This window comes from Alnus glutinosa, chromosome 8, assembly GCF_958979055.1.
Source record: "Alnus glutinosa chromosome 8, dhAlnGlut1.1, whole genome shotgun sequence".
Classification (NCBI taxonomy): domain Eukaryota; kingdom Viridiplantae; phylum Streptophyta; class Magnoliopsida; order Fagales; family Betulaceae; genus Alnus; species Alnus glutinosa.
The window spans coordinates 23,483,850-23,555,938 of NC_084893.1; the positions used below are offsets into that span (position 1 = coordinate 23,483,850).

At 37.7% G+C, this 72,089-nt stretch overlaps 3 protein-coding genes and 1 pseudogene across 3 annotated transcripts; 2 read left to right on the plus strand and 2 right to left on the minus strand.

Moving 5' to 3' along the window:
- The first annotated feature begins 13,869 nt into the window (after positions 1-13,869).
- LOC133876558 (uncharacterized) lies at positions 13,870-30,716 on the plus strand. Its single transcript, XM_062314864.1, has 12 exons — positions 13,870-14,151; positions 14,757-14,821; positions 15,619-15,717; positions 16,004-16,136; positions 16,312-16,371; positions 17,925-17,984; positions 18,891-19,013; positions 20,037-20,108; positions 20,993-21,130; positions 26,685-26,840; positions 29,530-29,634; positions 30,377-30,716. The coding sequence occupies exons 1-12, from the start codon at positions 13,927-13,929 to the stop codon at positions 30,407-30,409; spliced, it is 1,269 nt and encodes a 422-aa protein (XP_062170848.1). The 5' UTR covers positions 13,870-13,926; the 3' UTR covers positions 30,410-30,716.
- An 8,990-nt stretch (positions 30,717-39,706) lies between these two features.
- Positions 39,707-41,174, minus strand: LOC133875425 (early nodulin-like protein 4). The gene is made up of 2 exons (XM_062313560.1): positions 40,907-41,174; positions 39,707-40,783 (listed from the first exon to the last, which is right to left on the minus strand). Exons 1-2 carry the CDS (start codon positions 41,076-41,078, stop codon positions 39,891-39,893), a joined length of 1,065 nt encoding a protein of 354 aa, XP_062169544.1. The 5' UTR covers positions 41,079-41,174; the 3' UTR covers positions 39,707-39,890.
- An 8,010-nt stretch (positions 41,175-49,184) lies between these two features.
- LOC133876251 (protein DETOXIFICATION 19-like) lies at positions 49,185-57,367 on the minus strand. The gene is made up of 7 exons (XM_062314536.1): positions 57,092-57,367; positions 51,226-51,770; positions 50,713-50,799; positions 50,541-50,597; positions 50,188-50,426; positions 49,972-50,090; positions 49,185-49,776 (listed from the first exon to the last, which is right to left on the minus strand). Exons 1-7 carry the CDS (start codon positions 57,365-57,367, stop codon positions 49,645-49,647), a joined length of 1,455 nt encoding a protein of 484 aa, XP_062170520.1. The 3' UTR covers positions 49,185-49,644.
- Positions 57,368-58,333: 966 nt separating this feature from the next.
- LOC133876252 (pentatricopeptide repeat-containing protein At3g60050-like) lies at positions 58,334-59,664 on the plus strand (annotated as a pseudogene).
- The last annotated feature ends 12,425 nt before the right edge of the window (positions 59,665-72,089 follow it).

Sequence of the window (72,089 nt, forward strand, 5' to 3'; positions counted from 1 at the left end):
AAAACCTGCCATGTAGGAAAAAGACAGAAGAGGGACGAAAGAAGGACTCACGTATAGCATTACTCCATAAAGACTACTGATGCAATTTTTCCCTTATAATTTAATCTCGTCTATGTCCAACAAATGATACAATGGCATTACATAAAGTGTGCAGGAATTTTATTATTATTGTAGAAACAAATAACATTTGGCTTTTCAAGCTTACTCATCTCGTGAGCATCTATTGATTTATATAGAGTTTATACATGATACAAGATAACATCAAAGTACTTGCTTCCTAGTCTAATACTATCTCTTAGGGATAAACCTAATCTAAATACAAAAACTGTGATCAGCAGCCTAAAGTAAACAAAATACAGTTCAAACTCTTCTAGTAAATACAAGTAGGATTCTATCTCTTTAGGAACCGCAGTTCAAACTCTTCTAGTAAATACAAGTAGGATTCCATCTCTTTAGGAACCGGTTGTCACTGGTAGTTGTGATCAACCGGGTTTCTCCTTAACACACTCACTAGGACTCTTATTAGTTTGAATAGAGTTAGGAGTGGGTTGTGCTTTAATATCCTCCCGCAAGTGCAATGAGAGTGAGCGGACGTTGAGCTTGTAAGACAAACATTGAAATCTTTTAGAAGCAAGCGGTTTAGTTAGCACATCTGCAATCTGATCAGCACTTGGAACAAATATAATCTCTAGGTCCTTGGATGCAACCAACTCTCAAACAAAATGGAAATCAATAGCTACATGCTTGGTGCGAGCATGAAAAACAGGATTGACCGATAAGTAAGTTGCTCCAATATTGTCACACCATACCTTCGGTGGACCAGACAATGTAAGACGAAGTTCTTTAAGAAGAGATCGAATCCAGAGCAACTCTGCAGCCGTGTTAGCAACAGACTTATACTCAGCCTTTGTTGAAGACCTGGAGACAGTAGGCTGCTTACGAGAGCTCCAAGAAATTAAGTTAGAACCAAGATACACACAATACTACAATAGGCACCGGTGGAACGTCGATCATCAGAGCATCCAGCCCAGTCAGCATCCGAGTAGGCGTGTAGAGAATTGGATGAAGTCTTGTGCAAAAGTAAACCATGAGAGATAGTATGCTTGAGATACTGAAGAATACGCTTAACAGCTTGCCAATGGAGCGTGGTTGGACGATGCATAAACTGGCATACATGACTTACAGCAAACGCCAAGTCTGGGCGTGTAAGAGATAAGTACTGAAGTGAACCAACAACACTTCGATATAATGCGGGGTCTTCCATAGTATCACCTGTGTAAGCAGATAATGTCGAAGAGGATGCCATGGGAAATGAGACTAGTTTTGCTTCGGTCATGTTGGTTTTGGAAAGTAAATCTCAAATGTAGCGCTGCTGAGAGAGTAAGAGACCACCCTTCACTGGTATAACTTCAATGCCAAGGAAATAGTGTAATGAGCCGAGATCTTTAACAGCAAAATCACTACCCAAAAGCTGTAAGAGTTCATCAATGGCAGTGGGAATAGAAGAGACAATAATAATATCATCAACATAAATCAGGAGGAACATAGTGACAGCTGCTGTATGATAAAGAAACAGAGAGGAATCGGCTTTGGAGCCAATAAACCCGAGTTCAATCAGTTTCCCACTAAGTCGAGCAAACCATGCCCGGGGTGTCTGCTTTAGTCCATATAGTGCCTTCTTCAACTTTCATATATGATGAGGGTAAGAAGGATGAATAAAACCCGGAGGTTGCTCCATATAGACATCCTCGGACAATAAACCATGCAAAAAAGCATTTTGGATGTCTATTTGTTTCATAGACCACCCAGCCGAGTAAGCATGTGATAGAACAGTACGTATAGTAGTTGGCTTTACCACAGGGCTGAAAGTCTCACCATAATCAATTCCAACATGTTGGTGAAAACCCTTAGCAACTAGTCGGGCCTTATGACGATCGATAGACCCATAAGCCTTTCTTTTGAGTTTAAAAACCCATTTGCAGCCAACCACATTTTTAGCAACCGAAGTTGGAATAGGAGTCCAAGTGCTGTTTTTCATCAAGGCATTAAATTCAGTTTGCATGGCAGTACGCCACTCACTAACCTTGACAGCATTGGTGAAGCATGTAGGTTCTGTAATAGCAGCTTCAAAGAGCAATGCCCGAGGTAGAGGATAGCGCACTGTTCCATCAGTGAGCTTCCTGATTGTGCTGACATTATTTTGAGATCGAGTCCGCATAGGATGTATACGGGTTAGTTGCTGATCAGGAGCCACATCCGGTTCTGCAGGAGATGAAAAAGAAGAAATAGAAGAGCTAGGAGGACTGGCACGAGTAGGTGAAGAAGTTAAGGTGGGAATAATCTCGGTAGGTGGAGTTGAAATGGCCAATGAATGGGGGATGGATAAGGGTAAGGAAACAGAAGAAGGAATGGAAGAGGGAGGAGCTGGATTTGCAGAAGATGTTGTGTTTGAGAAGGGAAAGACATCTTCATGAAAGATGACATCCCTAGATACATAGATACGGCCAGTTTCACTATGATAACATTTATAGCCCTTATGAAGAGTACTATAGCCTAAGAAGATACAAGGTTTGGAACGAAGGGAGAATTTGTGAGAGTTATACGCACGAAGATTTGGAAAACAAGCGCAGCCAAAGACCTTGAGAAACTTATAATCCGGAACTTGAGAAAAAAGTTTTTCAAAGGTAGAAAGATTTTTGAGTAAGGGAATTGGCAAGCGGTTTATTAAGTAGCACAACGTTAAACAAGCTTCATCCCAAAATTTCTTTGGAAGGGAGCTTGTGGCCAGTAAAGCTAAGGTGGTATCAATAAGATGTCGATGCTTTCTTTCCACACAACCTTGTTGTTGGTGAGTGTGGGGGCAGGAAACTCGATGGAGAATGCCAACGGATTGAAAATATTTGTGAAGGTTGTGGTATTCGCCCCCCTAATCAGTTTGAACAGATTTTATCTTAGCATTGAGGAGACGTTCAACCATGGATTGAAAATGGAGAAAAACTTGCATGACATTAGATTTGGATTGAATAGGGTAAACCCAAGTAAAAGGACTAAAAGCATCCATAAAAGAGACATAAAAACGATTGCCATTTATTGAAATAGTGGGAGAAGGACCCCAAACATCGGAGTAAATTAAATCTAACGGATTACAAATAGAAGTTTGTGAAGCTAAAAAGGGCAATTGGTGACCCTTTTCCTGAGGACAGACATTGCAAGGAGCCGGTGCCTTATTTGACAAAATAGGAAGCTGAAATTTGGATAGGACAAAGTTGACAGTTCGAAGGGCTGGATGACCCAAACGTTGGTACCAACTCTGCGAAGAAGTCCTCTCACCAACGAGTGCTTGTGATGTGGATGAAGGCACTGGCGGAGGGAAGAGGTGATAAAGACCATCCTTAAGTGGGCCGTGATGAACTGGCAGTTTGGTCTTGCAATCCTTAATGATAAAAAAAGAGGAGTGAAACTCAAAGAATACATCATTGTCAAAAGCAAACTGACGGACAGAGAAAAGATTTTTGCAGATTTGAGGAACATGAAGTAATTGGTTTAGAATAAATTTACGACGAGTAAGGGAAAGAGTGGCAGAACCGGAGTGAGATAGACAAACCTGTACCATTACCTATGCGGATTTGATCTTGCCCAGAGTATTCTTCAAAGGAAATATTCAGTTTTTGCAGGTTGTTAGTGAGGTGGTGGGTTGCACCAGTATCCGGGTACCAATTTTCTTCTGGAGGAAGATCAGGAGAAGAATAATAGGCTTGAGCAGGCTGATATGGAGCAGCTGGTGGTCCAGCAAGAGCTGGATCGGGGCGCTGATAGCACCTGGGGGCAGTGTGCCCGATTTTCCCACAAAGCTGACAGATGGGACGTGAAGTTTGTGCTGAATCAGATGAGAAATATGTACCTCTGCCACGGCCAGGAGAGGCAGATCCCCGACCTCGATAGTTGTTGGTGTTGCGGCCACGACCGCGATATCCCCGACCTCGGGATGGTGCACCTTGGGATGAAAAATTAGCAGCAGGCGAGACAGGCTCCACGGGTGTGAGATGATGTTCAATCCGCATCTCACGAGCAAGAAGGTGTCCATAGATTTCATCTAGGGATAAAGGATCCAGTCGAGTAGTGATGGAGGTAACAAACGGATCGTAATCAGATCCGAGACCAGCCAAAAAATAAGAGGTGCACTCAAAATCGTTGAGGTGTTGGCGGGCAGCAGCAAGGTTGTCACAAAGAGCCTTGAATGATTGAAAATATTCCGTGATCGATGCGCTACCCTTCTTGGAAGTAGCAAGTTGATAATGAATCTGTAGGACCCGGGATCGTGCTTGGGAAGCAAACATAGACACCAAGGTAGTCCAAAGTTGGTGAGCGGTGGCACAACCGACTGCATGAACCACAGGGGGTTCGGAGAGTGTGGAGATTAACACACTGAGGAGCATCTGATCACATTGGCACCAAGCTAGAAATTCTGGATTTGCTATGGTGGCAAGAGCACCTTGAGTGGTGCTCGGATTCGGGATTGTCTGGGCTAGAGGCTGAGTAGAACCATCCAGGAAGCCATATGAATCTTGGGCTTTAACAAAAGCCATGATCTGAGTTCTCCAACTGGGAAAGTTTGCATTGGAGAGTTTGATTTGCAGGGTGTGGTTCATGTTGGGGATAGTAAAAACAACATTAGATGCGGGTGGAACAAGGGGGGAAGTTGTTTCTCCTGAAGAAGCTGTAGAATCGGACATGATGAAGGAAAAAAAAAAAGACGCCAGTCTATGGAAGGCTCTGATACCATGCAGAAACAAATAATATTTGGCTTTTCAAGCTTACTCATCTCGTGAGCATCTATTGATTTATATAGAGTTTATACATGATACAAGATAACATCAAAGTACTTGCTTCCTAGTCTAATACTATCTCTTAGGGATAAACCTAATCTAAATACAAAAACTGTGATCAACAGCCTAAAGTAAACAAAATACAGTTCAAACTCTTCTAGTAAATACAAGTAGGATTCTATCTCTTTAGGAACCGCGGTTCAAACTCTTCTAGTAAACACAAGTAGGACTCCATCTCTTTAGGAACCAGTTGTCACTGGTAGTTGTGATCAACCGGGTTTCTCCTTAACATACTCACTAGGACTCTTATTAGTTTGAATAGAGTTAGGAGTGGGTTGTGCTTTAATAATTATTATTATTATTATGTATTGAGACTAGATAGAAAGATAGAAGAGATGGGGATAATGCCTACAAGATTCCATTACACGAGGAACATCTGGCTTTAAATTGTCTGTATAACAATGAGGAGGTTGTCTCTAAAAATGATGATGTCCAATCCTAATGAACTCACCTCAGTGATGGCAAGCGACTACGCACGTTTAGTTCTCGATATTGGAATCTTGCAAGAAAGTCAAGGTTCAAAGTGGTGTGTTGTTGATGACACCGACATAATCTCTGATGCTTAAGTTAGTAAAAAGATGAGCATAAGTTGATTCAGGAGAATGACAATGAGAGAGATAATGATTAGGGCATACATGTATTATTCTTCTTTCTCACCTTATATAGATTGGGCACTTGTTTTGGTTTGGGCAAGCGTCGTCAATCGAGGATTTGATCAGCGAGTTAGCTTCTTGACTATGTTGGTGGTTTCCTTTGGCGTGTACTTTTTTGTTTTTTTTTTTAAGAAAAATGATTCATCTACATTTTTCATACACCTCTCTCACACCTCATCCTACATGGCATTTTTTTTCACTTTAAATTTATGTCACTAAAAGTTGATTGATACAAAAAATAAATGAAAAAATAACGCCACATATGATGAGACGTGGCATATCAAATAAATTATCTTTCTTCTTTGGGTCCTATTGATTTTACAATGCTTTTTCTTCAACAGCCTCTTTCCGGTGGTTGTTGTTGTTACCTTCCAGGAGTTTGGGTAGGGTTAAAGCTACCCGTTTTGTATGTTTTGGTGTTTAAACCGCTTTTTGCAGCCTTTAGTGAGAGGACCGAGACATCTTTATTACCCAATTTTTTACTTTTAGCTTGTATTTCCCAGCACAATAATATTATTGTTGGGTATGATGTTGTGGAGCTCACATTTTTCTTTTTTATTTTATTTTTTTATGTTTTAATTCTTGTAACATTTTCCTTATTTGCTTAGAAACAGAAGAAAATGTAAATTTAGTGCGTTGATTTGTTGAACAAATGCCAAAGATGTGAGATTAAATATGTAGTTTACGTCAAGTACTATTGAAGCATTATTCATAACTCTCTCAAGTTGATTTTATTTGGATTCTTTAGCATCATTTCTCTTGTTTCTCTCTCAATTGTTTATTTTTTCCTCTTTCAATTGTAAGCGTACTCATCTTTTTTCTTTTTCTTTTTTTGGGTAAAAAATTTGACATATATTCCACCCAATAGAGAAAAAGCCTAGAGCATAAACTCTAGAACCTAGAACAAGAGTAAATCTTTATAAAGCAAGAGCAAAATGCTCTAATATTACAATATCACAAATATTCTCAAGGATTTCTTCAATCGATATTCTATTCATGATTTGTTTTACCGCTGTCTTAGTAAGGCCATGGACCGCATAATTTGCTACTCTTCAAATATGCTTAATTTGCCAAAAGCATTGACTTGAAAGAATTAAAAGAAATGAAGAAATGTAGCAATACTTGCTTAGATTATTCAGTGCAGTGTTACATCAATATATATTAGTTTACATGAGACTTGAGAAGGTAAGTATAATTCTGATTGTCAATCAATCAGAATTGCTATACATAAATAGACTGATCTCTTCTAATGTTCTTTCCTTATGGGAGTGATCCGGCTGTCTCCACAATATCTTTCCTTTCGTCTGTATACTGCCATATTGAGAAGATCGCCTGCTTGAGTGCATGTGGCTGGAGTTCCTTTGATAGCACGCATGCTAGCATGATAGGCTGCATGATTTGCGGCTGCACCTTCAGTGATGTCTGGTTGATTGTTTCCATACTTGGTGGCTGCAGGATCCCTACGCTGATGAGTTGTAGCTGATTGATCCTCAATTGATTATGCTGTTATTGCCTTATGAGGAGGTAGATATGTTGTCATATAGAGAGCTGCTTGAGCTGTGACAGGGACAGCAGGTGCTGCCATGTAGGCAGCTTGTGGTGCTGCCTCATTGGCAGCTGATGATGAGGCTTCCACACTGGCAGTTTCCTTAGTAGGTTTAACATCCCCCCGCAAGCTGAACGGGGAGGAAGTCACCTTCAGCTTGGACTTGAGAGAAAGAAAGCGAGCACGAGAAAGACCCTTGGTGAACACATCAGCAAGTAGATCTTCGGTGGAGATGAAGGCAAGGGAGATATCTTTGTTAAGGACTTTCTCACGCACAAAATGATAATCTACCTCAATGTGCTTGGTACGAGCATGATACACCGGATTAGAAGCAAGAGCAAGAGCACTCACATTGTCACACCATATAATAGGAGCAGTTCGAAGAGGAATATGCAGTTCACAAAATAGCATGCGCAACCAATAGACTTCAGCAGTAACAATAGCAAGGGACCGATACTCGGCTTCAGTACTGGACCGAGACACCACGGGTTGTTTCTTGGCACTCCAAGAGATAAGGTTGCCACCAAGGAACACAGCAAAACCGGAAGTAGACCGGCGATCGTCAGGGCTGCCAGCCCAATCAGAGTCACAGAATGCATGCAGCTGAAGGTTGGTTTTTGAAAAAGTGATACCATGGTCACTGGTACTCTTGAGGAAGCGCAGAATACGCTTGGCAGCAGTCCAATGGACAGACGTGGGGTGATGCAGGTGTTGACAGAGCTGGTTAACGGAGTAAGCAATGTCGGGCCGAGTTAAGGTGCAATACTGGAGGGCCCCCACGAGGCTGCGGTAGGCAGAAAAATCTTGCAGTAGCTCACCATCCAGTTTAGAAAGCTTGGACCCGGAAGCACAAGGAGAGAGGGCTGGCTTGGCATCAACCATGTGTGTCTTAGTCAGTATCTCAGCAACATATTTCGACTGGCAAAGATGAAGACCAGTAGAGGTACGGGTGACTTGGATGCCCAGAAAGTAACTCAAAGGACCTAGGTCCTTGACAGGGAACTCCTTTTGCATACAGGAAATGAGAGAACTAATAATGTGAGGGTGAGTTCCTGTAACAACAATATCATCAACATAGACAAGCAGAAAAATCTTAATTGTACCAGAGATATAAGTAAATAAGGAGGTGTCCACAAGGGAGGCTGAGAAGCCAAGATCCAACAGAAATTGAGATAACCGAGTGTACCAAGCTCTAGGGGCTTGTTTGAGCCCATAGAGAGCTTTATGCAGTCGACACACCATGGCAGAGGTCTCCTTAGTGACAAAGCCCGGAGGCTGTTCCATAAATACTTCCTCAGTCAAGGAGCCATGGAGAAAGGCATTGGAGATATCTAACTGCCGAATGGGCCAGTCAAAGGAGACGGCTAAGGCCAGAAGAAGTCTGATTGTAGCGGGTTTGATAACAGGACTAAAAGTCTCTGTGTAATCAATTCCAGCTTGTTGCTCAAAGCCTTTTGCAACAAGGCGAGCCTTAAATCGTTCCACAGAGCCGTCTGCTTTCCTTTTAATTTTATAGACCCACTTGCAATGGATGACATGCTGATTGGTGGGACGTGGACAGAGAGTCCAAGTATCATTGGAGAGGAGAGCTTCATATTCAGCAGCCATAGCAGCTCGCCATCGAGGATCAAGAGCAGCCTTGCTGTAGCAGGAGGGTTCAGATTCTGAATAAAGGGAGTGATAGCTAAGAAAGGGATATCTGGATTAGTAGAGTTTAAAATCAGGGAATTGAGTAGGTTTGAGGGAGTTAGTCCGGGATCGAGTGGTCATAGTGTGGGATGAAGGAAGGGGAGCAACTTGAGAGGAAGGCAGAGAAGCAATTGGCAGAGGAAGTGCAGGTGCCGCAGAAGGAGATGATAAGGGGATAGAGGAGGAATCAGCAGGAAAAGGAGAAGAAGGAGTAGCCTCGGATGGAGAGGGAAGGGAAGGGAAGTCAGGTGGTGAAAGGTCGGGGACAGAAAGAAATGTGTTAGACAGAGGAGTGGTAGGGAGAGACTGAGTAGAAGCAGGGGAAGAATTGGATGCAGTGTTGGACAAAGGTTCAGGAACCAGAGAGGAAGCATGAGGTGAGGGAACCGAAGATGGGTTAGGAGTGGTGGTAGACAGAGAGTCAGCAGGTAAGATAGCAGTAGGTAACAGAGAAGCAGAGAGAAGAGAAAGAGCAGAATTACCTTGTGAAGAAAGCTGAGAAGGTAGGAGGGAGGCAGCCGGATCCTTGGTAGGGAAGGAAGTCTCATCAAAAACAACATGGCGAGATAGATAAGCCTTGTTAGTCACGGGGTCCAGACACTTGTAACCTGCATATTGGTAACCAAGGAAGATGCAAGGCTTGGATCGGAATTCTAGTTTATGAGGATGGTAGGGGCGCAACAAAGGGTAACAGAGGCAGCCAAAGACTTTGAGTTTTTGATAATCTGGTGTGGTATTATACAGCTTCTCATAGGGAGAAAGGTGATTGAGCACAGCAGTAGGAAGGCGGTTGATAGTGTATACAACAGTAAAGAAGGCATCAACCCAATATCGACTTGAAAGATGGGAATGGGCTAAGAGGGTCAAACCAGTTTCTAAGATATGTCGAAGCTTTCGTTCAGCAAGGCCATTTTGAGGAGAGGTATAAGGGCAGGATTTTCTGAAGATAATGCCATTCTTAGTGAGGAAGTCCTGAAATTGGAGGGAGGTATATTCACCTCCTCCATCAGATTGTAGTTGTTTTATATTGGTAGAGAACTGATTTTCCACAAGAATTTTGAATTTTGTAAATGTGTCAAAGGTTTCTGACTTGTGATGGAGAGGATAAATCCAAGTAAATCGAGAATAATCATCAATGAAAGCTATGTAATATTTGAAACCAGTAATAGAGGCAATGGGGGAGGTCCATATATCAGTATGTATGAGGTGGAGAGGGCATTCAGACACACGGTTAGATGAGTGAAAGGGCTGTTTCTTTCCTTTTCCCAATTGACAAGAAGAACAGATAATAGAATGCAAATCAGAAGAATTTTTATTCATATGAGAGGAAGAGAGAGGCAACTTATTTTGCTTAATTAATCGGGATACAATTTCAGGAGCAGGATGTCCTAATCTAAGGTGCCAAACTAAGGTGTTGGTTTTTATTCCTAGCAATGCTGTGAAACCCTTGTTGCCTTCATGAGACTTCTTCCCGAACCGAAGAGGATACATGCCATTCTCACTCTTCCCTTCTAGCAGGAGTGTTTGAGTCTGCAAGTCAATGATGTAATAATGAGAAGCAGTGAGGATGAAATAACAGTCATTATCAAGACAGAATTTTTGAATGGAAACAAGATTCGCAGCTGCTTGTGGGCAGTGCAGCACATTGTGAAGATTAAAGGTAGTGTTAGGAGAGTGAAGAATAACAGAACCAGTGTTTGCTATAGCAAGAGCAGTGCCATTTCCGACCCCAACAGTATCATTGCTCTGGAAAGGCTGCTGAACATGGAGGTTTTCCAACTCGTGAGTGATATGAGCATTTGCAGCACTGTCGGCATACCATTCCTGATCTTGATAGGCTGAGTTGGATTGGGCCACCATGGCTTGCAACTGAGGAGGAGGTCTTCTGCCTTGGAAGGAATAATCCATCCGGTGGAAGCAATCTAGTGCAATATGGTTGACTTTGCCACATATCTGGCAGGGGACTCTAGGAGCAGAAGAAAAGATTGGCCTGGAATCTGTTGTTGGCCTGGGTGCAGGTGGTCTAAATGAGCTATATCTGGCAGGTGGAGGTACAACATTGTACCTAGTGGTAGGTGCTACAGCATCTGTTCGGGTTCCAAATGGCCTTGGTGAAAATTTTTGAAATGAGTTTCCACGGGGTCTTGAAGAGAAGGATTTGTGACCTTGCTTCTGTTTGAATAAGGCAAAGGTAGATGTGTCAGCAGCTTTCACTTGTTGATGGTTGAGTAGGCTCTCGTGGTTGAGGAGTTCTTCTTGAAAGTCTTCAAAGGTCAGCTGCTTGTCTCGAGAGAGGATGGAGATGGTGGTGATGAAACTGTTGAAGGAAGAATTCAGGCCATTGGTGAGATAAGTAATGAGATCTTCATCAGGAATGGGCTTTCCAGCGGCTGCTAATTGGTCAGCACATCCTTTGGCAGTTTGGATATAGTCGGTACAGTTCTTGGAGCCTTGATGCAGGCTTTGCAGCTGTGTCTTGAGATTGGCAATCCTGGATTTGGATTGGTTTGCAAAGTGATTTGCTAATGATGTCCATACTTGGCGTGAGGTTTCTAGACCATAAATGGTGGAGAGAACTTTTGGTGAGAGAGTAAGATTGATCCAACTAAGGACTGTTTGATCTTTCCTGTGCCAAAGAGAATAGGCAGGATTAGGTGTTTGCTTGTTCTCTTCATCAACAAGGAACTGTGGAGGGCATGGTTCGGTTCCATCAACAATACCCAATGAGTCTTGGCTGCGAAGGATAGGGAGAAATTGTGTGAGCCAACTTAGATAGTTGTGCCATTCCAGCTTTTCATGAGAGGTAAGATTGGGAGGAGAAGAGTTGGTCAGAGATGCTGCCATTGAGAAAAGAAGTGAAAGAATTCAGGCGTTTGCCAAAGAAGGCTCTGATACCATAAAAGAAATGAAGAAATGTAGCAATACTTGCTTAGATTATTCAGTGCAGTGTTACATCAATATATATTAGTTTACATGAGACTTGAGAAGGTAAGTATAATTCTGATTGTCAATCAATCAGAATTGCTATACATAAATAGACTGATCTCTTCTAATGTTCTTTCCTTATGGGAGTGATCCGGCTGTCTCCACAATATCTTTCCTTTCGTCTGTATACTGCCATATTGAGAAGATCGCCTGCTTGAGTGCATGTGGCTGGAGTTCCTTTGATAGCACGCATGCTAACATGATAGGCTGCATGATTTGCGGCTGCACCTTCAGTGATGTCTGGTTGATTGTTTCCATACTTGGTGGCTGCAGGATCCCTGCGCTGATGAGTTGTAGCTGATTGATCCTCAATTGATTCTGCTGTTATTGCCTTATGAGGAGGTAGATATGTTGTCATATAGAGAGCTGCTTGAGCTGTGACAGGGACAGCAGGTGCTGCCATGTAGGCAGCTTGTGGTGCTGCCTCATTGGCAGCTGATGATGAGGCTTCCACACTGGCAGTTTCCTTAGTAGGTTTAACAAGAATAACCTGTATACCAGCCACTAGTTGCCCAAAAGCGTACTCATATTATAAGCTTTTATTCTCATTTTCTTGCAAAAAGTTAATTTCAAAGTACAACCATAACAAGGCCAAAAAAACTCCAATAATACATGCAAATCCTTCAACTATTTAATGATAAAGAAAATAGGGAAAACTTCAATTTACCCCCATGAAATTGTCACCGATTTGCAATTCTAACTTCAATGTTTCAATTTTGTTAATTGCACCCCATTAAGTTTCATAAATTTTCAATTTAGGGATTCCGTCCAAATCATCCATCTAACTTAACGAAATTTACCTCATGTGCTGTTCATGTGCCTGTTAGGGATGAAAATGGACCAGAATACCCTCTACAAAACGGCACCGTTTTGTGAAACACCAAAACCAAAATTTCCCTCTACAAAACGATGCCATTTTGGTACAAAACATCATGGCCCTGTCGGGGAACGGGTTGTGGGGGAAGACGGCGTCGATCGGTTGGCGGCGAGCGGGTTGTCCTTGATGGAGATGGATTGTGCGACGGATGCCAGGGCGGATAGAAATTTTCGAGGTGGGTCATGTATTAGAGGAATTCCGTCCAGGTTTGGAAGACGATTGAGGTCGTCTTCCCCGACGAGTTTTAGGGCTCGTCACACAAACGATGCCGTTTTGAAGCTTGGAGAAGACTTACAAAACGGCACCATTTTGTGAACCTTCTCCAAGCTTCAACACTCCATGGAGGACCATTTTCAAGTGAGGATTAACGGGTTTTCGTCAGCCTAGGGTTTGCGTTGGCCAATTGTTGAAGGAGACAGGGAGTGCAAAATGCAGCGTTTTGCCGAGAAGAAGAAAAAAAAGAAAGAAAGAAAGAAAAAAAAGCCCTCACAAATCACTGAGTGCAAAATGCAGCATTTTGTTGATAAGAATAAGAAAAAAAGAAAAAAAAAAAAGAGGAAGCCCTCACAAAATGCTGTGTTTTGATGAGGGCATTTCCGTCTTTTTGTTTGATTTCGTTAAGTCAGACGGTTGATTTAGACGAAAGGGGGTGGATTGAAAATTTCTGAAACTTAATGGGGTGCAATTAACAAAATTGAAATATTGGTGTTAGAATTGCAAATCGATGATAACTTCATGGGGGCAAATTGAAGTTTTCCCAACAAAATAATTTCTTACTCAATTGCGTCGTAGACGAAATCAATAATTTAAATAATTTCACATTCAATAATCAAAATAATCAACTTGATTATTTTTATAAGTTATAGATTTATTTTGAGATACTTCCCAAAAATTGTTTTCATTTTATTATTTTCAGATTTTATTATATGAAATAAGAATACGAAAGTATTTGTATATTCTTTCAAGATTTTAGGTGTTTTTTTTTTTGTTAATATAAATGAACCATATATTTTATCTATTTTTTTTTATCCATATAATACAATTTATAAACCTTTTTATTTATTAAAACCGTTTTTCTTCATTTAAAGAAAAAAGAAAAAAACAAAAAAAAGGAAAAAGAAAAAAAGGAAAAACCATTGAAAATAGTGTGTTTGGACACAGTCATATGTCACTTTAAGTTGCGCTACTGATAATCTTATTCCGAATGAACCAACCCCTGCTCTGAAAGTACATTACCCAAACCACAAAATCTATCCTCTCACTCTCCGTCTCTCTCGCTCGCTCGCTACCATGTCGAGAGGAACAGACCGTCTGGTGAAGAGCTTGAAGAAGTTCGCGGATGTTCAGTTCAAGTTACTGAAAGCTCGCCATGGCCAGCAGCTCACTGACATTTTGGAGTTCCCCATAAAGCTCGTGCTCTCTCCCTTCACTCTCGCTTTCGACATTGTCGGCTCTGCTCCTCGTGGCTTCGGCGTCCCCGAGCTCATCTCCAAGCTCTCATACCTTTCTATCTTCGTGAGTTCTCGTAATATGTTGAGTTTTCATGATAAGTGCATGGTGTTGGTATGCAAAAAATTGGGAATATGGCTGTTGTTTTGGGTGCTTCTTGTCATGTTGTTAAATGGTTTGCTCTCAATCTTTTTGTGATGGGTTTTTTAAATTTTACATAGTTCAATCTAATGCGCATGTGTATGTTGGTATGCAAGAATTTTGAGAATTTAGCCTTTTGTTTTGGTTGGTTCTTGTTGTTTGGTTTAATGGGTTGCTTCACTCTTTATAAGCTGCTACACTTTCACGAAATTTAGTCAAATATGCAATTATGCATGTGTATGTTGGTATGTAACTTATGGGATTTTAGTTGTTGCGTTGGGTGGTACCTGTTATTTGAATAATTGGATAAATGGTTTGCTAGTCTTTGTGAGTTCCTAAAATTCACAAAGTTTAATTTAATGTGAATTTATGTTGGCACGCAAATTCTGGGATTTATTATCCGTTTTTGGGTGATATTAGTCATTTGGCTAAAGGGGTCACTTGAATTATGCTTGTGATTTGATCATGTGGGACTTGGGTGATATTCAAATGGTCGGATCATTTAGATATGGTCCGTGGGTTGATTGCAGGCCGTTGCTACTCTAGGGACTTATGACATCGCATTGGAGCTGGGAAAGAAAGTGGTATGTCAGAGGTACGTGCCTCTATCCCTTTGGAGATTCAGTAAATCCTTTTGTCCATCATTTCCAGTTTTGTATTCAAAATCTATAAAGTTTCTGCTGTTTTTAATAGTTTTTTAGTGCACGTGTGTGTGTGTATATATATATATATATATATATAGACTGGTTCGTCTGTGGGACAGCGAGCCAAGATCCGAATAGTATATTTCTATAGATGTTTTTGGGTTATGTTAAACTTCGACCAATTGTTTTCCTTGAACTTAACATGAACTTGAATCTGCACCTCCTTTCCCACTTTTTGACTCTCGCCACTTGGCTATGTTAGCAAAAACAATCTTGCAATGCTTGTAGAGCTAAAACAGGTCGCAATATTAGGCTCTGATAGAAGAACTATGAATTTACCAGATTGGTTTGCCTTTTGAAATGTCTATAGTCGTGCTTGAAAAACAGATATTCTGGGTAACTTTGTAGGCTGGTAAAAGTTTGATCTTGCAATGCATGTAGAGCTAAAATGGGTGGCAATGTTTCCATTGTGGTCATAAAAGTTGATTGTAAGAGTTCTGATGGTGTTTGTGGGGGGGGGGGGGGGGGGGGGGGGGGGGGAAGGGTTTTGTCATTTTTCATTTTTGTAAGTACTGAGATCAAATTATATTTTCCTTGGTGTCAACCTTTGTAGCTCTGATATAAGGCTATGCATTTAACAGATTGATTTGCCTTTTGAGATGTATATAGTTGTGCTACAAATCTGGGTAAGTTCACAGGCTGGAAAAAGTTTGATGCTTTCTTACTTAAAAGTGGTCTTGAAGTGCAGAAACTGTCGAACCTGCAATGGGTGGCAGGCATTGCGGTGTACTATGTGCAGAGGATCAGGGAGGGTGCACTACCAAGTGAAAAATTACACCTTGAAAAGGTAACCTATCAAGAATCAATTTTGAGTCCTAAGGTCACAAACCTTGTAACTATATAAGCTAAAATATTCTCAATCCCTTTATGACAAAATTAAAAAGCTTGTTAAGCTTTCTTTACAAAGCTGGATTAACCAGAAAATTTCTAGAATATAGCTCTTCGACTTTTGAACTTCATCATTATTGTCATTGCCTGTATCCATGAAACCAAGTTTTGATCAAAGTCCAACAAATGCCATATAATGTTTTGTCTCTTTGTGTAATATATTTCTCCCATGAATTCTTCTGCAGCGGAGAGAAGGCAACAGCTGAGTGTGTTGCAGATGCCATTGCCGACAATCGGGCTGAGTTGGTGCACCTTCCATCAACCATGGATCTTCATGTGCCTTTGCCATCTAAAGAATGCCCAACTTGCGATGGGACGGTAAGAAATATATTCTCAAGCATATGCACCTTTGTAAGTGGTAGTCAAGGCATATGCTTCTCAATGTATAGTTTCCCATTTTTTGACTCTGCTTTGGGCATATACTGCTCTACAATGTCGTAATATCCCAATGTTAGGTTCTGATGTTTGTGTTAAATATATATTGGTATTGCAGGGTGTAATGGGCTGTCCTGAATGCAAACACAAATTACAAGTCAGAATCTCTGCAGATGATGTGAGTTGTCTTCTGTGATACTGCTTAGGTTTTATTTAAGTGGTATCAATAATTATCTAAGGCTAGTATGCATATGGAATTGCTGCTTTTTTTCCTAGGCTAAAACTTAGCCAATTCGACTTTTGTTTTCTTCATACTTATACAGTTTTCTTTATCTGACAACAACAAATAGATGTTTAGAGCACACTCAGGATTTTACAACAACAAATAGATGTTTAGAGCACACTCAGGATTTTTAGTATCTTATGCACTCCTTTAGTAGGATTGTTGAGGCAGCAGCAAAGAGTATCCAGGACAATGAGGGTCATTGACCTGTCTCGTAGTTGCAAGGCAAAACATGGCAAAGTTAAGAGATGTACAACAAAGGATCTCTCCTGTGCAATTTGAACACATCTTTGTTAGCACGGACTCCTAATTGGAGTTTGAGATTGAATCATGAAAATTATGGTCTGCCACCAATATTGGAGAGTTAATGGGCATTTCCTCTTTTTCCTCTTTCTGACTCCACAATCCAGCCAACCTTTTTCTACTTCCTTCTGACTTGTAAACTCCTGGAGGCCAGACAAAACGATCACGAGTAGGAATCCTCAACATGACTGGAGGACATCTAGAACCAGAAGGAGCCTCTAAGAGTAGGGAAGTGGATACTCTTTTTATACTGCCTCACAATGACTGGAGGACCTCTTTTAGTTGGTGATATCGCAAGTGTGAGGGTCTATTGGAACAGAGTGGCTGTGGACTGAAGTAAAACTATGTTCTAGCATCATGGAATTTTGTGATCATTTAAATCATTGGAAAATTCTATGAAACATCAAGAGTCAAGGACAGTCCTGGCTGTGGACCTTATTTTTCGACCACCAGGACACATTAAACAAGCCAAGTATATAAGAGACTAAGTTGTAAAAAATGATGGATTTATGTTGTGGACCTGATTGTTTGACCACCCAGGCGCATTAAAGACAAGTGTATAAGAGGCTAAGTTGGGAAAAATGATGGATTTGACGATTTTGCTAGTATAATGCAGTTGGCAAAATGTTGGACCAGCATTGGCGGAGGAAAACTTATTACTTCTAGGAGTTCGTCTTGTGCATTCTTCCTGTTTACTCAGGATGGTTCCCTTCTGATGCCTTTTGATAAATTATTACGTACAATTTTTGTTTCATTGCATGTTCATGATTATGCCAAAAAGCTTCTAACCTTGGCAAAGGTGCTAGTAAAACTCTCAATGCTTGAATGATATTGCACCAACTTGGAGAAGGTGCTTTCACTTGCATATTGGGTTTGGTGCTGATTTGTGGGGGTAATTCTGCATAAGTCAGATGGTAATTGCCTGAACTGTATTTCGTCTGTTGTTGATGCTGTTGATATAAACTAGAACTTTAGACTCCACATGATCTTTTAATTTTTGCTGGGGTTTGTACTTTTAGGTCATTTAATAAACCTGGTACTGATTGCTTAATGAGTCACACTGGTGTTACCATATTATTTGCTCTTATTTCATCTATCCAATTTTAAAATGCTTCCATGCTTATATTTTCTCGCTTTTCTTGTAGATCATGGAGCCACCATGGAAGGCCTATAATGTCTTGAAAAAGATGGACTATCCTTACGAGGCTAGTATTTTACTCTGTTGTATAATATCATGATCAAATTATTGGTATTAGTGAAAGTGTATTCACAATTCTTTGGCTCTCATCTAAAATTTTTAGAGTGCTGTGTACCATTCATCTAAAATGTAAAAGTGCATGATGTAAAATCTTCATATGATATTCGATAATTTTCTGCCCTCTTGTGGAAGAAGGATTGGCCTAATTCTTTTAAAGCAGCATATCGCCTCACGAGCCTCACCTTCCACGGAGGAGCATGTTTTCCTTACAGAGAAATTAATAAAAATTTCAAGCATGCTCATTCTTTGTAACTTTGTCTTGCATTTGTCTTGTCATGCCTCTAGTAATATAAATTCTGTTTCTAGAGCTGACATAATGATCCTTATCACTCTCCCATTTTGCTAAACATTTCATTAAAATCTACTTTACTCTAGCTCTGTCTTTTCTTTTAACATCAAAACAAACGGAAGAATAAAAAAAGATTTTTGCATATGATAATAACACAGTTTTCTGTATGCCAGTAAAAGTCAAGGCCATAGTTAGCTGACTACTCTTTCTTATTTTATAAATCATCATAATATATGAATAGTTTATGTGAAATTCTTGAAGGACTTATAGACATATGCTTTAATCACATAATAAATAAGACATATATGCTTTCTCAAGACATTACGGAAGAAAATTTTCTCAAGACAAAGGATATTAGAATTGGTGCTTCCATTTTCAATACATACTCTTGATCATGGAACCTCAATGGTTGGCCTGTAATCTCACTTTTTTTTTTTTTTTTTTTAATCTTATGAACAAGTTGGTTAATAGAGGATGATAGAATTGGTGGCAATGCACCTAATATCAAGTTAGACATCTTGTTCATATCTAATATTCCATTTGTGATTTTGTTTACTGTTTCAGCATATAGTTCACAGCATGAAAGATCCCAGCATTGCTGCATTTTGGTTGATTACCTTGCCTCAGATTGTGGGTGGCTTCAACTATGATGATGATGTCAAGCAAAAAATTTGGTGGCAATACAAGGTTTTGAATGATTCTTGCTTTCTTTTTTCCCTCAGTTATTTAGGTGTAAATTACATTGTTTCTTGCCATTGAACTTTGTATTTTCCTATAGTGATTGGTTAAAAATTGGCAAAGCTATACCTAGTGGATATTTGTGTCTATACAAATCTCCACTTCTCGAATTTGAGCTGGAACGGTAGTTACTGAGTTTGCTAACATGCTGTAGGAACTTTATCCTAAAATCAAGTAGATGAAGTTGTTATCAATTATAACCTTTTTCATGGTCTTGGATGACAGCTATATAAAATAAGTGTAGTATATTTTCTTTCCTTTTGGTTTCCAGAACCTGTCATGAGGTTCATTTATTTTGGTGGTTAATGTATCCATATCAATGTATTTGTTTAGTAAAGTTGATTCACAAACACACACATTATAGCTGCATAGTCTTGTCTGGATTGTTAGGAATTGGTTTTGTACCCTTTTTTCATGTCCTAAGATTAAAGCTGATGATATGGTTGCCTCCTGCAATGATAGATACGTATGCGATGTGATTGGTGTTGGGAACCTAATCTTTTACTGAAGCTGTATATATATGTAAAGATGTTCTTTTAAATTATATACTACATGTAAACCTTTGTCTTAAAGAGCTTTATGCTCTCTTCCGTCACTCCCACCAATTTTTCTCTATAACCTATTAGTCTGCAGTTCATCTGATCTTACAGTCAATTTACATTGGTGTTTCGACCTAACTCAATTCTCCAATTATAAAAGGTGCTCTATATGCAGTTTCATTACACAATTGCACCTTTCTCATGTTGAAGAAACACTATTTTTGCATGCTTTATAGAAACTGGTGACAAACTATAATACAGGTGAGCTTTACCTGACTTTAGTAAATGTTCTGCCATTTCTTGTGAAGTCCTATATTATGACCTTTCATTTTGGGTCCCATTTTATATTGTAATCTTTATTACATCAACTAATTTGTTAAGGATGATCGCTCAAGTGCCTTCCTGTAATTATCTAATCTTTTATTGGTTTCAGGAATCCATGCAGTATGATCAGCTTCGAGATGTGGTAGCAAAGCGAATTCCAGGCTGGGAGCACTTGCAGGAAGTAAGATAGTTTTATTCCAAAATGATGCTTCTGCCTAAAAAATTTATTGAAACAGTCAGCGAACCAATGTGAATTCTGTATGTGCATTAAGATTTGTGTAGTTCCCTTTGGGGAGGGAATAAAAAGTGATGTTCATGGTTAGAATATGCTCAAAATTATATGTATAGAAACAGTGATGGTCACAGTCTGGGAGTTATTTTCATGGTACTGTTATGGAATGACAATGTCTGACCCTGAAAAGATTAGGCAATCAGCAAGGCGACTTTGTATGCAAAGGAATTATATGTTTGTAAGTGGAAATTGGATCTCAACAAAATGATTAGAGCTTGTTATAGAATCTTACTGCTCTTTCTTCCTCTCCCTCTCTTTATAAATTCAGATCTCTTCTTCCTTTCTTCTTTTTGAGTTCCCTTCAAAGCTGAAAAATGATTTTTTTTCCTTTATTTGTTAATTTTCTTCCTCCTCCTATGCCAATTAGGTCTATTCCTTTCACTTCAATTTATCACTGTTCTGCAACTTTCATATTCTCTGTCACCACCCCCTGATCTCAAAATTTTCATGAAGTACAAATATATCTGTGAACACACATTGAGATAATTAATTGATTGTCCTGTATGTTCATTCACATAAATGTTATATGGATCTTTGTGGTTTGGTGTTGATAGTTAAATTTAAGAATAAAAAAAAAAGTTAGTCATAGGCTCTAAAAGAGGCAATATTATATCTTCGTCTTTCCATTATACTCTTTTTCTCCAAAATATATGTTTATAACTGCAATCTAACACATATTCTAGATGTATACTGGCTTCTATGCAAACTCATGCTCTTTCCTGTGATGCAATTTTTGGAACATTTTTTCATTTAATATTATTTATGATCCTCAGGCCTTAATCTCTATAGATCCTGTCCGTGCTAGGGATGATCCTGTTATAGTGAAAAACATTCCCTACTACAAGGCCAAGAAAGCTTTAGAGGCAGAAGTCACGAGGCTTGATCCTCCTCCACGGCCACCAAATTGGGGTGTGCGTATTCTCTATTTTCACTTTATTTATGCTATTTCTTGCTTTTGAACATTTGTCTACATTTCAATCTTATCTTGAATTTCTATTCTGAAAAATGAAAAATAATTTGGTATGTTGGTTAGGAGGATGACTTGGCCAATGCAATTTATTTGGTAACTGATGGAGGTCATGGCACTTGGCTGAATACCTGGGGTCTTTTTAGATGGCCATAAAATGATACCTTATTTATCGGATTTTGACAAAAGCCTACCAAAACTCCAGATTTATTAAGCATCAGGCTAACCGCCAATTGTTTTTTTCTTTTGCAAAGGGGTATCCATACAAGCCTGTAATACCCCGGTCTACACTTAAAGAGAAAAAGAGAATATTATTTGCCTTGAAGGTTAAGTCGGTTCACTAAATTATTTTGGACCAATGTTTACAGGCTTGATAGGTAACGATTGGGCTTAAATTTTTTTATTGGCAAGTCCTTAAGGTGAATTTGTTTGGTGAAATATGGACTTAACGTTTTTGTTAATTAGGTTAAGGCTCTGTTTGGGATTGCGTTAAGAAATAGGACTTTTGTCGGTAGAACTTTTGTCTTAGAGCTTTATCAAAAATTTCTACTATTGAAAAGCTGTTTAGCTCTTTGGTAACTACATGTCTTAGGTGCTTTGAAGTTGTTACTGTTGTTTGGTAACAATTAACAAAACCAGAAAGTGCTTTTAGAAGTAAAACATGACAAAAAAGGACATGTAATGTTTTTTTTTTTTTTTGTTCTCTTCATTTTATAGCAACCTTTTTATATCAAAATGGTTAATATGATTTTTTTTTAAAAAGAAACTTTTAACTTGAATTATGTAGTTAATGTCCAACATTTTGTCTCTTTGGTGCCTTCAAATCCTTTTTGTAATACATGGTTGGATAAAGATGATTGATGATTTCAAATACTTCCCATAATAAAAAGTTCTTTCAATAGGGCCTTTAAATAACATTTGATAATAATTATAAAAAAGAAAATAACATTCAATAACATTGGTGCCTTCATGTATGGTACGCAATAAGTGGTGCCTTAATAAATTTTCAGTACATGACATAAATAATAGCAAAAATGCATGCCTAGTAGACTTTTTATAAGCACGACGTAGATATATACTTTGTATAATAGTCATCAACAACAATTATTGCTGCAGCTACTAGAATATAGATATCACTTACCAAAACCCCCCTTCCGTCAGTCAACCTCGTTAAAAAACTTGAAATGACTAAAATACCATAACTTTATAATCAAAATTTACAATTTTTTTTTGATAAATTAGTACCCTCGAAATTAAACAAATAAAAAAACAAGAAAAAAAAGGAAAATAAAGGAAAATAAAGGGGGTGATTGCCGGTGCCACATGGCCACCTCATAGGCCGGGGGTGGCCTTCGAGCCACCCCCAAAGGTGGCCGCGCGGTAGCCTCTGGTGGCAGCCACCTCCTTTCTTTTTCCTCCTCTCTTTTTTCTAAAAAAAAATATATATATTTTTTAACGTTTTAAATGTTTAGGTTTTATATTTTTCATATATTTTTATTTGTAGGTTTGATACTTATTTATTAAATTATTTTTTGAGGGTATTTCTGTCTTTAAACAAAATTTAACGTCTAAAAATATAATATTCCATCCGATTTAACGAGATTTCTTAATGGCAGGGGATTTTGGTAAGTAAATGGTAGTTCGATGCGGTCGGGTGGTAAAAGTGTCAGTTCATGGGGGTATATTGACAGAGTCTAGTAGTTCATGGGGGAAAAAATGTAATTACCCCTAAAGAAAATGATTTAAAATTGTGAAAAATAAAGAATTTAGTGTTTCCGTCTAATGCATGGAGTTGGTAGTTAGTCACTTGAGTTTTCGTAATCAAATTAGAAGGAAAAAGAAGAAGAAGAAAACCCATGATCACAGCCATTGCTTGAAAGAATTACTAGGTTAATCACATGAGCTTGTGATAAATGAGGAAAGGGGGGGTTTAGGGGAATTTGTCCATTCGTGATAAATTGGTGTTGCAACGAATGTTTTGCTAATTAGAGGATTTACATGATTGTAGGTTTTGATGACAACCGTTGAGATTAAAAAAAGAAAAGAAAAAAAAATTTAATTTGTAAGCTTCCAAGGTAAGTGGGTTTTGGTTAAAAACAGAATTTTTATTTCTAAAAATTAAATTATATTCATGCAATAGGTGAATTATGAGGTTATTGAAGTTTTATGCCTATAAAATGTGTGAACCTGAGCGTATGAGATGAATTGCCAAGTTATTGTGTTATTTGACATGCTAAGTTTTATATTACTTAGCCGAGATTTTAGAGTGTGAAGTTGCTCATTTGCCTGTGATGTATCTGGGTCTTCCATTGGGGGCTCCCTACAAGTCTATTCGTATCTGGGATGGAGTTATTGAGAAGGTTGAAAAACGGTTGGCTAGTTGGAAAAGGTTATACCTCTCTAAGGGAGGGAGAGTGACCCTTATCAAGAGTACGCTCTCTAACTTGCCTACGTACTACATTTCTTTGTTCCCTTTACCGGTGAGTGTTGCTTCTCGCATTGAGAAGTTGCAACGCGATTTTCTTTGGGGTGGAATGGGTGATGATTTTAAATACCATTTGGTGAGTTGGGAGAAGGTTTGTACTCCTATTTCGAAGGGGGGATTGGGCATTAGGAAGTTGGTTCAGTTCAATCGAGCATTGCTAGGTAAATGGTTATGGCGCTATGGCATGGATAGAGATGCTTGGTGGAGAGTCGCGGTGGATTCCAAATATGGAAGTTTGTGGGGTGGGTGGTGCTCCCGACAGGTGACTGGGGCGTTTGGAGTAGGGTTGTGGAAGTTTATAAGGAAAGGATTGGAGAATTTCTCCAAATTCCTTAGATTCGAGGTGGGGGATGGGAGCAGGATTAGATTTTGGCATGACTTGTGGTGTGGAGATTCGATACTGAAAGAAGTGTTCCCTGATCTCTTTGGCATTGCTCGGGTGAAGGATGCGTCAGTGGCTGATAATTTGGAGAGTTTGGGTGGGTCCATTCATTGGAATGTGAGCTTTGTTAGAGAGGCTCATGATTGGGAAGTCGATGTTTTTGCCTCTTTCTTCCAGGTACTGGGCGCTACCAAGGTGAACCTTGAGAGGGCTGATTGTCTCAAATGGGTCCCGTCCAAGAAAGGTGTGTTCGGGGTGAAGTCATATTTTGGTTCTATGATGGGTTCTAGAGGAACGTGGTTCCCATGGAAGTGTGTGTGGCGGTCTCAGGCTCCCCCGAGGGCAGCCTTCTTCACTTGGTCTGCAGCTCTAGGCAGAATTCTTACCTTGGACAATCTTAGGAAGAGGCACATTATTATTGTGGATAGATGCTGTCTTTGCAAGAGGGATGGGGAATCAGTGGACCATATCCTTCTGCATTGCGATCTAGCCTCTTCTCTTTGGAACAACATTTTCTCCCGCTTTGGTATTTCGTGGGTCATGCCTAGGAGTGTGCTTGACTTAGTTGCTTGTTGGTGGAAATCTGGGAGATCTGGGAGCGCTACTACATGGAAGATGGTGCCTATTTGCCTTTTTTGGTGTATTTGGAGAGAGAGAAACCTTAGGCATTTTGAGAACCTAGAGAGCTCCCTAGAGGAGGTGCTAGAGTTTTTTCTCCATACCTTGTATGTCTGGTCGATGGCTTATCTGTACCCTTTATCTATCAGCTTTGCTGAATTTCTTGTTTCTTTTTCGCTTTCTAGTTAGGTGTTTCCTGTTGTATACTTTTAGTGTACGTAGGGGCGCCTTACGCTTTCAATAAAACTATCATTACTTATCAAAAAAAAAAAGTTTTATATTACTTGAAATGAAATAAATTGTTAAGTTACTATATTATTTCCTATGAAATTAAGTGTTAAGTTTAACATGATATGTCCCATGAAATAATTTGCTAGTTTAAATGGGATTGGAAATGATAAAGGGTAGAAGGGAGCTTCTAAATTTAGAATGCTCCATCAACTACAATGCTAAGGGTATATCCTTTAGGCGGGGGGAAGGCAAGTCTCACGTCTTCTAGCGTTGAGTGCCTCGGGGGGTTTTGGGCTTTGCTGTTTTGTGGGTCTTGGGTTTGAGGATTCATTGGGTTTTGGATTTGAGGGCTTGGGTTTCTTGCTCATTTGGAGTCTCTTGTGTATACTGCCTGTGTACTTAGGAGCGTCTTATGTTTTTTAATATATTATTACTTTATCAAAAAAATGGGATTGGAAATGAGTAAATTACCATGTGGTATATTCTATGGTATATGGATTAATTAAGCTTGGTTTTGATGTTAAAGGTTTTACCAAGTTTTAATAGATATTATTTGATATGTATAGGAACCTTAAGGTTTTATTTGAAAGTTACTCGATAATTGAGAAGGGTTTTATAAGGAGAAAGGCCATGCATAAAAATGTTGTGAAAAGCTATGTGAAAAAGTTTGATTAAAGAATGCATGCACAATATTTTTATGAATGTTTTTATGGCTTTAACCCCATGGCACCCATGTGAATGTTATGAACATTAATGGTACCGTATGAGAAATGAATGATGGATAGCCGGTGCAACTGCACTGAAGGCCATTTAAGAAGGTGTGGGCTATCAACAAGTGGTTTGTTTTAGTGTACACCCATGGTGAAGGATATTTGAAAAGCCATGATTAATTAGTGAAGTTCACACTTTAAGACGACTACCTTGTATGGCCACAGGCTCAGTCATAGAGGTCCCTCGGGACACACCAACTTTAATCATGTGGGTGTAATATATGATAACCAAGGGGAAAAAGGTTACCTAAGTTGCAAGGATTACAAAGAATTTAAGAAGGTTTTTCAAAAATCTCTTTAGAAAAGATCCCAGAACATGTTTAAAGGAAAGGATATTAATTAAATTATTTTTAAAAAGGTAAAGGTTTAAGCGAAGCTAATTTTTCAAATTGATTTCAAAAAGGGTTTCAATTTCTACTACACTTCTTCAAAGGAGCGGCTTAATTCACACACTGTTGTTAACCTTGTTGAGCTGTGGACTTACCTTTCCACCTGTAATTTTTTATAGAGACTGAGGAGGGTGCTGCCCAGCAGGATTAGGGGTAGACCTTGATAGGATTTCATTTTAACGTCTTTCTGGCAGACAACTGTCTTATATTCGAAATTCATATATAGTGGTTGATAACATTTGTCTACTGCTTTTGCATATAATTGAGTGACGTGTGATTAACTTGCTAGGGCTTTTATATATTGGTTCGTAGTTTAATATCACTTGTTCTCTCTCTATCTTTCTCTCTCCCTTGGTCAAATGTTCCTTGTTCTTTGAATATGAAAATGCCATGGTTGCTACAATTTATCTGATCTACTTTTGGATTTTATAAATTGGTCCTTGACTTAATAGTATTTTGTTTTCTCCCTCCCTCTCTTGGTTGAACATTCCATGTTCTCTTTAAATATGAATTGTGTAACAGAGAAGAAAAGAGAAGGGCATATGGGCAAAATTTTTCTTTGTATGCATTAAACATGAGGGATGTAGTTTGAATAGCTTTGAACTAACTGCAAAGCTTTGTAGGAGTTGGATCTTCCGTTGAATGCATCATCTTGGAGTGAGGAAGATCTCAAAGATCCAGAGAAATTATATGAGATGACTGTTCTTCTTAATGCGCAAAGAGAAATTTCTGATAAAATCTTGGATGTGCAGTGGGAAGCTAAATGGCGTCAGGAAAAGGTTAGTAGGTTCTGAGTTTTATGTGGGCTAGAGTGTGAATTGGTTTTTAATGTTTGGCAAACGTTTGACATGTTGACAACATTTTTTGTTCTTGGAAATGAAGTATGAAATCTAATAATCTCAAATTAAGGTAAGCTACTTGGGAATATGATTCTTTGCATGTACAAGCTATGTGCATAGAAGCCAAGCCACTATGCAAACCTACTCTAGTGGTGGCCATGTCTCCACCTATAAATGAATGTGCCTTGAACTTTTGGTACAACATTTTTTGTTTTGATGAATAATAATTTATCAAAAGAAAAAGGCAAAGTTCTCATAAACGAAAAGTATACAAGAGAGACATAAATTGGTCTGAAATCTAAAAAGTTAACAAGATCTAAAGATTCGAGGAGGGGATATTAGGAACATAGATTACAGCCCAATCTAAGAGAGATCTCAAAAAAGAGGATTTTAAATAGAGCATGTTGGACTCGCAGTCCTCAAAGAGGCGCTGATTCTTTTTTCTCCAAATGCTTCTCATTAAAGACGTTAGAATAACTTTCCAAATAGCCTCTTTGGAATGTCCCTGCCCTTGGTACAACATTCCAATGCTAACACCCGTGGCTAATTTGACTTCTTCAACTGAACATATTAAGAAAAATCGACTTCATTTCCTTCCTTCCTCAATTCTTCGAATGTCTGTGATGTGGAATGATAAGTTTATTGTATTCTCATTAAGTTTTAATATTGTTACTGTCAAGAGGGGAGGTAATAGGGCTGGCCGTTTTCTGGAGGTGGCGGTTCAAGGTGAGGGGGCCGGAGAGGGTTTATCATGCTGTCAGAAGGCCGTGAAGGGCGAGGATGGGGTAGATTCTCCAGGGAACTGAGCAATGTTTTGGATTTTTTGGAAGCCATGAAAGGTCCTCCCTTTTCCGGCCCTGGTTCTGGGGTGGAGCTGTCTTCTGAACCTTCGACGAAGAAGGCTCCTTCACAGAATCCGTTTCAACAGTTGGGTGTAGACGATGGAGAGGGAGACGGTAGCCATTCCATCAAAAGCTGTTGAGGATGGGGGTAGGGTGGTTTAGAGCAAGAAGAAGGCATTGCCCTCTCTCCTGTGGGTGTGGAAGGGAAAATTCAAGAAGGTTTTAGGGGAATTGGACTGGATCATGGCTTCATTTTGTGCTGGACTGGTAAGGTTTGGGCTGCAGTTTGGGCTGGGTCTCGCGCGCAAGCTCGTTACCATCCGCAAGCATTGCTGGGCTGTTTTCAAATGGACTTGTAAGCCCAATCCCAACATCAGGGATGGGTCTGAGCTGAAGGAGCTGTTAGATGAGTTGCTGGAGCTTTCAGATCAGGTTCTGAGAACACCGGAGGCGTCGACGTAGGATCTGCTGGAGGTGTCTCTGATGGTAGGTGTAATTCCGGTAAATCTGGAGGGGACTTCGAATGGGCCTAGTCCGTTCAGGTCCGATGGTATCGATGGAGCCACCTCGTCCTCGGTTTTCATCCAGACAATGTCAGAATCTTAGGTCTCGGTCCTTCCTTCCATAGTTACGGCGAGACTCAATGAAGGGGATACGCATACCGGGTGTAAGTACTTTCCGGCGAGGCTTTATTAATTCTCAGCAACTGGTAGTTATGGGTAAAGCCCTAGGTATGGCTTCTTCCCCTTCTGTCCACTCGAATTTTTTTGGGTTGGTTCTAGAAGCTACGGACCCAAGCAAGGCCGTAGATACCTCCCCATCCTTAGCTGGGACTTCTAACACAGTGCAAGCGGAGGTTGTGTATACCCCTCGGAATGTAAAGGGTAAACTGGAGATTCAAAACTTGGATTGCTCCATCAACTATGATGCAAAGGGCGCATCCAATAGGCGGGGGAAAGGCAAATCTCAAGCTGTTTAGCGTTGAGGGCTTTGGGTTTTTTGGGGGGGGGGGCTTTGATGTTTTGTGGGGTTTGGGTTTGAGGGTTTGTCGGGTTTTGGGTTTGTGGGGCTTGGGTTGGAGGGCTTGGGTTTTCTACTTGTTTTGGAGCCTCTTGTGTATACTACTCGTGTATTCAAGGCGCCTTTCGCTTTTAATAAATTATTGCTCATAAAAAAAAAAGTCTTAATGTTGTTACTGTAGAACTATAGGGATGTCGCATTAGTTAAGCATTTAACCGATAACTGATGGCCTCCTGGCCTAGTGGTATGAGTTCGGTACAGAGAGACCTCAGATGGAGAAGTTCTGGAATCTGGAGCTCCTTGGGTGTTAGTGACATTAGTCAGTCAATCATTCACTGCATAGGTTTTGTAGGGTTTGGGATCTATTGGTAACTATCTCGGTTTCATATATTGATTTCTATAGAATCTTTGAAAAAGACTTTCTTTCATAAGAAAGAAAAGACTTTGGGATCTATTGATGACAAAAAAACCGTGAAGATTTGCTGAAAAAGGAAAAAAGAAAAGAAAAGAAAAGGAAACCAAGTTGACAAAAATGCATACCTGTACAAATGCTACATGGCACATGCAGTAACTTGCTTTTCCCATGTTTTTCCTGAAGTCCACTGAAAATGAATTTTCCAGTTACTGTGGCTATATGCATGATACCTATAATTTGACTCTTTTTTTTTTTTTTTTCTTAAAGAAAGATAACATTTATTTCATAGTTATAATAGTCATAAATCATCTATTTTTGTGCAATGATCTTATATACTGATCGTTATTTCCAGTTAAATGAGATGTTAGAGGAGAAGGTGCGGCCGTATATTCAGAACATTGACAATGAGGTCCTCTCTAAACCTATTGTCTTACGATCACAAAATCAGGAGCAGAAGGTTTTCTCTCGTCTTTCCTTTTCACTTGCTATTTACTTATTTTGGTTATTATCTCTAGCTGAGCATAGAAAGAAAAACAAATCAGAAAACCTTGGAAAATGAAATTTTTATTTTGCTTCCAAATTGGCCACTTAAAATCCCTTTTGCCATTTCTTGAATGATTCATGTGGTGCTTCAAAAATATATGTTGGTAATGATTTTATTTTGTACTCCTTAATTATGATACTTCTTCTGCACTGAAGATGCTCTATATTATTAGCCAGTCACATTCGAAGTAAAAAACTGTTCATGCTTTGAAAACTGGCTCATCATCTTTAACTCTAGTTGATCGGTCTGCCTTTATTGTACCACGTTGTCGTTATATAGCATATATGGCATTCTAAATTTCCTTCCTGAACTGATGCCCAAATGATCTGATGTCCATGTAGACAGTAGGGCAAAGATTTGACTTGATTTGTATGATTGAAATCATTGATGGAAGTTATGAAAGACTATGCACTAAGTGCAGGCAATGTTCATGTTCTGTGGATGATCCCTCCTTTTGTTCAATGTGTTACTGAGTTCGGATTCATGCTTGTCCCTGTATCTTTACCTCAAAACTGAGAGCACTATAGTGGCAATTTTATGGTTGACAATCTGTACTTTGAATAGATCCATCAACTACCATCCTACAACTTGCAAATATGAACGTATTAATTCAAGTAATCTTTGGGGACTCACTCATGTTGATATATTGTTGCAGAGGACCCGGCACCGGAGATGGTGGTTCTTTTGATCAAGTGTAAACCATTTTTGTATCTGGGTGACCATGGAAACGCTTTGGTTTTCTTTCGTGGTGATAATATTTTTTGGTTTCCTCATGGGATGTTTATTTTTCCCCTTATTATTACTCACGACTTCATCTCTACCCTTTTGGGGCCGCTGGAAATACTGTTTTTATGTAATGAGTCTGTGTCTCTCTAGTCTCTCTCCCCCCCTTATTTATATACAGGTATTATTGCCAAATATTAGAATCTTCACTTGTAAATTTATCAAAACCAAGAACAGGTGAAGGTGAAATTAGGGTTTTATTATTTGGCCCACAGATTTTCTGATTTTTCTTTCGGTATTTTTGGGACTTTGAGCAGTGTACACAGGCGGCTCCTAGCAAAGCCTGCCCCACCCCATTATTGACTCAAGTTGACCCAAGCCCAATAATAGAAAATGATAGACTTAATCATTTAAATTATATTCTAATACTCTTTTTAATGCGTGGGCTCAGTCTAAGGTGTACCTCGTGATTTTTTTTTTTTTTGGAGAAATTTACTTATAATTTTTGATTTTTCATCACTTATAAAAAAAATACCCCAATTTTAGAAAGTGTCAATTTACTGAATTTAGGGTATTTATCTTTCAATTTTTATTATTTTTTTAATTTCTATCTTCTGTTAAATTTTTCCGTTAAAATCCTATACCTTATAAGCTCAAAAGGGCACTAATGAATTTGGAAAAAAGAAAAGCAGTCAGCAGTGCAAATATATATATATATATATATATATTGGTCCATTGCTAAAGACGAAAGACCTTTTAGAAATTTTAAATATGTAGTAATGCCTTCGATTATCTAATTAATTCATGCTGAAATATCCAAGTCTCCAAAACATATTAATAAGGACCTTCGATCCCATTCTTGTGGAAGGAATCAAAATGGGACCGAATCAATTGCGATCTTGGAAGATAGAACATGTGAAGCGGGATGCGAAAAAGACCACTCATACCATAGCTAAAAAGGCTATTTTGGGTGTCATAGATAAAATTTGGGTTAAAAAAATTCTAACTTGTATATGTGATATTGTATCTAGGGAGCTTTTTGCTCTTAGTGATTGAAGTTTTTCAATAAAGATTTTATTACTATAAAAAAAAAAAATTGAATTAATTGTCCTTTCTTCATAATTATTACTTCTTTTCTGATCCTTTCTTCATAATGATTAGAAAGTAAAGAAAATTTTCTTCTTCATTAGTCTTCGAAATTTGTAAGCATGAACTTGTCAACATATCATTTATTTATTTATTTGAATAATTAGTGTTTTACTTTAATTATTTATATTTAGTGCAGTTTTTATTCCTATGTAATATTAATTAAACGGCTTCGTACGTTCTCTAGTTGCATTACATAGGGCGTTTATTTATTTATTTCATCTTAAAGGCATAATTGTAATTTCTTGTTATTTATATTATAAATTTGAGAAGAAGTGAAGAAATATCTTGTTATTTCTATTAATTATGTACTTTCGAGATTATTCTTCACAAATCTCTCTCTCTCTCTCTCTCTCTCTCTCTTATCTTTGAAGGCCTCTTTGCTACTTCTTTCACGTAACCTTCGTCACTAGCCCAGGATGCCCTGATTGCATGCTATTGGTGGGTCTAATGAGTGTTAATTACGAGTCGGTCCATCTTTAGGATCAGGACAAATTGTAATTTCTTGTTATTTATATTATAAATTTGAGAAGAAGTGAAGAAAGATCTTCTTGTTTCTATCATACTTTCGAGACCCTTCTTCACAAATCTCTATCTGATCGAGAAAGAATAAGAAAAATAATCAACTTTTGTCTTTGACGTAATCTTCGTCACTAGCCGAGGATGCCCTAGATGATTGCTCTCATAATAGGATCATCTCAATTTCAAATGAAATGAATACTATTTATTTTATGATCAGAATTCAAAGTTGAGAGATTAAGGGGAGTTTTATGCAGGCTTGCTTTGAGTTCTGTTGTGTATCATTTATGGAAAGCTAGAAATGAGATTAGGCACCAAGGGAGGCCAAAGACGGAGGAACAATTGCTGAGATCGATTTATTGGGAAATCCAATCTCATATTTCAGGAAAAGGCAGATTCCCGAAGACCAAGGAAAACTTTGTCCTCTGTTTAAACTGGAATATCCCTTTTGCTGTTTTGGTTTAGGTGTTTTCTGGTTTTTGATGGTCTTTTTGTTGTTCTTTGCATTTGGCTGTGAGCTTTGTTTGCTCTGGTTGTGTGTTTAGGTTCTGTTGAGAACTTTTCTTTGTAAGAAGTTGCTTGTTGGTGCTATAAAATTTCTCTTATTCATCAAAAAAGAATTTAAAGTTGATACATTTAATGTTGTTCATGATTTCATAGAATTATTTAAATTTTTAAAAGACGTGCCAACATTGATTTCATATACACTGTTAGATACACCAACTTTAACTTTTGACTTATTCTTACTCGTGGTGGGTCTATCAGTGTTACGAGTCCGTACTCCATCTTTAGGACAAATTGTGCTATATATATAGTGGTCAGCCACGTAATTAACGAGGCTTTCTCACATGCATTAGCTCCATGTACGTATTATGATCATTTACAATTATTTGTCATAATTTGAGAGAATTCGAGCAGGTGATTATGAGAGAGCACTTATGGAACCCACCTGACCAAATAAAAATTAGGCTGTCTAACCACTTATTTGGTCAGGTGGGTCCCATAAGTGTTCTCTCACGATCACCTGCTTGAATTCTCTCAAATTCAGACAAATAATTGTAGCACCAATGATTGAGCGAAATATCTAATTAATGAAGATAATTAAGGTGGGTGTGCATGTATGCTGGTGGATCAACATTTATTGGTTTAAGGTTTTTAGGTTAATTAAATAAGGTAGTGCCCATAGGAAGAGATTCCTTAACATTTTAGGTAGGGCCGGAAATGGAATGCAGTTCGATATTATTAATATATGGTGATCATAGAAGAATCCCATGCAGCTCTGGTAAAGAGGAGATTTGTTGGAATATATACTCACATATGGGTGCATGGGTGTGATTAGTTAATTTTGGTACAATTGATAGAGCTTTGCATCGAATATTAACGACAAAAGTAAGTGATTGATATGATATTCTTTTTCCTTTTTTTTCCAATTCAATTGATATGATATTCTTAGATCCAAATTAATTAGTCACTTGAATTAAACTTTGTTAATGTAAAGTCTCTTAATTAATATATTGTGTTAAACCCTCACGAATGATTGATTCTCAACAAAATCATTGCAAGGGCATGAGAAGTTCAAAAGAAATGTTTCAAGAATCCCATTGTACGTGAAGAAAATGTATGATTCCATAATAGATTGATATATATTCTTGATCACAATTCTCCTATAAATATGAGTTTTATGTGTTGTAAACATCATCAAGAATAAGAGCACAATTCCTAGGAATAAGCCTTTAACTTAGATTCTTATCTTCTTCATGTTTCCGACAGTGTCTCCCTCTCAAGATTCCTCACCCCCATTCAACGGTGGCACCTCCACTAGGAGAGCCGTGGATGCCATGATCACTCGAGTGGCGGTAAGCATAAACACAAAATTATGCTAAATATATATACGCAGCAAATAATAAAGAGTGCTTTATGATTAATTATTGGCCTCCAGCCATCTTTAATTTGCTCAAGTGAAATCTGAACACTACAAAAAAAAAAAATGGAATTATTGACGGTTATTTTATAGATGGTTTTAAAAATCGTTTATAAAAATAATAATAATTTATGGACGTTTAAAACCGTCTATAAAAATGGAATTATTGACGGTTTTTTTTACAGATGGTTTGAGTCAAACCGTCTGGAATTGCGGACGATTTATCCCAAACCGTCCCGAACCCTAATTAGCGAAGCATTTTCCTGGACGGTTTTAAACCGTCTGAACTTTTTTCTAGACGGTTTTTTTCAATTTCCGGACGGTTTCAAACCGTCCAGAATTGCCAAATTTTTTGTAGTGGAAACAAAACCTTCAGAATTACAATATAATTAATAGAGAGGTATCTTCTTATTTATGCTTACTGAATGTTTATTAATAAAATACACAAGCTTTATATTTATAGCTAGGTTGATTCTATTATGTAATTTATTGTGAATAAATTATATATATACACACGTGGCATATAGTTGATATAAGATTTTCTTGCATAAAGAACTAAAAAATCTCTCTATTATCTAAAAAAAAAAAAAAAAAAAGAAAATCTCTCTATCGTCTTGCCGACATTATAATAAGTTGACAAAGTCGTCTCTAAACTCTCTCACCTGAACGGTCATCATATTCATGAAAATGAAAGAAAACGACAGAAATACGACACTCTATACAACATGTCAACATGCACCGATGATCATATATAGGTCGATCGATCGGCTTCCTCTGCCTTGATCGATGATCATCCTCGATCTATATGCCGCCGGAGACACGGTAACGACACTTTTGATGGGACACCAACATGTGGTAGATATTTGCCGCTCAAATGAAGCTGGGCCATGCAGAGTGTCGTGATTTGGACGTACGAGATACGTGGAAAGAAAATGTACGTTGTAGAAGTTCCTATTGTTTGTCGTTAATTAGCTGCGGATTGTACACGGTGAAGCCTTATCCCTATATATATATATATATATTTGACTAATCGGTCGTGTCGGCTGCCAAGCTTTTTGATCACCCACGTGAGTCTAAATAAGGTTGCATGTCACTTTTCTATTGGGTTAATAATTAATAAAAAGTAATCCGATCCACTTTTTTAATTTTTAATTTTTTTATTGGCCCAAATTTATCTTTTTTTAATTAGTCGATATTAAAAATTGTTTCTTTGGTAATAACTATAATTAATTATCTCAAAGTTAAAGTTCATAAAAAGAGATAAAATTAAGTATTTTAATTTATATTTTAACGCTTCCGTTATGTGTAGGTTTAAAGTTTCTTTAATAGGTGAGGCCAAACACGTAAAATATTTAATTAAAATAATGATTAATTGATGAAATTAGAGTTCGAACTGATCAAGACTTCTGCTTGTTTACTTATTTTAAAAATTTAAATTAATACAAAAATATGAATTTAATAATTTTAATTTATATTCTAACAATTAATCATATGATTAATGTCGATATAGTTGAGGAATATATAGGGCATCAATTGATTGCGGAGCCATAGCCGTGGAACACGTGGACAAAGGGAATCTGAAAATACAAGTAGATATGCTTTTGCATTCGGAACAAAGCTCCTCTAGGTCCACGTACGTGTCGATAAAGCATACTTTCATGCCATGAGCATCTCTATTATGGCTCAGGTGGCCCCACTTTGGCATAAGATTTGGTACCAGAAAATTTTTTTTATAAGGCTCAGAAATTTAATACGAACTCAATACAAAAATTAGTAACTATAGTTAAAATATTTAATTTTTTTAATTAAATGAGTTGGATTATGATTGACTTATATAGTATTATATTAATGTCTCGACACGATCTGAGCTCAACATGCAACATAAAGGCTGTCGATTAATTTTTAACACGATTTACAAATTCGACATGAGTTAACACAAAATTTGTTGGTTAAAATTGATGGGTCTAACCTATTTAATTAAATAAATCAGACTAAAATTAATTTATATAGTCTTATATTCATTATTCGATACTATCTAAATTTGTCACACGATGCTCAAGAACATGATGCTGCATGATGGAGCAGTGTCTGTCGTGGTTTTTTGGCAAAAAAGTAGACCAATTAGCAATTATATATACGCACTGGAAGAAGAGAAAAAAAGCTTTCACCTTCGGAAAACGGACAAGACAACTTTATCCAAAAAGAAATTAATCTTTTATACTTTTATGGGCTGGAAATTTGAAAGTAAGTTAACGTATGCACGTAATGTCAATTGCATCATTTTCGTACGTCAAATTATATTTGGTCATGCACGTCGTGGCATAATTATTGATCACTTTTTCATTTTTTAATTTCTTTTATTAAAAAAAAATACAAAATCATGTAAATGGGTTGAGATATAATTTTGTAATTTCTTTCTTTTTTTTTTTTTTTTAAAAAAATAATAATAAAAAAATAGCCAATAATTGTGTCATATGGAGTGACAAAATATCATTTATCTTTTGTTATTAAAAAAACAAGAGGATGCCATGGCCACCCATATATACACGCACAGTACGCAGTTTCAATAATGGAGAAAGGGAACCACGTTTTTTCGTGAGAGAGATTTTTGACTTCCCCACCGACAAATATGCATGCCTTTTGACACTCACGGAATGACCCTAGGTAAATGATTTAATTTCAAGTACGAATAAGGATATAAATTTTTTAAAACAGTTGTGCATGTATTAGGATGAAAGTTTGATTTTCGGAATGAGAATTATGAATTTTATTAATATTAATTATTTTGAGTCTTATTGATGTTTTAATAGGGCTGTATCAGGCTATGGTTTAGTCAGATTGAAGGAAACACATGTTATTTTCACAGTCTAGGTCCTTCTTGTGTGACTAGCTTCCAATGGGTCGTAAATGTTACTATAGTCACGTTTAAGTAAAATAGCTACGGTTGGTCTCATTTACCTGAATTTTTTGAAAGAAAAAAAAAAAAGGGTATAAATTTTCACGAGTTGGGTTGTAAGAAATATTTTAATTTAATCTTTAAAAATATTATGTATCCGTTGAACATGTGAGAATCACATAACAGTTTTAAAAATATTTCTCTAATCTAATTTATAAAAAACTTATGACCATCGCTTAATATGTCAGTTCAATGAATAGCAGCACCTAAGAGCATTTCCTAACAAGTTCTCCATTGCAAAGTTTTCACCGAAGTATTGAGAATATCTTCAAAAAGTAAAGTTATCAAACTCTCTATTCTTTTTCCAACTTAGCTCTCTAAATTTGGCTCACAAATTCTTTTAGCCATTGAGTTTTTTAATATTAATTATTTTCGCTAAAACCTCTTTCCGCCTTCACTTTTCCTTGCTTTTCTTTCATCTCTTCATTTTTCCTATCAAACGGGCCACCCACTTCATATTTGGCACGATTGATTTACAAAAAAGGTGGGTCTCTTACTTTCTTGTTTCTTCTTCTTCTTTTTTATTATTATTATTACTATTTTTCAATTTCAATATCACCCCTTCATTAATTACAGTTACATATCACCACTGTATTCATATTTTGTCTCTTCAAAATTAATGTGACTCTTAAAATCATAATTGAATTTATGATAATCACTATTGAATTTTAATCTAATGATAATTTTAATAACCACATCAATTTTAAAAAGACAAAAAAAAAAGAAAAAGACATGAGGGCGATAGTATTCATGTTAATATTTGGTGCTCGTGAAAATTAGTTAGGTTAGGTAAAAATTGAAGTAAACTTTATAGAGGTCATTGGATGCTCTAACAGTGTGAACATATATATCCTGTATCCACATGAACTTTTGTAGCCGTTTTAGTGGGACAATGTATTTAATGGGACTTTGGACCTTCCAGGAAACTGACCGTTAAATTAATGCATGCAAACATAAATTGCAGACTTTTGAATGAGGGAGAGGGGCAGAGGGCTGCCCTCGTTGAATTTTTAATAATCACTTGTCCTGGGAAAAGCCTTTCCAGATTGAAAATATATGTATATAATTTTTACACATTTTTAAAATAATTAAAAGTCACATGTTTTTTTATTCTTTGTTTGTTTTTTTCTAAAATTTTATAAACGAGAGTATTTTGATATTTTTACTTTTTTGGTTAAGATTTAACAAAAAATCTTAACATAAGGGGATAATTGAAAGAGGTTGGTACATCCGATACATCAGGACACGGCAAGAGTCATGATAATTCGGAGGTAAGTGAAGTTTTTTTTTCTTTTCTTTTCTTTTCTTTAAGCTGTCCTTTACAATATTTTATTTGATGATTGGACATAAATTTTCTACAGACTGATTTGTAGAAAATTTTATATAACCCACATATAAGATTAACATGTGTCTCTTACCATGTGAGAAGCACATACTATTAAAACATATCACTCTTATACGTAGGTTATAAGAAATTTTCCACAAATCGATTTATAATAAATTTTTGCCAATTTTTAATTGACGTGGTACACCCAATTCACCCTTAAAGCAATTTTAATTAAAAGTTTAAGGTGAATATATTAAGCATTTTAATTATGTCAGCTGAAAATGCTGAAAGAAGGTTAAATAGCATAATAACTAATGTATGAAACATACTTTTGGTTAATTATACCGTACACTAGTTTTTATAGACTTTTGCTTTGCTTAGTAGAAAAGAAAGTTGTATACTCACAAAAATAAAATAAAAAAATAAAAAAGAAAAAAAAGAGTTGTGTGATTAATTAATTATAGGCTCAAAAAGCTTTCCACTACAAACAATTAATTTTTATATCAATAATTGCATATTCGGTCAAGCAAATATTTATTACTAGTTTTGAACTCATTAATTGCATCATGGGCTTGAGAACGAATTGAGAGGTACAATAAAAAGTTAATTTGGAGAGAGATTAAAATACGAGAGTAACGATAGAAGTCACTCTTGAATTATTTTTATGTCTCTCTAAAAATGAGGTAACTTTTAAAATCACCATTGAGATCAAGGAATGAGCCAACTTCAAGAGTGGGGGGTCTATGGCCCCCCAAAAAATTTTAAAACCTTAAGGGTTAATCATGTGATGGTCCAGACAAAAATAAAATTCAATCCCCCAAAAATTTTGTTCTACTAGTAAAAACTAAATTATGTTGTAGAATGGAAGATGAGTTTCTAACAAATCATTTGCTAGTTTATATTGAGAAAGAAATTGCAAAGGATTTCACTACAGAAATGATAATGGATGAATTTTATTCCATGAAAAACCATCGTTGAGCACAATTCGAAGGAGATACAAAATTCTTTTTTGGGATTTTTTTTTTTTTTTTTTTGGTATATGTTTATAGCAAACTAGAACACTTTCGTATTTAAAAGAAAATTTACTTATAACTTATGACTTAGTATGAAGTTAAGTTTAAGACTTTCTCTACTTTTATTTTACACACGCGCACGCATATAAAAGGACTACATATATATATATATATATATATAGGTTCGGACCCCCACCAAAAAACTCTTGGCTCCATTTTTGATTGAGCTTGTGATTGATCACTATTAAATTTTGATTAAATGGTAATTTTAAAAGTCACTTTATTTTTTTAAAGACACAAGAGTGACACTTGAGAGACTTCTAAAATTACCCATTAAAATACATATTAAAAGAAAAAAAAAATTGTTAAGACTATGTCAATGAGACCCAAGAAAAATCTTATTTATATATATATATAGTCAGAATTTATTAAATTTCAACCAATACTAAATTTTGTCTCTAATATGCTAAAAATGAACAAATAAAAAAGTAAAAAATTGAGAAACTAATAAACCCCTTCAATAATAACAAATCCGACTAAATAATTACTTCTTTTTTTTTCTCTCTAAAATGCACCCAAAGTTCCAGTACTTAAAGCCACACCTAGCAACAAAGTAGCCGAGCCCACCAACACATTCGTGGGATTTAAAGCCCATGCAGATGATTGTGACGCCGCCGGTACAGTGTCATTGCCCGATGGAGTTCCCGGCCCATTTGTCGGAGTTGAGGGCGCCGTCGACGGTGACGGTGACGGAGTTGTCGGTTCTGGCGGAGATGGCGGCGATGACTGAGGTGTCGCCACCGGAGATGATGATGCTGGTGATCCCGCCGGAGATTGTGATGCTGGTGAGATAGCTGGGGTGTAGGCTTCTGGTACTGTCGCCGCCGGAGATGGTGATCCTGGTGAGATAGCTGGGGTGTAGGCTTCTGGAGAGGGTGCCAATGGTGGTGAGACTGACGGTTGTGTCGCCGCCGGAGATGTTGATGCCGGTGACCAAGCCGGGGGGAAACTGATGGATGATGGTGACGTTGCTGGCACAAGCCCATGAGACCGTGGAGCTGGTACTGGTGATCTTGTTGGAGCCGCCGGCACAAGCCCATGAGACCGTGGAGCTGGTACTGGTGATCCTTTTGGAGCCGCCGGCACCGGAGCCAGTGGCTTAGGCGCCAGAGCCGGTGCTGGAGAGGATGATTTCGGAGACGGCGAGATGGGTGTTGGAGCTGAAGTAGGAGGGTATTGGCCGTAGTGCCTCACAGCCAAAACAACAACAATCAGTTTCTGCCCCTTCTCACAGTTTTGATCCTTCCCACTGATGAAATAGAAGGGCCCGGATTTATCAAAACTGAACTCAGAATCACCGTCCTCCAACTTCTTGATCGGGTTCTTTTTGTTGCAACTGTTGTAATCGTCTTGGTTCACCACCAACACAGAATCCGACCCTTTCTTATACTTGAAAACTACAGAGAACAAACAAACATAAACACCCACGTACAAGATAATTAAATCAACCGAAAATCCCAAGTCTCAACGAAAAATTTTAAAAATGTAAAAAAAATAAAATAAACTAATTAATTAATTACCGAGTACATCGTTGACTTGGAACCTTTTTTTAGCAGCCCAGTTGTTGTAGCTCTGGGAGGGATTCAAGACCCACCCATCTGTACCACCGACGTAGAATTTATAGGCCTGGGAGGAGCATAGGAAACTAGAACAGAGAACAAAGAGAAGGAAGAAATGTCTCTGAAACTCCATCCTCAGGGAATGAATAAAAACAAATTAAGAAGAAGGTTCTCTTACAGCTTCATGGAAGAGCTGTCAGAGAGAGAGAGAAAGAGAGAAGTGGAAATTGAAGGCGGAAGGGGTTGGATTATAAAGAGATCGATTTCCATACAGCTGAGGTTAACGTCCCTTTTTTTTTTTCGTGGGCCAGAGGTTAACGTTCGGAAAATTAAAGGAAAGAAATATCGTAGAAAGCGTGTGAAATTTGATATGGTGCGCTTAATGATCAGGCCGTTTTTTTTCCAGCAGTGTCGAGAAAACTCCATACGTGGCATAATCCTAGGGAAATTAAAAAATTGATGAGGTGGCAAGAATTGTGTGGGTTGTACTGTCATCAAAATTTGTTTGGTACGTTTTGCTCACAGCCTCACATTACGTACTATCATCTTAAAAGCAAATTCTAAAATTAAAAAAAAAAAATAATTATAATAAAATAAAATTGGAGAAAACATGGTGGCTTGGGAGTGCTTAGTATGAAACTTTCGTGACCGGATAAGTGGTTGAACAGCTCAATTTTTATTTGATCAAGTGAATTAATAAGTGGTTTCTCACAATACATGCCCAAATTCTATTCAGATTTAACCAAAAAATTTGAGAGAATCTTAATCCGTTTAATCTACGCCGAGGTTTCAAACGAATATTTTTTTCCTTTTTCTTTACCGATCCCCCTCCCACCGGCAGCAGCAGAAAAAAAAAAAAAAAAAAAAAAAATCAGAATTTAACAATGGGTTGTAGTTGGGCCCCTCTCTAATCTCTATCTATGTCTATAATTGCTTAAGAGTTAAGCCTGAGTAAGAAACACGGTGACTTAAAACACTAATGGTGGCGGAGTTAGGAGTTAGGACCAGTTTTGGCTTATAAATTACTGCAGCCTGCGCGCGGGCCAAACTAGGCCGAAGAGTTGTATTTTGTGTTTGGCTGTTGATAAAATTTTCATTCATAAAAAAAAGGCATTTTACATAAATTATCCCAAATTAAAAATTAAAACAATAACCAAATAATGAAAGCGGTAAATTAATCAACACAATAATTTGGTGAAGATGTACGTCAAACCTTTTAAAAGAAACTCGTCCACTGTAAAATAATTTAATTATAAGTAAGACCGTACTACCAAAACTTTTGTAACAGACACCTTATTTGTATCAAGCAAACGACCCGTTTACTTCTACTACAATAGCTCTAGAACTTCTTTTAGACAATTTTTCTATCAAGCTTACTATAATCATCCTAAAACTCTAGTGGCCGAAAGATTTTTGAGAGTTAGGGTCTCGTTTTAACAAAATTCTAGGAGAGATAAACTTAAAAGCACAAGAAACTAAGTAGTCACTTAGTATACAAGACAAAGGGAAAGAGCTCGCTCTATGAAAATTGTGCATAAGATTCCTTATATAGGCCATGAGAAAACTTGAGGTTTATGTTGAAGTCGGTTTACAAATTAATACACTATCTCATGCCTAGGTGTTTGAACGGCTTAATGTTGCGTTCGAACGCGTGATAGGGTTTCACGATTTTCTAAGTGGTGTGTTTGAACTGATTGTGATCGGTCATCGACCGGTTTTGGCTCAATATAAAACGACTTTGTTCAACATGTATTGACTGGATAGCGATCGAGGCTCTCTGTGGTTCAATATGATACCACTTCGTCTCAACATGTATCAATTGGATAGCTTTCAAAGCTCGCAAGAGCTTATCTTTCATTTTCTTGAATTCCTTGTTCGAATGACTATCGATCACGCCTCTTAGAACTCTGTTATTTTAAGTTCAATGTAACCTTGTTCGTTCATCTATTGACTAGCCGGCCTTCAACCGGCAGCCTCTCGACTTGATAATTTCAACACTATTTTAACTTTTATTCCAAAAACCAACTTAAAATCATACTAATTCAGAAGATCAATCATCGTAAAAAAACTCCACAAAATCATAAAAGGTAATCAAGCCATCCATCAACAAAAGTCAAAGACATCATCCATCAACACAAAAAACACATCAAAATATGCATGTCAAATATAAACCAACTCCCCTTACATCCATGACTCCCCCTTTTGTCATGAGTGACAAAGGGGCAAAAAAACATCAAATGCAATCAAAAAGTCTCTCTCTAAGTGCTCGAACATTCTCCTCATCCTCCTCAATCCACTCAAGCCGCTTTTGTTCAATTTCCTGTTCCCCTCCTATCCATATCACCGCTGCATCTTGGTCAAGCGCTCATCCATATCATTTTGTAATTTGGCCATCTACTCATCCATCCACAGCTCAAGACTATCAAATCTAGACGGAATCACTGAATGGCCCGATAAAAATTAGCTACAAATTAGTTTGTAGTCATTCCGTAACAAAATTCCGTCTTCTTTGGCGAAAGAAGACTTACGTACGTGCACCGCACGTTGGTTTTTATGGGTAAATGTCTTCAAATTACCTTCAACTTGAAGCGTGATTTTTCCAAAATGTCCAAACATAAAAGAAAAAAAAAAAAAAAAATTGGGGTTGCTGTAGCCCCATTCTGGCCAATCGAAGATTCAAAGCCACCCCCACTTTCGCCTCTTGACTACTATGCAATTGCATGAATATTTTATTCATAAAACAACTTGGCTACAACCATTAAATTAACCAATATTTTATTCATGTATTTGATTTTGTATATCTTTTCAAGGTAATAAACTAAATATTGGCTTCTTATACTGAACCTTGCCTTGTGTAAGGGTATGACTAGAATAATAGTGGATATGCATGTGCCAATACAAAGGAACTATTTTCATGTAGCTTTCCTTGTAAAAATCAACAATATATAACGGCGATTTTCAAAACACCGTGATTTTTTTTTTATTTAAAAAAAAACACACGTTGGTATGTTCTACCGGCGTTTATAACTAGAGGTGGTAATTTGTGTTCACATGTCAGATTTGGGTCGTATCGAGACGTGTATAAAATTATATATGTCAACATTAACTTGACCAATTTGCTTAAACATGTCAAACCTTTCAACCCTAACCTTCTAATTTTGTATTGGATTCATGTCGGGTTCTCTCAAAAATTGCCTGCCATTATGTCTTATATTGGGTTTTAGTCATGTCGAAGCATAGATATAAGACTATTTAAGCCAACCATAACACAACATATTTAATTAAACGGATTAGACTCATCAATCATAAACCTTTAATTTCATGTTAGATTCATGTCGGGTTAGCGAGTCGTTTTTTTTTTTTTTTTAAATGCCAATAGGACTTTACCCGGCAGCTTTTGCAAACCCCGGAAAAAGCTTTATCGGCGTTTTCGCAAAAACACTCTCAATGTTTTGCCAGCGTTGATGATGAATCGTCGGTGTTGATGAATTGTCGGTCTTGTGAAGACCTTCCCCAATGTAGCATCAAAGCGTCGGGAAAGACATCTTACGACACCATGTACTCCAACATTTAGGAGTGCCAAAAAAAAAAAAAAAAAAAATCTGGCTCGGCAACTTTTGGCAGGTGAGAAGTTCTGTCTTTTTTTTTTTTTTTTTTTTTTTTGTAGATTATGCTCATATTTTATGAGCAATTCTAAATAGCAACCCATGTCTTTATTGGGTCCCCCAAAATTAATGTAACTTTTAAAATTACCATTGAATTTTCACAAATCTTTTTATTACTTTACCATAAAAATCAGAATCAGGAGAACGTTTTGATTCTCAGATGTGGGTATGAAGTTATAACATCGGGATTGCAGATGATCATTAAACGGAAGTTATTGATTAAAATTCTCTCTTTAGTCGCTTTAGATTAATTACTCACTCATTTATAATAAATGACACAAATTTCCTAAAAATTGATTTGTAAGAAACTCATACAAACAGCCTCTAAGAACGACATGTGTCATTTAAGTTATTAAAAAAAAGTGTAAAAGCAATTAAAAAAATATGTGATTCTCACATGCAAGGTACACATTCTCACTATTAAAAGTTGGTTTGTAAGAAATTTTGATCATATAATAAAAACACAATAATAAAAAGATATCTGGACGTCCGTGTGCTTTGATTGTTTTGTGGGATGGAGAGGGAACTCCTATTTGAATAATTAACTTTAATTTGTCTTTTAGGACGACCTTTCTAGGTTATCAGATCGTCTACAATTAATTATCTGTCAGAATTGTACTTGTAGGTACTCACCTAACCAAATGAGTCTCACAAATGATCTTTCACAATCATTTGTCCGAACCGCCTACACTTTTGACAGATAATTATAGACAATCCTGATCCGGCCTCATATGCGTCCATGCCAACACACATGAAAAAAGAAAAAGAAAAGAAACTAGCAAAGGTACGTATACATTGACGAATTTTATTTACTTATCCGATATGGTAAGTTTTGTTTAGTGTAGACACTCAATTATAGATATATAAGGGAGAAATATTGTTAGATCCCATGCACAACCCTTTTCTGCTATATTTGATGATCATATCCTGAATTTACCCACCTTAACACAGAAAAAACATTCCATAGAATCGCATAAAGTTTCGCATTGTTGCTTGCATTCAGAGGCGGCGGTACCTTCAGCTGAGCAATTGGTCAAGCACTTTTCGTTGCAACGCTGGTCTACTTTCCATTTAATGGCTTCTCCGACCTCCAAGGATGCCAGGAAGACGATCATGGTGGCAAAAAGCAATGCAGCACCAACCTTGCTTGATGCCATTTTCATGCTTCTTTTCTTCTTCTTCTTCTTCTTCTTCTTTTCTGTTTATATAATTACTGCCTTAAATATATTTATATAATGGGCTTTGTTTAATTGCGAGAAAGGGAGATCTTATTGGGGTTTGATCCCAAGTTTATGTTTTTATATCCATTTTTTTTGAAGGATGAAACAGTTCAAGTGAAGGGTTGTTTTTGTGGCTTTGTGGTGTAGAGACAAATGTGGACAAATATGTACAAATATAGTGCCAATTATTAACCGGTTGTTTTTACTTTTTTACTTTTCTGTTTTTTTGTTTTTTTTTACACCTCCTGCCTCCTGACGTACTTGCTACATGTAACATGTTACCTTCCTTCCATAAGCCAAGTTCAAGTTTAAACTTCAACCATATTGTTGAAACAAAGTGTAACTAATATTTGTTTATGGTTTTTTTTTTGGTGGAAAAGTACTAATCTCTCTTGTGTATGCTCAACTTGATAAATTTTTTTTTTTTTTTCCTTTTTTCTATATATATTTTTAGAAAATTAATTAACTTGGAGGGTTACTCGTTGCGATTCCAATATACTTAACCAGAAGTGCTACATATAACTAAAGATATTAGAATAGAATGTAGTGGAAAGTGAAAAATTGATCTAAACTGAAAGATTAAATGCCTCGGTGTTATTTGCTATCATCAATACAAACTAGATCCTTCGAGTACAAATAGTTACAAGTATACAATACCATCTCAAGAACAATTATACACAATTGAAAGACTAAATGTCTCTACAAGCCTTCATCAACGTCTCAAGCATCACGAATGGCCCTAATTCGCTTTCCTAGGATAACCCTGCTAAATTATAAAATAAATATGTTTTACAGGTAAAAATGTAAATGCGTAAGTCTACGATTTAGTAATTAAATCGCCAATAAAACCTAGCCCATGGAGTAAGCCAGGTTTAGTTGGAAATAAAAAATAAGATCAAGCATTTTAGAAACATTATGAGATTTGAGTAATCTGGGGAGTGTTCTCTTCATTATTGCGCCCTTAGAGAAAAATGGTACATTTGTAAAGCAGTTAGGGCACAATCTCGAGGACAACACGTAGAGCAATTTAATGCAGAAAATCACATTGATGTAATGTGCAATATAATAATCATAGTCATTTACAGCCCATTACTGTTCCCACATGGCCAACCTATACATTTAACCCTATTATGGTGAGGTTTGAATGTCTCGTGGGACCTTTGGTACAACATTGGTCCCCTATCGAGGTACATAGCTAGCAACCGCTAGTAGCTCGACTAGGTCTGACCTCGAGTGATCCACACCACTAGCGATGCCACTAGGTATGATTGCCATCCATACATGGCTACGCTAGTCATTTATTTGGCCAATGGATCCAAGACATCTCAAATCTACTAACTCTGGGCCATAGGGTTAAGTATATATAAAAAATTGTACATACCCCCAGATTCTACACCTCTTTTTCCCATGGTGGTACAATATGTAGCAATTTATAAATAACAAATTGAGAAACATAATTTAGTTCATGATAAACAATAAATAACAACACAATGGTAAATCATTGTTTATAAAATGCTAGACTCACGACATAATTTTACAAAAGGCATTAGTATCAACATACACAGTTTATAGATAAAAATATTCATGTTTAATGACAAGGCATTTTTTTGTGTTTTCATTGGCGATTACTTACATTGAACACTCATATTCAACCTTGGACATACTAAAACGTCAAACTTCTCATATATGCAAGTCATACTCTAATATAGATCAAAACACTAAGCAAAACCCTAATCCTACACTTAAAACCCTAATCTTGCACATTTTGCCTTGAACGATCGATGTTCCTCTGGGATCGTTCAATCGTTATGCCTCAGAATGTGTTTTTTTTTTTCCATTTCATCCTACCAGAACCTAACCTATCTCTTTCCCAAGACTCTTAGAGATTATAACACTCCTAAATGGTACCATACATCATATAAACAAGCAAGGTCACTAGCACAACTTAAAGACTCCAAGTCTCCAAAGGTCCTAACTTTCTTCCCATACTCACATTTTCCTTGTTAAACAACCAAGGAAATGCTCTAGGGTGTTGAAAGGTAGGTATTTTAACACTACTTTAAGGTTGAAAAGAAAGATAGTCTTTAAAATCCATACCTTTCATGCAAGGGTCAAGCTTATCTACTTTAAAGACTTAACTTAATTTAAACCATTATTAACGGAAAGACAACTAGTATGCAATTTAATACGTAAAACACAGCTTAAACATAAGTTAGGGCTATGTTAAGTTTTTTTATACCACAAAGGTGAGAGCTTTCCAAGCCCTAGGAGCACAACCCTCAAGGGAGGCCCTCACTCTCTCTCTAGGGTCTAATATAAAAAAAGTAGCGAAATAAGAGTTTTGAGTTTATCATAGCCCTTTAAATAGACCCCATTCTTATGTGCTTGTGCTGAAAATGTCAAATTTCAAATGCAAGCAAACTATTACTGATCAATCGTTCTAAAGGAACAATTGATCATAGGTACAAAGTCGTACTATTCGATCGTTTTAAGCAACGATCATCCATTCCACGAAATCATTGCACCCTTTGATCATTCTAAAGAAATGATCGATCGTTATGGCTAAAAACCAAATTGGTAGCCCACCTTCGCCCTCAAAGGCATCTTAAGGTGTCCCATTTCTTTACACAGATAGATTCTTTGTGAAATTAGTTCATGTATAAACATGTATGTATTTGGCTAGATTGTTGTTTCAGAAAACGATTTGTGGGAGGAATGTACTGGGTTTGGAGATTAATATTTGAGAGAAAATAATATTATACAGTGGAGGGAAAGTGGTGGTGTTGTTCTAATATGATGGATTGTAGTTGGATGGGGAATCTATCGATCTGTCAAGATTAATGGGCATCCTGTGTTTGGGGTATTTTGCTTTCAAACGTCAACTCTGTTGGCCTTATATGATTGGAATTTTTCTGTCATGCTAATTTTTTTTGTCCTTTTTCAATTTTATAGACTTGCAGCAGTAAAAAGGAGAAAGTGAAAGAAAAGGAAAGGAATATTTCTCATTATTGTTCTATGGTTTTAACATGAATTGTTTTTAATTAACATGCATAGTACCCTTCGTGAATTATATATATATATATATATATATATATATATATATATATATATATATATATATATATATATATATATATATATATTGTAAGTGATGAAACTATAATTTTTATTCATGAATTTTGCACCTAACTAAACTATAAGGGATTGGTGGGTCCTTGGGTTCAATTTTTGTTATTGGAAACACTGATTGGGTTGGAAATTTTATTTATGAACCCTTGATGTCGATGATGTAAATTAATTAATATCTAATATATTAGGATGAAAAAAAAAAATTGAAATAGAGATTTACTCAAATTAAATGGTGATAGAGGTTTAACATTATAGGTGCCTATAATAGTAGTACCACCTTAATTCTTTTTGTTCTTTGTTTCTCCTGGATCCCTGACTATCTAGGGGTGTTTTATTCAGGCCTTGTAGCACATGTCAACAAGCTAAGGAAAATTGAAATGCTTTTATTTTCCAACACATTTCCGGATCAATATGCGGAAGGACATTCACCTTCTAATCTTTGTCTTTGGAGCCATATTTGGATCAACCAGTAAAAGTTGCTGAAATTTACTTCATAGCTTGCAAATTTTCTTGCCACATAGTTCTTGAGCAAATCCAAATGTGCAGCATTTGAGGGAAGCTGAAATATCAGAAGCTCAAACTTGTCTCTATAGTCTATAGAATGCTAATTATGTCCCCAAAAATCTGCAAAAGGGCTCAAGTAGTAGTCTTCTGTTGTTAGTCACTATACCTTCTTTGCGTTGAGCTAGACCGAAACCGGATTTTCTCTGTTACTATTCTCAGGGAGATCCAGTTTTGTCCATTTTGAGCGCAGTGTTACCAGCAAGAGGGTGGCAGCTTGGCAGGACAGCCCGCAGATTAAGCCAATCCACAAACCCTATAGAAAATAATGCACAGTAGCAAATCTTAAATAATTAAACATTTTGTTGAGTATGTGATTGCTCTCAAATTTCTAAGAAGGAAATATGATTTTTTTTCTTTTTTTTTTGGGGTGTGTGTGTGTGTGTGTGTCTATGCAGAGAAGTGTACTGATTAGGTATTTGTAAAGAGACTGCCACTATATCGGTTTCACCTTCGCCTGAAGTTTTGACTTAAAACCAAGGAAGGCTGCAATTGGTACACCAATGAAGTAGAAAGTTGCCAAGTTAACATACACAACCAAGTGCTGCCAACCACATCCTCTGGCTACCCCTGAGTATCTTAATATTAGCATCAGTAACTGAGGATAAAAACTCGAAAAGACAGGGCAGGCACAACTGCTTATAGGAGGAGATTGGATGATTCAAACCTGATAAAACACCTTGAACAGAATCAACAATTATTGAAATTGCAAGTAGGGGTGTCATTGAAGCAAATTCCCGTATAATTGTTTGGCTGTCACTGAAGAATCCAGCCCAGATGTTATGGCCAAATCCAAGGGCCAGAACAACTGTGAGTGCAAGGAGGACAGAGAGCTTGAGAGTCACAGCCATGGCGCTCTTTGCCTTGTTAGGGTTGCCTGCTCCCAACTCATTTGACACCCTTGTGCTGTCACAATAAGTTTTTTTTTTTTTTTTTTTTTTGCAGTGTCTGACAGAATTCAGAAATGGAAGAACTAGAAAGAATAAAAACAATCTACTAGAAGTTACTCAACCAACTAACCTTGCAGCGGCACTAAGACCATATGTGATCATGTAGGCAATAGTTTCTGTGTTCACACTGAATATATATATATATATATATAATCCGAAAGGAAAAATAAACATATCAGAGTAAAGCATGAAGATTAGGTCTAAAAGTGATGAAACCAAGGAAATAGATAATTGAAACTTGCCACATTGCGATCAATGACGTAGTTGTTTCTGCGTTTTGCATCAGTCCTGCTAAGAAAACCAGAATCTCGAAAGCCCAGTACTCCAAACTGGAAAATATCTTGAAAAATAGACTAGTAAAATATGTGAGATCATGTTTTATACCATACTCCTGTGGCTCCTGGCTGATTTGTACGCTAAAAGGTAAAAATGAATCATTTCCTGAAACCCTTTGTGTTGAGACTTTTTGGACAGAATGCTAGTTTGAAAAAGGACTGGTTTCCCTAGTTTCTTTCGAATCATGTTTGAATTTCTTCTTTTCATGGTACATTGCTAATAGAAAGATGATTTTGCAAATTTTTGAAACAATCAACTGAGAATGTCTTAGTATTATGTATCTTAACAAGGCAGCATAGTCCAATTTGCATTCTAGACATTGTTCACATTTTTGAGTAATGCTATGTCATTGTTTAGTTTTAAACAATCAACAAGCAGCATAATAAAGAGATAAACAATTCAAAATTCAGGTTACTTACCATACCATTGCTGCAGAGGGCAGGGCTAGTTTCAAGTTGGTGAAAATGTAATGGAATGAATCGAATGAAAATCCTTCCCATGTATGCTTAAGTTTCTTTGTGCAAATGACATACACGGACATTATAAGGAGTGACAGCCATAATGAAATTGAAACTGCCAACGAAGCTCCCTTGAAACCAAGAATTGTCCAATGTACTAAAGCATATGCAATCCCAGTATGAATAACCAATGGTAGCAATGACAATACAACCGGGGGTATAACTATAGACTGTGTCTGAAGAAATCTCAAGATGTTCTGCAGAAAGCCATATGCAAATAGACCGGGAATGAGGAATTTCATATAGAGAGCAGCTATCTTTGCGATCTCAGTATCTTGATGAAGAAAGATCAGTATGGGCTCTGTATAGAACCAGAGGATGGATACTATTATAGAGAATAGGAAGGATATGATGCAAGAGGCTTGTAGATAAATCCCCAACATTTTGTATAATTTTGCACCAAATCCTTGCCCACACAGTGTCTCGAGAGATCCACTTAAACCAACCTAAAATGATAAGAATCAAGAATGGAACATCATGATAAGGTTAAAGAGGAACAGTTAGCTTGTAAAGAATGCATGAACCCTCATCTTGCACAGAGCACAGAATTATGTCACAATCTAAAACTTTTAAGTCAGATCTTTCCAGATATTGGTCTTTTTCAAGACATTATAAAATTTCATATTCACGTTGGTGATCATTATACTGCATGCTTTGGACAAATAACTGTCAAGATGAGCTATGAATTAGTCAGTTATATTCTCACAGGTCTTGACTCCAAATTTGTTCCGTTGATCAGCTCCATTACCACACGCTTTGACCCAATGACCCTTTGAGAAGTTTATGGCCATCTGCTCAGCGATGAACTGCAGCTTGAACAGCACCACCTTTCCTTTGATCTCGCCTCTGCTTCGGCAATATTGCCTCCTGCAACAGTCCTAGTCGTGGCCATTCTCATGGGTCATCGGGGGGTTTGGATCATTCGCGCTTTCAAGCCTACACCGATTCTCAACAGCCCGCACGCTCACCAGCCAAGGGGCTTGGGCGTGGGCCCTCCTCCAATTCCTATGAGCTAAGGCCTATCTGTCAAGTTTGTAACTAGCCTGGTCATACTGCATTAAAGTGTTATCACTGCTTTGATCACGTCTATCAACGCAATCAACCCAACAATTTTCAAGCATTCATCTCCGCCGCTCCACCACTCACTAATCAAACTCGGTATCCACACATTGCGGCCACTCACCATCTTAGCTCTGACCTTAGCAATTTGAACCTTCATGCGGATGACCATGTGGGTCATGATCAATGGAAATGGTGTATAGGCTTGCCCATTAGTCACATTAGAGCGTCTCATATATTTTCTCCTTCCAAATCCTTTGCTTTACAAAATCTTTTGCATGTTTCACCAATTTAGAACAATTTATTATCTGTTAGCCGATTCACACATGATAATAAGGTTTCCTTTGAATTTCATCCAAATTTTGTGTGAAGAGTCTCACTATAGGGACAATCCTCCTCCACAGGCTGAATGAGGATGGTCTCTATGTCATTGGCCCACCTCCTGCAATTGCTCCACGTGGATGTGACTCATTCTCCCATCCAAAGCCACACATGCCGACGCCTAATACACCTCTAGCTTCTCCCTCATTGTCGAATCCTCATGTCCCTATCAAGCCCTCTACCGCTTCATCCTCCCCACTTGTCACCACTGCTCGGCCTCTCCAATCCATGTGCACACGCTTTCAGAACAACATTGTGTGCCCCAAGATCCACACTTAACAGCACCATCCCATATCCTCCTCATTGGGCAACGGATGACGTCACCACGCCATTTGCCATTGAACCCACCGCTTTTACCGCTGCATCCAAGTCTCCAACATGGGGTCAGGCAATGAATGATGAATTTGATGCACTCTTGTGGAACGACACATGGTCCCTGGTCCCTGGACAACCCTCCATGAACATCATGGCGAGTAAATGGGTCTTTCAGTTTAAATAACGCATTGACGGCAATGTTGAGTGTCAAAAGGTCTGGCTAGTTGCTAAGGGCTTCACCTAGCAGCTCAGTCATGATTACTATGAAACCTAAAGCCTTGTCATCCTGCCACAAACGATCCGCCAGGTACTCTCCCCTGCTACGATTCAAGGCTGGCCGATCTGCCAGCTTGATTTCAAAAAGCTCACCGAGTCTCTCTTTAGGGCTCAACAACTAGGCTTCATCCATCCTCAATACCCTTATCGCGTTTGCAAACTGCATAAGGCCATCTAAGGTTTAAAACAGGCACCTTATGCTTGGCTTTCCAAGCTCAGCTTTTGTCTCTTTGAGCTTGGCTTTTTCTCCTCCAAAGCAGACTATTCTCTCTTCAATTTTCATGCACCACTATTGGAGATCTTCGTCCTACTCTACGTCGACGATATCGTCATCACTAGTTCATCAATGGCCGCCATAGACGCACTGCTTCAGCTCTCCAGGGAGGGTTTGAAGTGAAAGACCTAGGCCAACTCAATTTTTTCTTGGGCATTGAGGCCCAATTTTGCCCCGAAGGCCTGTTTCTCTCCCAAGAGCGTTACAGATTGGACCTTCTCAAATGGACCAATATGTCAAATGCAAAGCTCGTTTACAAATGTTTTGCTCACCCACCCTGATTTGTCGTTCGTCATCAACCATTGGACTCCAGTGAAGCGGATCGTCCGATACCTACAATCCATCTCCAATATTGGACTCCTAATCACCCGCAACTCCTCTATGCTTCAAGCCTTCTCAGACGCTGACTAGGCTAGTTGCCCAAATGATCATTGGTCCACCAGTGCGTACCCTTTTTGGCAACAATCTCATCACCTAGAGCTCTTGCAAACAACACACGGTTGATCGCTCGAGCACAAAGGCCAAGTATTTTGCGCTAGCCAACTCAAATGCAAAGTTCATCTGGTCGCAAAGCCTCCTTCAAGAACTAGGTGTCTACTGTCTTCCTTCGTCACCCACTGACTCTTTGGTGCGATAATATTATAGTTCCATTTACCTCAATGTAAACCCTATTTTCCACACCCTAACTAAACACACTGCCATTGATTTCTACTTTGTTTGCCAACGCGTGGCTCATTGTCAACTTGAGGTCTGCATCATCTTTGGCAAAGACCAACTTGCAGATGTTCTTACCAAGCACCTTGTTGCCACTAAGTTCACTATATATGCTACATACCAAGCTCAACGTGCATTGCTTCCTGTTGAGCTTGAGGGGGCTTGTTAGCGTAATCTATGCCTCCAGCAATCACGCCACATCTCCAACGGTCAGCACCAACCCAACCTTCGCCGATCGTGCTTCTCCACAAGGCCAACACTACCACAACAGTAGATTATGAAAGAATTGGTGGAAGAACCGACTTAGGTTGCATGACCAAAAACTAGATAGTAAGCTATTATTTATAGAGGTTACATGAACACTAGTTTAGGAATGTTAGTACGAGGTTACAATAACAGAAAAGTAAGAGAAACAAGAGATGATACAAAAGAGGAAAAACGTGTAAGCTGATTTTGAGGAGCTGAGAATCATCCAGGAAACATGGGGTTGAATTGAGCAGCAGGATTTCAGGAGGAAAATGTGTTGTAGGGCTGCTGCCAGGGGCGGAGCTAGAATTTGAGATTTGGGGGGGCCAAATTGAAAAAATAAATAAATAAATTGGAGGGGCCAACACTAAAAAAATAAAAATTTAGGGGTAAATATATATATATATATATATATATATATATATATATATATATATATATATATATATATATATATATATATATATATATTTTTTTTTTTCCTTTTTGGGGGACCACCTTGGGCCTTAGGGGAGCCCCGGCCCTCCCAAGGCACAAGGTGGCTCCACCCCTGGCTGCTACTGTGCTACTGCTGTGAGGTCAGCTGGTCAAGGAGAGGATCTCCTGCTGGCTATTCTCTAACACCCCCCCGCAAATTGATGGGAGGAACTTCCTTCAGTTTGTCTTCTTCTTCTCATCATTTATTAATTTTATTTGATTGGCTCGGGTCTTCTAACTTTACCTCAAAGACCAAAATAAGGGTCAACTATGGGTCAAGAAAAGAGCCACTAAAGGGCTAAAAAGAAAATACCTGGGCATATTAACTGTACCACAAGGCCAAGATTGGGCCAACTATGGGCCAAGATTGGGCCAACTATGGGCCAAAAGAAAAGAGCAAAATGGCTTTAAATCAAGGTTGGGTCTTAGAACGTTACCACAAAGCCAAAAATTGGGCTAACAATGGGAAAAAAGAAAATAGCCAACAAATGACTTAAAAAGGGCTTGGGTTTTTCAACATTTGGGCCAACTAGATACCTCATGTAATTTTCTGATTTTTTTTTTTCAGCACCTTTTTTTTTTTTATTGTTTTTTTGATAAACTTCTAGCATCTTCTGATGCTTCTGGACCAAAACAAAAACAAAGAAAGTCTAGCATCTTCTAGTTCTAGACACGTAGATCAAAACAAAGGCAACTTCTAGACATGTAGACCAAAACAAAGCAAAATAAAAGGTCTGCATCTTCAAGGATACCAACGGTAGACCAATGTGAAAAATAAAGAGATGAAGAGTGCTTTATACCATGAAAGAATAAAGAGAAGGAGAAGAGAAAGCAACACTCTTAGTTGACATGGCCGCCGGAGATGTTGGCACTGAAGGAGACGGCGACGTGCTGCTCTGATTGCAGGTGTGGTTCCAGAGCAGAAGGGCAAGGGCCAAGTTGAAGCAAACGAAGGTGGATTGTGAGTACTTGAAGAGGTGTTGTGAGAATCTAACAGAGGAGGACAAAGCTGGGAGAAGGAGATGCAGGTCGTGTGTTAGAGGTGTGGCTTTATAAAGGTTCCAAGAGAGAAAGAGTAAGAAAAGCTCTTGTAGAGCTTCCTCAAGGCACTACCCGTGTGAGCTGCAGCCTAAGGAAAATGAACAACCAGATCATAGGGCGTTAGCCAAAGGCTCTGATACCATGAAAGAATTGGTGGAAGAACTGGTTTAGGTTGCATGACTAAAAAGAAGATAGTAAGCTGTTATTTATAGAGGTTAAATGTACACTAGTTTAGGAATGTTAGTACGAGGTTACAATAACAGAAAAGTAAGAGAAACAAGAGATGATACAAAAGAGGAAAAACGTGTAAGCTGATTTTGAGGAGCTGAGAATCATCCAGGAAACATGGGTTGAATTGTGCAGCAGGATTCCAGGAGGAAAATGTGCTGCAGGGCTGCTGCTGTGCTACTGCTGTGAGGTCGGCTGGTCAAGGAGAGGATCTCCTGCTGGCTATCCTCTAACAGATTATTTCTTTTCGTATTTCCATTTTTAATGCACAGCTCTATCTTCTCATTGTATTTACATCAAACATCTGGGGCACATTGTGTGAGGAGGAAAATACAATTGCAAATTCATTTTGTTATACTAGATGGCACTACCTTTTTTTTTTCCACCAATGACTATTTGTTACATAGACAACTGAAGAGACCTCAACTTGATTTCAATCAAACAAAGTAATAGTATTGATAATTCAAAAACAATTGTGGCAGTAGTTTTCACCTACCTATGATCAGCTAAGCAGGAGCCGTATATTATACCGTTATATTCTCCGGATTTTTACTTTCGTTTATGGGATTTCTTCAAACTTTGCATTAATAAAAGAAAGAAAAAGTATTTCTACAGACGAAAAAGAAAAATGGAAACCAAAAGGAAGCGGAACAAATGAGCATCATTTCTGTAATTCCTTTTAAAAGATGTAAAAGGGAGACGAAAGAAGAAGAAGTCAGTCATGGGCATAGAGATATGATAGATAGCTAGAGTTACCATGAAAGCAAAGCCGGTGACAGTAGCCCACGAGTTCGCAGGAGTGGCACCGGCAAACTCAAGCTCGCCAAGGTGGCCGGCAAACATGACGGATACCAAGGTGATTAAGTAATAGAAAAGATTGGTGAGAATCATAGGCAAGGAAAACAAGACTTGTCTCTTGGCCTCCTCCAAGTCCAACACTTTCTCCCACCACCCTCCCTTTATTTCTTCTTCACCACCATCATCAACCTCTATCAACGGTGTCGCGCGATCTAAATTTCCGTTTCCTGGCATTTCTCTTTTCCTCCTCTTTGTTTTTTTCTGCCTTTTGTCCTTATAACTTTCACTCTTTCAGTACATATTAATAGAGGCACAGAAATTCATTCAAATCGTTTTTCCTGCCTCTTGTCATTTAAGCTATTAAAAGAACAGCCCATCAAATAAAAAATAAAAAAAAAAAAAAAAAAAAAAAAAAAAATTAAATGTGATTTTCATATGCAAGAAATACATATATGTCACTATTAAAAGTTGGTTTGTATGTAAAAAATTTGTGTCATAAATCGAGCAGTCTAATGAAAAGTAAATAAATATCTTAAAAGATTTGCTCGATTAATGTTTGTATAGATAAATTTCATATAAACTCTTTTACAATTGATGTTCAAATTGCACATTAGTAAAATGCTTAACATTCAGCTGTCTGTTTGTCAAACAAAAAGGTTAGTGTTGTGATGTTGGTAGGTATTAGCAACTATGGCGTGACATGTACGTATCAGATGTCATACTGATCAAACTCGTGCAATTACAGTTAGCGTAAGAGAGTTTATACATAACTTATCTGTCTAAATAAGTTTTGATTTGCTCGACTACCTATTCCGATAAATAAGTTTAATTCATATAAACTCTCTTACGATTGATGTCCAAATTTTACATTAGTTAGATGCCTAACACTCAGCTGTCTGTCAAACAAAAAGATTAGTTTTGTGAAGTTGGTAGGTATTAGCAACTATGACGTGACACGTACGTATCAGATGTCACATTGATCAAACTCGTGCAATTACAGTTAGCGTGAGAGAGTTTATACATAACTTATCTGTTTAAATAAGTTTTGATTTGCTCGACTACCTATTCTGACGAATAAGTTTAATTCATATAAACACTCTTACGGTTGATGTCCAAATTTTACATTAGTTAGATGCCTAACACTCAGCTGTCTGTCAAACAAAAAGATTAGTGTTGTGAAGTTGTGAACTAATGTAATTTTCTGGGCTTCTAGTGAGGGAAGTTCTGTTGGGAATTTTGAGAAATGTAAATTATGGCAATAAGATGCGGTGTGCAAAATTAGGGTATAAGTTTTTCGTGTGGTCTGGTCAGCAGGAGAGTTACAGGCACACAGCAAATTCTTGCCATTTAATAATGAAGATCTTTGCAGATTGTGAGGAGTTTAAGGCAATGTGGAGGCTACTTGATGAGATGATTGAGAATGGGTTCCCAACCACGGCACGTACCTTTAACATATTGATATGCACTTGTGGTGGGGCGGGATTGGCTAGGAAAATTGTGGAGAGGTTCATAAAATCGAAGACATTTAATTATAGGCCTTTCAAACATTCATACAATGCGATTTTGCATTCCCTTCTCACGGTAAACCAATACAAGTTGATTGAGTGGGTGTATCAGCAGATGTTAGCTGAGGGTCATTCTCCGGATATTCTAACTTATTATAATGTTGTCATGTGTGCAAAGTATAGGTTGGGAAAGTTGGATCAGTTTCATAGACTGCTTGATGAAATGGGTAGAAGTGGATTTTCTCCAGACTTCCATACATATAACATTCTTCTGCATGTTCTGGGCAAAGGAGACAAACCACTTGCAGCCCTTAATCTTTTGAATCACATGAAGGAGGTAGGTTTTGATCCGAGTGTTCTTCACTTCACCACGTTTATAGATGGATTTAGCCGGGCTGGAAATTTGGATGCCTGCAAATATTTTTTTTGACCAAATGATAAAGAATGGGTGTATGCCTGATGTGGTTTGCTACACTGTAATGATCACAGGATATATTGTGGCTGGGGAGCTAGAGAAAGCTCAGGAAATGTTTGATGAGATGATAATCAAGGGATAGCTTCCAAATGTTTTCACATACAATTCCATGATTCGTGGGTTTTGTATGGCAGGGAAATTCGAGGAGGCATGCTCATTGCTTAAGGAAATGGAGTCTAGAGGTTGTAATCCGAATTTCCTTGTGTACAGCACCCAAGTGAGTAATTTGAGAAATGCTGGAAAGCTTTCTGAAGCTCATGAAGTAATAAGACATATGGGGGAGAAGGGGCAGTATGCTCATCTTGTCTCGAAGTTCAAGAAATATAGGAGATGCTAAAGTGACAAAATATTTAAGTGGAGATTATTCTCTTGTAACCTCATAGGGATGTAACTAATTCATCCAGCTCAGTTGACAACATGTACTTGCCTGCTACTTCAGTTATCACAGAAGCAAAAAGATTAAAGTATGCACAACTTTTTCCCCCTAATACTATTATTCTCTTTTTTATGCTGAATGATTGACATATAGAAAAGATCCAACTTGTCGGTCATTCGCTTTGTATGCTTCATTGTCTTTGAAAATCAGCAGTTCCTTCAAGCTTCATGCATACTGTAGATGTACTGTCAGTTGTTACGTTTTCTTGTCACTTACCTTTTCCGGTATTACCATTGTTCACTACAAGAGCTGTATTTATCCTATTGTCATAGCTACAGTTTAAGGTTTGGTCATCATTGCATGAAAAATAATGAACATTTTCCTGGGAGGAGTTAAATTGTAAAGCTGATATTGATGGAGGAGTTGCTGTTGAATCCCAATGACAAAGCAATTCATATGAAGTGAAATCTATATCTATATCTATCTATATATCGAACTATATCCACTTATCTATCTGCATGCACACACTCAAGAAAAAATTTAATGTAACAAGTAAAAGAAAATTAGAAAACACCGGCTTGTAGGTAGTTGTTAAATTCAGTCCTCTTTACTAATAAAAAAAACAAAAGCAGTTTTCTGTTACTAGAAAATTATGCAATAATCCATTCACCTGAAAGTTTCTAGTAGGTGTTGAAAGTATTTAAGAAATATCATGTCATGGGTAAGGTAGCGGTGGATACAGCTTCAGCTTCTTGTAGAAGTATCAACGCTACATACTTTTCACCTAACCATGGATCTAACTGAACTAAAATGGGTGCTACACTGATTTTGCTAATGCTTCAGTCTTAATGTTTCAAACTTGAGTTACCATTCAACCGCATGGCAAATTGCTAGATTTATTGTCCAATTTGCATCCTAGCTAGACATGTGTCATCCATCATGTGCAAGTGAGTTCCCCCATATTTAAAATTACGTTAGTTCCTCTCTACATCACTCAAAACAAGAAAATTAATAACTTTGTACTTTAGAAAATACACTTTGAAATTTAACAGTAATCAACTCAGAGATTAGCTCGTCTTTGCACAGAATTATGTCACAATATATAAACTTTAAGTCAGATCTTTCCAGGTATAGGTCTTTTTCAAGACACTGTAAAATTCCATATTCACGTTGGTGATCATTATACAGCATGCTTTGGACAAATAACACTATCAAGATTAGCTATGAATTAGTCAGTTATATTCTCGCAGGTCTTGGCTCCAAATTCGTTCCGCTGATCAGCTCCATTATCACACGCCTTGACCCAATGACCCAGCGATGAACTGCAGCTTGAACAGCACCACCTTTCCCTTGATCTCACCTCTGCTTCGGCAATATTGCCTCCCGCAACAGTCCTAGTCGTGGCCATACTCATGGGTCATCAGGGGGTTTGGATCATTCGCGCTTTCAAGCCCGCGCCGATTCTCAACAGCCTGCACGCCCACCAGCCAAGGGGCTTGGGCATGGGCCCTCCTCCAATTCCTATGGGCCAAGGCCTATCAATCAAGTTTGCAACTGGCCTGGTCATACTGCATTGAAGTGTTATCACCGCTTTGATCACGTCTATCAAGGTGATCAACCCAACAATTTTCAAGCATTCATCTCCGCCGCTCCACCACTCACTGATCAAACTCGGTATCCAGACATTGCGGCCACTCACCATCTTAGCTCTGACCTTAGCAATTTGAACCTTCATGCGGATGACTATGTGGGTCATGATCAATGGAAATGGTGTAGGTTTGCACATTAGTTACATTAGAGCTTCTCATATATTTTCTCCTTCCAAATCCTTTACAAAATCTTTTGCATGTTTCATCAATTTAGAACAATTTATTATCTGTCAACGACTCAGACGATTCACACGTGATAAGGGCTTCACCCAGCAGCCTGGTCTTGATTACAATGAGACCTAAAGCCCTGTCATCAAGCCACAAACGATCGGCCAAGTACTCTCGATCTCTTGCGGCAACCCAAGGCTAGCCGATTTGCCAGCTTGATTTCAAAAAGCTCACGGAGTCTGTCTTCATGGCTCAACAACTAGGCTTCATCCATCCTCAATACCCTTATTGCGTCTGAAAACTGCACAAGGCCATCTAAGGTTTAAAACAGGCACCTTATGCTTTGGCTTTCCAAGCTCAGCTTTTGTCTCTTTGAGCTTGGCTTTTTCTCCTCCAAAGCAGACCGTTCTCGATCTCATCATTTTTCGTGCACCACCATTGGAGATCTTCGTCCTAATCTATGTCTACGATATCCTCATTTCATCGATGGCCACCATAGACGCACTGCTTCACCCTGAAGGCCTCTTTCTCTCCCAAGAGCGTTACATATTGGACCTTCTCAAATGAACCAATATGTCAAATGCAATGCCCGTTTCCATAAATCATGTCCTCACCCCGATCTCTCGTTCGCCGTTAACGGTCAACCATCCAATTCAATTTTAATTTTCAAAACTCATCAAAACAACATTTTCAAACATAATACAATATAATACAAAATAATATAACACCCAAACATACCCTATAATGTCCTATGCTTGCACTCTCTTTTGAGGCTCACCACATTCCTTACATAATCAAGCCACTGGATGGGTACAATCTCTGTAATTTTTTTGTTTTTTAAAACTATTCTTTTTGTAAAATTTGTAACAATAGCGGGGTTTGGAAACTACTTTTTATTTTTATTTTTTAGAAGCCGGTATATTTTACGTATCCGCATTTGTAATTAGGGGTGTGAATTCGTGTTCGTACGTCGGCTTTCAGTCGTGTCAAGACACGTGTATAAGACTATTTATATTAAATCAATTTAAATAATTAATTGTTCCTTGATGAAAGAAACAATTATAATGTATACCAATTTTAAGAGTGCTTGATTTAGCTTATAAATAAAGAGCTTGTATACAGCATTCAATAAGCATATATATATATATAAGTAAAAAATACCTCTTATTATTATTATTATTATGTTTTTTTTATGAAAGAAATATTTATAAAACACCCTATGCAAGGTCCCACCATAAATGGTGCACACTACACACAAGGCAAATTAGGCTGCAGCAGCCCCAATGCCCCATGCACTAATCCCTTACAACAAACAAACTAAACAACACAAACGAGGCCAAATGCAACCCAAAACACCAGAAACTCAACAAGGCAAGGGAGTTCACAACAACCCTTCTAAGCCTATACAACAGACACAAACTCCTTTCCTGGCCTAGCAAAACTGCAGCAAACAAAACCCAGTAGGTCTTCCTCTTATTATTTTATTTTCAAATATTCTTTAAACGCTTGAACAAGAATTACTGGACGTAACTATAAATCCTTTCTTTTCCTTTCCGCTGCCTATTTAAATTACCCTAATAATTATAATCATCATTATCGTAACAAAAGCCAGAGTCAGAAACAAGTAATAAGCAGAGTCCAAATAGGTTTCCCATGACGACTCTAGGCCCGATGGAGTTCCCGGCCCATTTGTCGGAGTTGAGGGCGCCGTCGACGGCGACGGAGTTGTCGGTTCTTGTGGAGATGGCGGCGATGACTGAGATGTCGCCACCGGAGATGATGAAGCTGGTGGCATAGCTGGGGTGTAGGATTCTGGTGTCGCCGCCGGAGATTGTGATGCTGGCGGCAAAGCTGGGGTGTAGGCTTCTGGTACTGTCGGCGCCGGAGATGGTGATGCTGGTGAGATAGCTGGGGTGTAGGCTTCTGGAGAGGGTGACAATGGTGGTGAGACTGACGGTTGTGTCGCCGCCGGAGATGTTGATGCCGGGGGGACACTGATGGATGATGGTGACGCTGCTGGCACAAGCCCATGAGATCGCGGAGTTGGTGCTGGTGATCTTTTTGGAGCCGCCGGCGCCAGAGCCGGTGCTAGAGAGGATGATTTCGGGTTCGCCGACATGGGTGTTGGTGCTGAAGGAGGAGGGTTTTGGCGGTAGTGCCTCACAGCCAAAACAGCAACAATCAGTTTCTGCCCCTTCTCACAGTTTTAATCCTTCCCACTGATGAAAAAGAAGGGCCCGGATTTATCAAAACTGAACTCAGAATCACCGTCCTCCAACTTCTTGATCGGGTTCTTTTTGTTGCAACTGTTGTAATCGTCTCGGTTCACCACCAACACAGAACCCGACCCTTTCTTATACTTGAAAACTACGGAACAAACAAACAAACAAAAATACCCACGTACAAGATAAATATATCAACCAAAAATCCCGGCCAAGTCAAAACGAAAAATTTTAAAAACGTATTAAAAAAACTAATTAATTACCGAGAGCATCGTTTACTTGGAACCTGTTTCTAGCAGCCCAGTGATTGTAGCTCTCGGAGGGATTCAAGACCCACCCATCTTTTTTACCACCGACGTAGAATTTATAGGCGTGGGAGGAACAAAGGAAACTAGAAAAGAGAACAAAGAGAAGGAAGAAATGTAGCTGAAACTCCGTCATCAGGGAATGAAAACAAAGAAGAAGCTAGGTTCTTAAAGCTTCATGGAAGAGCTGTCAGAGAGAGAGAGAAGTGGACATCGAAGGCGGAAGGGGTTGGATTTTAAAGTGGACATCGAAGGCGGAAGAGGTTGGATTCTAAAGTGGACATCTAACGCGGAAGAGGTTGGATTTTAAAGTGGACGTCGAAGGCCGAAGGGGTTGGATTTTAAAGTGGACGTCGAAGGGAAGGGGTTGGATTTTAAAGTGGACATCGAAGGCGGAAGGGGTTGGATTCTAAGGTGGACATCTAACGCGGAAGAGGTTGGATTTTAAAGTGGACGTCGAAGGCCGAAGGGGTTGGATTTTAAAGTGGACGTCGAAGGGAAGGGGTTGGATTTTAAAGTGGACATCTGACGCGGAAGGGGTTGGAATTTAAAGTGGACGTCGAAGGCCGAAGGGGTTGGATTATAAAGAGATTTCCACAGAGCTGAGGTTAATTAACGTCCCTTTTTATCTTTTTCTTTTGTGGGCCAAAAGTTAACACTCGGAAATGCGGCGGGAACAAATATTACTCCCTTACCCTTTTACCCTAATGCTACACTTCTGACACGGGGGATGTTACACTACTAACATGGGGACCTTTCCGTCTTTTTAACACTTACCAGCCATGCATGTGCGCGTGCCGTGTGGCTTAACTTGTTCAACTCTTCTGATGGGAGTGGTAAATGATTTGGCTAGCGAGGAAATAAGCTTTTAAGCTAAAAAAAAAATAGCTCTTTATAAAAACTTAAGCTTTGGACGATAGTTTGAAAGGTTAAATAACATAAATTTAATGGTTAAATTTAATTTTTTTTATTAACTTAAACTTTTGAAATAAGTTGTGATTTAAAATAACATGAAAGTAGAAGTTTTAAGTTCGAATTCTGTTTTCACCATTCAACTTTTATTTTAATTAAATATTTCATGTCTTGTGCCTTACGTACCTATTACGTGAATGAGAGTATTAGAATATAAATTAAATGAATAACTTTTTTTTATCGGCCCTAATTTGAGTGGGAGAACATTAACATTAACAATTGGATCCAATTGGTAGTTTGAGGGATAATGAACTTTTTTAATACTTTTAGAAAACCAATCCAAAAACTTGGCTAAAACAAATGATTATGCCACTCCTAATTTGCTCTCTTGGGATAACCCTGCTAAACTATAACACAATTATGTTTTACAGGTAAAAAAATAAATGGTAAGCCCACGATTTAGCAAGTAAATTGTCAATAAAACTTAGTCACGGGGTAAGCTAGGTTTATACAGAGATTTGTTTCCATACACTACCAAAAAAAAAAAACACTAATTATGGACGGTTTTTTTTAGACGGTTTCTAAAACCGTCTAGAATTAAAATTTTACAGACGGTTTTTAAAAAACCGTATATAAATAAATAAATATGGACGGTTTTAATAAACCGTCCATAAATTTTCAGACGATTTGAACCTAATCGTTTAGAAATAGAAATTTCCAGACAGTTTATTTCAAACCGTCTGTAAATATATAGACAGTTTTAAACAAACCGTCTAGAAATATCTTTTTCCGGACAGTTTATTCAAACCATCTATAAATATATAGATGGTTTGAAACAAACCGTCTGGATATTTTTATTTCCAGACGGTTTGTTTCTAACCGTCCAAAAAATTCTTTCTAAAAACGTTCTAGGTCGCAATCCAAAAAATTATTTGCTCACTGCTCTCCCTCTCCCTCTCCCTCTCCCCCTCTCTCTCTCTCTCTCTCTGTGACCGGGCCCGTGCTCTCTCTCACTGATTAGTCCGGCACTCTCTCTCTCTCTCTCTCTATCAGATCGATCCCAGCGACGCCCCGACACCTCGACTACACCTTCTCACCTTCCTCACCTTCTCCGGCGACGCCCCGACGCCTCTCAGCACCGGAGTCCCACCCTCGACGTCGGCCGACGACCAGTAGGCTGTAAAGGTAATTTTTTTTGTTTTTTTTTGCAATTTTTTTTTTTCTTTTTTAATATTTATGTTGATGATGATTTTATTTTTAGTTGGATGTTCTTTTGTTTTGTAAAGATTTTGGTGGAGTTTACTCTAGTTTAAGGTTCGGTTGGATCGTTTTTTGTTGGCGTTTTAGTTCGATGGCTATGATTTTGATGAATTAGGTTGGGATTTAGGGTTTGTGAGCCTGTCGGCTATTTGCCATTTTGAATTTAGTTTAGCAGAGTGAGAATGGAGGTGAACAGTGTTGATTTTTATTGGAAGTTAGGGCTTGATCGCGTTGAGAGTTGGATTTTGCGTAGTTTATTGGAAGGTTTTGTAGCTTGGTGGATTTTGTCAATTTTACATAAATTAGACCTTGATTGAATTGACTATTACTGTTTTTTCTGGATTTTGTTTAAATGATTGATTTTGGTAGCCTCTTGTATTAAGTCATATGCAGTTGAAATGAGAGTGAATTTTGTTGATTTGTTTTGGAATCAGGGTTTGATTGAATTGATTATTGGTGCTTTGGTTGCAATTTTTTCTTATTTTATTTATTTTTATATATGTTATTGTGGGGTTGGCAAGTTCAGTGATCACGTTGTCTTTTAAATTTAATCCTGTGGCTCAAATGAATGGATAGTAGTTGGATTTTTTAATTGGAATTATGTGTTTGCTTGAATTGACTAATGGTGGTTAATTTTAGACTCTTGCAATGGATGGGTTTTTGTTGAATTTAATATATGGATTAGGCTTGCTTATTGATCATGAATAATAATATTCAATAAGAAGGTAACATGTACAATTATCAGAAAACTTTTCTATGCCTCCTAAGCTCTGGTGATTTTTTTCCTCTGAGGGCAGCATCTTAGCTTTGAGCGTGTTTCGGAGAAGGGAAGCCCTACGCTTCCCTCCTCCCCCGTTGGTTGTGTTAGGATTTTTTCTCTCTTTGGGCGTCGTCGGCATCCTAGAGGAGAAAGGGGTTTGTTCCCTTGGCCTTTTCTGGACTGAAGAGGTTGATTTTCTGTCTTTCTGTTGTTTTTCTTTTGGTTTGTTGGGGTTTACAGCGGACGATCTCCCACATTCCTCGGTATTGGGCTTTACTCCTTGGATTTCTGGATCTGTTTCGTGGACACCGGTGCTGGTTTTGGGTCTTAGATTTGGCGATATCTCATCCCAGCGGCTATGCGTGAAGATGTCCTTGTTGGTCTAGATGGGCTCACCGGCGACAGAACGTTGGTTCGGGTGACAGTTGCCTTCTCTAGGCAACTGTTTTTCCCTGCATAAGGGGCGATTTTTTTGAGGGAGGAACTGCAGTGGGGTTTCAGGGCTAAATTTTTGGGGGCGGGAGTAGGGGCGATATTGTTGGAATGATTCGGGATTTTTCTGGAGTCTACACGTCGATCTACCATGATTTGTCTCAGGACGTGCTTCCAAACCGTCAAGCAAAGACGGGAAATGGGGGAACTTTTCTGGCCAGTTTTTCTGTAGTTGTTGTTTCTGTTTTGTTTGTCTTGTTGTTGGTGAATGCAGCTGCTGTGTTTTTCTCTTAAGATCAAAACCTTTGTACAAGCTATTTTATAGTTTAGATTGTGTGTACTCACCATTGTTATATGTTTCACATAGAGGCATCTTTCTGTTGTCTAGGTTTTTGAACAGCTTTGTTTTATAATGGTCTTAGTCTTCTTGACCTGGGTAGAGAAAACTCTTATCGTTGTGCGTTTGACTTGGTGTATTAGGGAATCTTTATAACCCTGCACATTTGACCAGTTGGTCTCTTTTAATATATTGGAAGAGATTTAATTTCAAAAAAAAAAAAAAATTGATCATGAATAATAGCTCAATCCGATGTTTCGTTTCCTCAGATGCTTCTCATTTGAAAATAAACAAATAGCATGCAATGACGCCACGAGCAATGGCTCAATGGACGTACAGTATTCTATTATTGCCTTCCACCATGCATGTGTTTCCACACATAAAAGGTGATATGATTATATTTTTTTAGAAAATCTCATCCAAATTGACATTTAATTTCTAAGTCACACTCTTATTATATACAATGAGTAATAAAAGTGATAAAATTCTTTATTATCATTTTATTTATATTTCACTATTCTTTATATCTCTCATAGAATATCTTATTTCTTAACACTTGGTATTTTACATCTTATTTCTTAACTCTTGGTATTTTGCGACTTCGATCAATTATTTTCTCACGCATTACGTACACCCCACCTTTAATGGCCGGGAGTCAAGGCCTAATGGAAGCAGACAATGGGCCGGCTCATGGATGTGGAAAAGTTAGAAAAGGTTACACCCGACCTTTAATGGGAATCAAGGCCTGATGGAAGCGGACAATATATATAATTGGCTCATGGATGTGGAAAAGTTAGAAAAGGTTGCGGGCGCGCGGGATTCACCGAACAAAAAGTAATGTACAGTACCGTCAACAAGTACGTTCTCTAAGGAAGCAGAACAATGGTGCGTGGCAAGCCAAGAGTTATTTGCTTAGTAAAAAAAAAAAAAAAAAAGAAGGTGATATTTCTTTGTGGACCTCTTGGGGGACCTACAATATTCTTGGAAGTTGGAACCCAAGGGCGGTCTCCGACATTGCACCAAAACAATGGAATTAAGATCCCCTCAAATTCTTTGTCCGAATTTGATAGAATTTGGGCAGGTAGTTGTAAGTGAGCATTTATGAGACCCACCTGACTAAATAAAAGTTGGGCTGCCCAACTGCTTATCCGGTCAGGTGAATCTCATAAATGCTTTCTCACAACAACCTGCCCGAATTGTATCAAATTCGGGCAAAGAATTTGAGGGGATCCTGATCCAAAACAATGGCCTCTGGTTCCTATATATAAATATAAAAGGCTCTCTAAACTTTTGGGAAGTAATTGTAATTAACCTCTTAAATTATTTGTCACTTTTACTTAATTCCCTTTGTTATAATTTTTAATTAAATTCAATGGAAAATAGGATTAAAGAAGCAATGATTATGTTTTAAGATTGAAGAAGCTATAAGCTAAATATCACTCTATATAAACTGAAAAATTATGTAAAAAAAGATTGTATTTTGTTTGACGAAATAAACCAGCAATACATTGACTTTATTATAAACAGGAGATGAACTCTTCCATTTTTTTCTTATAGTACATTATATTTTTTTTACGGTCTTTTTTTTTTTTCTTTTTTTATCTTCGAACTTACGTTTTTGTAACCGTCAATGAAATTGAAAAAAGCTGTAAATGTCGATACAAGTTTTTTTTTTTTTTTTTTTTTTTTTTTTTGTGGTGAAGTGAAAAATAACTACTTATTAACTGTAATCACAAGGAACTATGAGAAAAGAAGGAAAAAAAGAAATAAAAGGAAAGAGAGAAAGATTAAAAAAAAAATGCATTTGTGAATAGTGTAATTCTACATGTGGAGTTTCACTCTCCACAAATCTATTTTGCAATTTTAATAGATAATAGAATAGAATTAATGTTTTTTTTTTATAATTTTATTTAGCTATTATAGCTAAAAGTAAGAGTTGCATAATCCATTCTCTATATTACGAGATCTTGGAGCATCATCAAATTAAATTTTCCTATACTCCATCTATTTGTCTTTGTATATTGCGTTTCTTTTTCTTTTTTTTCGATTTTCCTAATAATGATTACGTAATTTGTTTTTATTATTGGAATGTCCTAAAGTTACCGATCATCACAAATCATTTTTTTTTTTTATAAATTTTGGTAAAATTTGAGAAGTGTTTTGAAAAATAAAAAATTATGAAATATTTTTACAAAATTAAAGAAAAATGAAAATGTTAAAAAAAAAAAAAAAATATTGTGTGACAGTGGGCTGTAGGGCGTTAGTGTCGCTTTGATGAGAAGGAGAATGGTTTACAAATAAAGCCAAAAAATATCTTTCATTCATTCGAAATCCTTTCGCTTAGTCCATCGTTAAAATTTTCTGTTAACTTAGACTGCAAACACGTTACATTCCCTTAAATTACCACAAATTTTTTTTTTTTTTTTTACAAAAAAAAAAAACTTTAACTCTTTGAAAACGTTTCTTTTAAATCCAATTTAAGGATATTATCGTATTTTTAGTCACTTGTATTACACATGACCTATTTTTCATTGAATTTAATTAAAAATTATAACAAAGGAACTAAAGTGAAAGTGACTAATAATTTAAGAGGTTAATTACAACTCCCCAAAGTTTAAAGAACCTTTTTATTTTTATTTTTATATAGGAAGTGGTGGAGATATATTGTTTTGGTGCGATGTGCGAGACCACCCTCTTGGGTTCCAAGAAAATTACTCCACCACATCACTTTTCTCTCTCTCTCTCTCAATCTATTAGGTGTAAAAAAAAAAAGTAGTGTGAAATAGTGGACTTTTACAAACCTTTCATGAATTTTAATTCATAAATTGGCGGAGGTAGGACCAGTTATGGGTTATAAATTACTGCATGCGGTTCAAATTAACTAGCTAGGCCGAAGAGTTGTATTTTGTATTTGGCTGTTAATAGAATTTTCATTCATAAAAAAAGGTATTTTACATAAATTAATCCAAATTATAATTATAACAATAACCAAATAATGAAAGTAGTAAATTAATCAACACTATAATTTGGTGACGATGTGAAACCCTTTAAAGAACTCTTCAAAGATAAAATTAAATTCAGGAAACTTATCCACTGTAAAAAAAATTAATTACAAGTAAGACACTTACAAAACTTTTGTAACGGACACCTCACTTATACCAAGCAAACAACCCGTTTACTTCTACCGCAATAGCTTTAGAACCTTTAAACAATTTTTCTATCAAGCTTACTCTAATTATAATAATCCCAAAACTCTAGTGGCCGGCTGAAAGCTTTTTGAAAGTTAAGTGTAGTTTTAACAAATCTACAAGAGAGATATATAAACTTGAAAGTACAACAAAATAAAAGTTATCACTTAGCATACAAGACAAAGGGAAAGGTCTCTCTCCTCTTTGAAAGTTCTGCATAAAATTTCTTATATAACATTGAGAAAACCTGAGGTTTATGTTGAAGTCGGTTTACAAAATACACCATCTCATGCCTAGGTGTTCGAACAGCTTAATGTCGCGTTCGAACGCGTGATAAGGTTTCACGGTTTTCTAAGAGGCACATTTGAACGGATTGTGATCGGGCATCAAACGAACGTCTTTGTGGCTGAATATAAAACAGCTTTGTTTAAACATGTATCGACTAGATGGCAATCAAGGCTCTCAATAGCTCAATATAATACAACTTTAATCACAGTCATTGCCATTCTCATTGCTACGTACAATAGAACTACGTACCATCTGGGGCGGAGTTAGCCCCAAGCTTAAGGAGCCCGAGCCCCCAAGACCCAAAGTTTATCCAAAAAAAAAAAAAAATCCTAAAAATTAATGTTAGAACTTTATAATTTTAAATCTGGACCATCAGATGAAATGGAGAGATGCTTGTGCCGTGGCCACGAGAGTGATGGTGGGACTGCAGGAAAGACATATAATTCATAGGGGAAAGACGTTGCATGAAAGGGACCCAAGACTTGCCGATCCTAGGGGCCCCACCCTAAATCACGCTAAGCCGTACGGCAAATATCATCGTCCCTTTCATCTATCTATCCATCACCGTCCATTCTCCTCCATTATCCTCCTCCTCAATCCACTCAAGCTAGCCGCTTTTGTTCAGTTTCCTGTTCCTCTCCATATATATTAATATCACGCTGCGTCTTGGTCAAGCGCTCATCCATATCATTTTGTAATTTGGCCAATCTACTCATCCATCTACACTATAATTTCACATGGCCAAAAATTGGCAGTGGTCGTATATATTAAAGTAAGTTGCAGTTGGGAGATAAGCACAGGCCAAAGATACACACATTTTGAACCAGATGGAGGAGAACAAGGTGAAGAACGCACAAATGCTGGTCAAGACAATAATTGCCACAATATTAACAAGGTGAAGAACACCGTGGAAAGATCCCCTTCTGTTCCTTGATAAGGAAAATTGGAAAGTAACTGGTCTTAATTTGAGACGGAATGTATCCATTAACCAACTAGAAATCTTGTCTTCAGATGTTGGGATATCATCAAGATCGAGGGACCCCCAAAAGACATTGTCCGAGAAAGATGGACTGGCTGGA

What these genes read in the sequence shown, in the direction of transcription:
- LOC133876251 (XM_062314536.1), bottom strand. Translation starts at nt 57,367, where the DNA reads ATGCCAGGAAACGGAAATTTAGATCGCGCGACACCGTTGATAGAGGTT. An exon ending in ACGTCATTGATCGCAATGTG is followed by an intron (nt 50,598 to 50,712) that starts GCAAGTTTCAAT and finishes ATATATATTCAG; the next exon opens with TGTGAACACAGAAACTATTG. An exon ending in TGTTCAAGGTGTTTTATCAG is followed by an intron (nt 50,091 to 50,187) that starts GTTTGAATCATC and finishes TAAGATACTCAG; the next exon opens with GGGTAGCCAGAGGATGTGGT.
- LOC133875425 (XM_062313560.1), bottom strand. Translation starts at nt 41,078, where the DNA reads ATGGAGTTTCAGAGACATTTCTTCCTTCTCTTTGTTCTCTGTTCTAGT. An exon ending in CCAAGTCAACGATGTACTCG is followed by an intron (nt 40,784 to 40,906) that starts GTAATTAATTAA and finishes TGTTCTCTGTAG; the next exon opens with TTTTCAAGTATAAGAAAGGG.
- LOC133876558 (XM_062314864.1), top strand. Translation starts at nt 13,927, where the DNA reads ATGTCGAGAGGAACAGACCGTCTGGTGAAGAGCTTGAAGAAGTTCGCG. An exon ending in TCTCATACCTTTCTATCTTC is followed by an intron (nt 14,152 to 14,756) that starts GTGAGTTCTCGT and finishes GGTTGATTGCAG; the next exon opens with GCCGTTGCTACTCTAGGGAC. An exon ending in GCTGGGAGCACTTGCAGGAA is followed by an intron (nt 20,109 to 20,992) that starts GTAAGATAGTTT and finishes TATGATCCTCAG; the next exon opens with GCCTTAATCTCTATAGATCC.